Source organism: Mesoplodon mirus (assembly GCF_964341445.2).
Source record: "Mesoplodon mirus genome assembly, chromosome: 19".
NCBI lineage: Eukaryota > Metazoa > Chordata > Mammalia > Artiodactyla > Ziphiidae > Mesoplodon > Mesoplodon mirus.
In genome coordinates this window covers 20,185,534-20,257,135 of record NC_138995.1, presented here as the reverse complement: position 1 = coordinate 20,257,135, position 71,602 = coordinate 20,185,534, and the positions used below count along the sequence as shown (strand labels likewise).

Genomic DNA, 71,602 nt, shown 5'->3' with positions numbered 1-71,602 from the left:
TTGCATCTTTCATGCCACCTGGCACATGGGAGACACTGGATAAACATTTGAATGAATCAATCAATCAGTATCTCTAGTATTCTGTTCCCTAGTTCAAGGCCACACCTGAGCACTGCCTAGCAGCTAGCAGCAACTTTCCCTTATCTTTTCTGAGTACAAATTAATTCCCAGCTCCCACCCTCCTACATAAAAAAAAGAGGAGAGTGGAGAAAAATATCATTTCTTGGAAAGAAAAACCTCTCTGTGACTGTTTTCCCTCTTCAAATTCTTAAGCAAGTATACTTTGTTCAGAGAGATTAAAGGCATAAAACCAGCATTCATGTCCCCCAAACAATTTCTTTCTTTTCTTTTCTGTGTAAAGAGACAAGAAGAGATGGTGTAGGTGACCAGAACCTCCAGCAGCTCAAGAATGGGCCCTCGGAGAGACACACGGCGAGAAAGAGACCCACCCAGCCAGGAGGGAACAGACCCTACCTGGGATGGGAAGGGGACGGGGTAGGGCACTGTCCCAGGACCCCAACACCGAGCCCAGAGCTGATGTGTTCTAGGCTGTGCAACCCTGGGCAAGTCTGCACAACCTCTCTGGGCTCACCCTGTTCCCCGGGGGCAGGTACTTTAGTTCGAGTGCAGCTCTCAGGTGCCCTGGCAGAAGTCACTAGAGTCCACGGGCACACTGATGGGCAGGGCAGGGGAGCGGGTACAGGAACAGCAGACAGGAGGCCTGGCTCTGTCCCAGCTCGGCTGTGCAGCTGTGGGGGTCCCTGACTCACTGGGCCACACCTTCCCCACAAGGAAGGGGTGATGGACTTGTCCCTGAGCTCGTGGCTAGGCTGAGGGCATGAACTCTCCCCCACGGGGCAGGTGTCGGACAGACAGACACCAGGATGTCTCAGAAGCGCCAGATGTCTAAAGCCCAGGTGAGGGCAGTGAGCTGTGGCTGCCTGTCCCAGGGTGGACGTGGGCTCCCGGGGGCCTGAAGGGAGCCCGTTTTCCACAGGCGGTTAGACAAGCTCTCTGCCCCGTCCTCCATTACACAGCTGACCAAGTCCTGTCTGGTGGAAGGAGTCTGTCACCCGTTCTGCTTCCTGCAGCCTGGCCCTGCCCCTCCCTCCCTCCACTGCAAGGTGCCCTTAACAGCAAGAATACTTTTTACCATAACTCAAGGGGAAGGGGGAGGGACCCCCTTTAGTACAACAAGTCTTGTCAGAAGTGCTAGCCATATGTTAACCCCCTGGGTGTGACAGGTTTGCAGATATTGTGCCCTGAGGGCCTCCCCCTGCCCCGCCTCCATCTCAGAATCAAGGCTTCCCCACCCACCCCCCAGGGGCTCAACTCAGGAGAAAGTGGGACTTTAGGAAGAGGGGAATGGAGGTGACAGAGGGACAGGAGAGACCAGAACTGAAACAGGAGAGAAGGGGGCAGGGCACAACCTTTAAAAGAATGACATAGCCTGAGGACATGACATAAACTGATTAGAACCAAATGGGCCCAAGATGGCGGACAAGTCAACTTCCACTAGACCTTGAGCCTCAGTATACACTCATTGTAACACATCAGCAAGCTAAATGACACACCCACAGGCACCATGACAGTTCCAAGGCCAACCAGAAGATCAAAAAGTGGGCGGTGGCCCAATTCCTGCAAATCCCCACCCCTTCCCCAAATAGCTGGAATACTACTCCCCCCACTCATTAGCTTACGAAATTACCTACCGCTATAAAAACTGGGACAACCCCATTCCCTGGTGCCACTCTCGCCTTCTGAGATGGCCCACGCTCTGTCTGTGGAGCATGTTTCGCTCTAAATAAATCCACTTCTTACCTATCACTTCCGTCTCTCACTGAATTCTTTCTGAGATGAGACATCAAGGACCTGAGCTTCATTAATGAAACCAGACGGGTGATCTCTGTTGGAAGACCGTGGATGTTGGCCAGGTTTGCGTCCCAGCCGCATGGGTTCAAGTCCCAATCTGAGGTGCGTGGTTTCAGAACCACTGAGAAGAGGACAGAGGCCCACACCCAAGAACAGAGCCTGGGAGATGCCGAAGAGGGCAGAGAGGTCACCCCAGCAGTGTGTGTGTGGATCACTGGGTGGTGTCCCCTGAACCTGGAGTGAAAAATCAATGTTCATCCTCTGTGGGGGTTTTTAGCGGGTGGGGAGGTTCTGCCCCTCTCTTCCACAATAAGGGGCTGGTACCTGGAGGAAAAAATATTTACTGAGCCCTTGCCACGTGTTGCCTCACCCAGTGTCCACTGCGAGGGTCCCCTGCCGTATTCCAGAGACTGCCCCCCGACCCTGCTGTCCTCGCGCCTCATCCCACAACGCTCGTCCCCTCCTGTCCTCTCTGCTAGATCCCTGCCGCCCACCCCCAGCCCCCAGGGCCTTCCCAGGCTGCAGTACCGCCTTCCCCATGATGCTTCCCTGACCTCAAGGGCTTTCTTGTTCTGAACACTTATTGCTTTTTACATCCTGACCAACACCCATGGTGCAAGACACGTACACAGTCAAAATCCTGTTTAATCTTCATAACAAGCTTTTGAGTCTGACTGTAGAATTATCCTAACTCTTAAGATGAGGACACTGAGGACCAGGGGTTTCAGGTCCCTGGGCAGTGGCTGGAGGAGACTCAGGGTGTATCCTCCTCCACCTCGTCATCAGCATCTCCATCCCCCCACACTCCACCGCCCCCTGTCCATGCAAGCTGGTGCGATAAGGCGGAAGAGCATAGGCTTTGGAGTCAGACAGACCTGGGTTCAAATCCTGACTCTGCCACTCGCTGCCTTTGTGACCTGGGTAGCTCCCCTCCTCTGAGAGGGACTCAGCAGTCTCAACTGAAAATTGGGGGAATTGTCATCCCAGCCCCGCTGAGTAGCCAAAAGGGGAGATGAGGTCGTGTGGACAAAGCTCCTTGCACTGGGTCAAAAGAGACACGTATTGTCATCATCACTGCGATGGCAGGTGAGGAAACTAAAGCCCAGAGATTGCTAAGCAACTTGCCCAAGATTCCATGGCAGGCAGGCAGGCAGCTGAGCAGGGCCTCATGACTCCAAGTTCAAGGCTGTTCTTTTCCCCTCTATTTCTCACTGAACTTGGTTTTAGAACAAAGCAGGCTGAGCAGCCCTGAGCCTGACTTCTGCAGAGGCTAAGGAACAAGGATTTTTGTCTTGGACTTGTATTTGCTTACAGAGCCGCCATACGCTCCCACGCCCTTCCCCATCTCAGGCAAAGAAGACAAAGCTCAGCAGAGAAGGCTCTTCTGGCCATTCCCCCTGAGGCTGGGCGTTAGTCATAACAAAACTTTGGCAGGAGATCCAGGAAGCCACCATACACTGGGCACTTAGGGAATGCCGGGTCTTTTACACCCATTGCTGCCCTCCAGTGTCCCTGTGAAGAAGGTCAATAGCTCTCAGGACTGGAGTTCATGGGCGAAAGAAAAGAAAAAAAAAAAACAAAAAACTGGGGAGGCGCAAAGAAAGAGTTGCCTGAAGCTTTATTGTTTACAGGAAATTGGATGGTGTCACTTTCACTGCTTGAAATCCTCTAGTGCTGCCCTCTAGTGGTAGGTCCAATATAGCAGCCATTAGTCCCAGCTATTTGAATTTAAATTTAAAGTAACTAAAATCGGACTTCCCTGGTGGTGTAGTGGTTAAGAATCCACCTGCCAGTTCACGGGACACTAGTTCGAGCCCTGGCCCGGGAAGATCCCACATGCTGCGGAGCAACTAAGCCCGTGCGCCACAACTACTGAGCCTGCGCTCTAGAGCCTGCGTGCCGTGACTACTGAAGCCCGAGTGCTTAGAGCCCGTGCTCTGCAACAGGAGAAGCCACTGCAATGAGAAGCCCGCGCACCACAACGAACAGTAGCCCCTGCTCACAACTAGAGAAAGCCTGCACGCAGCAACGAAGACCCAACGCAGCCAAAAATAATAAATAAATTTAAAAAATAAAAAAATAAAGTAAATAAAACAAAAATTTCAGCTCCTCATCTGCACCAGCCACACTGTGCCACACTCCAAGCACTCGGCAGGCACATATGGGTCGTGGCTACCATATATATGGACAACTGGGATACAGAACATTTCCGCCATCAGAGAAAGTCCTGCTGGACTCTGCTGCTCTGGCAGCTTCCCATTGTTGTTGGGATGAAAGTCCGGCTCCCATGGGGGCCTGCAGGCCCCAGTGAGCCAGGCCCACCTCCTCTCCAGCCTCCTCTCGGGGTACTCTCTGCCTCTTTCTGACCTGGAACCCATTATCCCATTCAGCAGATGAGAAACTGAGGCACAGCGAGGTGCAAAATCAGCACAGCTGTTGAGACTTAGGCTCAAACCCATGTCTGGCCCATAAGCCTTCACCATCTCTTTGAAGTTCTTTATTGCCCCATGACATTAAGGAAGAGGCCTTTGTCCCGCTGTTCCCAAGCCCAGCTCCACCACTTCAGGCTCCCGCCCTGACAGCCTCTCACACAGCAGAGCTGGGGTGCCCTTCCGCCCATGACCATGCCAAGGTCAAAGGCAGAGTATCCAGGGCATAGCCCAGCCCTTCTCTTCCATCAGCAGAAGGAGCATGTCCCCGGGCTGCTGGCTCGTACTGGCCAAGAGCCCAGAGTAGACAGAGCGGAGGCAGGAAGGACCCTTTTAAAACAAGAAAACAGATTCGAAGAAATTTCTTCTTCTTTTTTTTTTTTTTTTTTTGGCTGTGCCGTGCAGCTTGCAGGATCTCAGTTCCCCGACCAGGGATTGAACCCAGGCCACAGCAGTGAAAGCCCCGAATCCTAACCACGAGACCACTAGGGAACTCCTCCAAAGAAATTTCTTCATGACAATACCTGTAAACACACATTTACACATAGGAATGCATACACTGCCTGGCACACACTCACACACATCAGCACACCTGCAGACTGACGCACTCACACACACACACTGGCTGGCACACACACAGTCACAAACACACACACACAAGCTGACTAGCATGTACGCACACACGTGCACAGAAGAGAACGTTCAAGGCTACACAAGCTTGTTAACACAGACGGCAGTGCTGACACCCACAACATTCCAGAAAGACGGCCAGGAGAGTGTGCCCCAACTTCACGCAGAGCTCCTTCTCTGAAGGCGGTGGCCTTCCTGTTTTATCTCTGACAAATCTCCAAGTTCGAAAGACAAGCACCCATGAAGGCTGTTGAGAAGCACACAAACAGCCTTACAGATTGGCTGAAAGCCAGTCAGCAGAGGATGGGGTGGGATCACCCGGGTGCTAAAAGGTGGCCTGTAGCAGACAGTCTCGGGGGAGGACAGCAACGATGGGACAAAGGGAAACTGTCCAGCACCCTGGCCAGACCAAGAAAATGTCAGAGCCAGCTCTGGACCCCCCTGCAGTGAGCTGCAAGTCCCCACAGCACAGCCAAGAGCCCATCAAAGCCTCCTAAAACATCAGTGGCTGAACAGGTGCCGCAGGGAGAAGAGAAGGAAGGAGACGGTCAGGATGGGTGTGAGATGGGGAATTTCCGAAGCTCACGAATGTTTGCAAAAATACTCAGGCCAAGGCAATGCTCTGACTTTCCACAATAGCCCCAAACAGGAAAGGACCCAAATATCCACCCATGAAGGACTAGACGGGGCATATTCCATGTAGAATTCAATGGAATATTACTCAGCAATTAAATGAATAATTAAATAAACCACTGACACACAACAATGTGGATAAACGTCAGAGGCATAATCCAGAGTGAGAGAATCTAGGCCAGAAGGGAACGTACTGCAGGACTGTATAAAATTCAGCAACTGGCAACACTACTCTGTGCAGTAAGAAGTCAGGATAGTGGTTCCCTCTGGTGGGGACAGAGTTGGATGCAGACTTAGAAGGGACCTGAGGGAATTTCTGAGCTACTGGAATTATCTTTTTTTTTCATTGAGCTGTACATTTAAGATGTGTGGCCTTTACTGTATGCATGTTATGCTTCAATAATTTTTTTTTAAGACGGAGGGAACAGGCTGGGGAGCAGGTGAGTTTGTGGGAGCCAAGGCCCAGAGGGCTCCCTGTAGGAGTGGGCTGGTGTTGCACCTGCTGGGCTGGCCCCTGCAGGGGGCGCTCTTCCTGCCCACCTGGTCCTGCCATGCCCTCCTCCCAGGGGCCCGTGAACCTGAGCCCCAACAGGCCTCACAAAGGGGGTCTTTGTGAGGAACCATTCCAAATCAGGATGGACCCCACCCCAGCTGGAAGGGGGCTCACTTCCCCTCCCTTTATCTCTCTTTCTCTCTCTCTCTCTCTCTCTCTCTCACACACACACACACACACACACACACTCTCACACACACACAGCACTGCTGGGGCTGAACTGCAGAGCCTGGGTAGAGCCCATTAGGGGACCGTGGTCTGGAGGAGGGAGAAAGTGGGCTCTGTCACGCTAAGCATCGCTGTGACTGTGTCAGGAGGAGAAGCCTCCCACCCCCACCTCCAGGCAGGGCCCCTGTAGTGTGGCCCCATGTCCTGGTGCAGCTCCATCAGCCCCAGGCTGTTGCAGTGGGCTCCCACCTGCTTCAATCACCATGACTCCTGAGTTCTCCTGCTGCTTCCTTGGGCCTCAGTTTTTCCCATCTCTAAAATGGGGTTGTCATCAACTTGAAAGATGGCCATGGGGACAAAATGTGGCCATGCCTAGCCCAGCCCTGACACACAGAAAGGACCCCAGTCCACATGTCCATCCCCTTCAGTTTGCCCCCTTCCCTTGCTGTTGCAAATTAAGCCCTGTGACCAGTGTGACCTCAGGGTCTCTGGGCTGAGGACAGAATCACCCGGGCCCCTAGAAACCATACAGCAGCCTCCCAGGCCCTCCCAGGAGGTTGGGGTGCAGTGGGGCTGTGTGGGACTGGGCACTGTGTTTTTCACAAGTTCCCCAGTGACTCTCACATCGGGGACATGAGGGAAATTCTGCCGGGCAGGATGGGGGCACGCAGACTCCAGGTGGGATGCTGGTACCTGCCTCATCTGGTGGTTTCAAAAACTCCAAGATGTTACTATTCGGCAGGGGGTGGGGTATACGTGTGGGTGTGCTGCTTTCAGACCCCCACCCTCAAATCCAAGCACAGAGTAGGTGCTCAGACTATTGTATTACTATAGGAGACTCAGCAATGGATCCAGGCACAGGGGGACCAGGAGGAAAGGACAAAACAGCAAGCCAAGGCTGGGCCCTCACAGGCCTCTTAAGTCAATGAGGTCCCAGACGGGAGATGAGGGGGTCCCAGCAGGGGGCTTCAAGCCTCAGGACAGTGCAGCCCCCCAACTGGGAGCCTCAGGGCTCAGAAGAGAAACTGACCACAAACAGGAAAACAACTACTGCCAGCTTTTCGGGGTCCTACTGTGTGGGAGCACAGCCTAGGAGGTGCTTTGCCAACATTCTTTCGTTTAAGCCCATCAAGGCAGAGAGGCAAGAAGTATCAGGGCTGCATTCGACTTTCACGGGTCCGCGGCGCTTCTGCCTTTGTGGGCACCTTCCTCCATCAAAAAAAATCTTAAAAGTTATATTTTATGATTGCATTGGTATAAAGAGGATTATAATCCAGCCTGGATTACATTCATCTTCTGATTTTAAAAGAAATTAGAAGGTTGTTGTGGGCCCCTGTATTTGTTTCCTACTGCTCCTATAACAAGCTACCATCAATATAGTGGCTTAAAATAACATACACTTATTACCTTACAGTTCTGGAGGTCAGAAATCTGAAACAGGTGTCACTGAGCTAAATTCAAGGTGTCGGCAGGGTTGCCTTCCTTTACAGGAGGCTCCAGGGGAGACCCATTTCCCTGCCTTTTCCAGCCTCTGGAGGCCACCCACATTCCTTGGCTCGTGGCCCCTTCCTCCATCTTCAAAGCTGGTCGAGTCCTTCTCATGTAGCATCACTCTGATGCTCCCTCTCTGCCTCCCTCTGACTCATTTAAGGACCTCTATCATCACGTTGGGCCTACCAGGATAATCCAGACTAATCTCTCTATTTTAAGGTCAGCTGATTAGCAACACATTCATCTGCAACCTTAATTCCCCTTTGCCATGTAGCAGCATATCATCTTCACGGTTTCCAGGGATTAAGAAGTAGACATCTTTGGGAGGCCATTATTTTGTCCACCAAAGCCCATCAGTTAGTATCTTGGGCCCTAGGTACTGTGTCTAATGGATAAATTGGGCCTGAACATTAGTGTTCTCACTTCATAGCTGAGAAAGCTGAGGCTCAGAGAGTGCAAGCAATTCACTAGAGGCTGCACAGCTTGGAGTTGAGATTGCCACCCTCTGAAGTCGGGGATGGGGTGGGCAGCTATGGTCAGGGTCCTGGGGAAGGTCATGCTGGGGCATCAAAGCTGTCTGCACCAACAGGTAGGACACTTGGAAGGGTCTGGGTTTGGTGGGGGGGCCTGGTTGGTGGGGGCTGACCCAGCCCCTCAAAGCTCCCAGCACTCTGCAGGAAGGCGATGCTGGCAGGTGCTGACAATACAGAGCGGGGGGGGGCGGGGGGGCGGGGGCTCCATGATTCACCGCCTAGCAGATGCCTCCCTGCACCAATGTGCAGATTCTTAATAAAACAGATTCATTTATCTCTGACATTTATGACCGGAGACAGAAATCATGTTGGGGGAAATGTATTACTTTTCAAGTGCACATTTGCTTCTTCCTCATCACCTACCAGTCAGCAGGTGTAGGTAAGAGTTATTTATTTGAGGTTCCTATTAACCGGTAATTAAGTTGCTAACACACTATGAAAAATGCAATTATCCGGGTGAGGGCATCCTCTTCAGGATGGGCGAACCAGGCTGCAGAGCTGTCTGGAGACCCCGCTATGCCCCCGCGATGTGGGGACTGTGACCCAGAGAACCCAGAGAGGCCAGCAGGGGAAGGTGGGGGAGGCTGGAGGTACGTCCAGCAGAGGTCAAGGATCCTCAACTCTGATTCTGGGAATCCGGTGATTCGAGAGGCACCCAGGAAGGTGATGATGGGTCATGCTGGGGCCGCAGTGGGACTCACAGCAGGACACAAGCATGGTAGGAGAAGGACGGGTCCAGGACTTAAGGGTGGGGGCCCAAAAGTTCATTAGTGCACCCTCCAGAATAGTAATTCCTGCCATTCACACAGCGCCTACTATGAGCTGAGCACCTGGCAGACAGCTCCTTGAACCCTGTGATAACCAAGGCTAACACATGCTGGCGTGCTGACTGTTGGTGGTACTGTCCCTGCATCTCACACAATGCCTGCCAAAGTGCTCCCAGTTTTCCAGGTGAAATAACCAAGGCACAGAGAGGTTAATTCACCTGCCCATGGTCACACAGCTTGGGGACCAAGATGCATATTTAAGTGGCTGGGCACCTAGGGCAAGAGGACCAGCCCCTCCTTACTTGCTGGGCTGTTCTGAGAAACCAAGAGTCTCAGGGAGTCCCGCAGACCCTCCCTCACCTCCCCAAATCCACCACACACACCAGGCCACCCTACCACTGACAAGGGTCTCAGGCCAGGAGCAGAAAGGGAGGCAGGTTGAGGGAGGTGAGAATCACCCCTCTCCCCAGCTGCCTGCCCAGATCACCTCACAGATAATTCTCCCTAATGTTTATTGCCTTTCCGCTTATTTATTAGCCAGGCTGCCTCAAAATTTATGCCATATCAATGTCGTAACAAAGCTCAGCTGCAAGGATTGATTTCTTTTATTTAAGATGAAACTAGTTTAGTTTGGAGGCCCTGAGCAAAATCCTCATGTTTGCTGAAAAGATGCTGCTTGGCAAGGGGATTCCTGGGAAGAATCCCGAAAGCTGGAGCCCCTATGGGCAAGCTGCCGGCCTTCAAGGCTCACGGTTCCCAAGGCAGCGCCACCAACGCCAAGAAAGACAAAAGAGGGGAAGATGTGTCACTGACTAGGGCACTGCCACATATACTGCCTCAGTCACGCTGGGAAGGGCGTGTCTCCTCCCCTCCGATTCCTAAACGAGGCCACTGAGGCACAGAAATGTTGAGAAACTCACCCAAGCCACATAGCAACTAGGTTTGTCTACGTCTAAGTATATGAGACTTCTCTGAACCTAGTGATGATGGGAGGTTTTTCCCCAAAGTAAATTTGCTGAGTTTCTGAAACCACATCATAAAATGAATTGTCATAAAGCAGGACACGTTTCCCCGCAGGAATGATGTAAGATATTCAGCTTGGGATCCTGATCAATGACTGGGCATCCAGTACATCATAAATATGACTAGCCCCGCATCATAAATATAAATGTACAATAACTGTAAATGTCTTAATAATCAGCCAAGACATAAACCCTAAATCGTCATGTAAAATTTGTCACAAGTCCTAGAACTTGTGAATAAATACAGCATGCGTATTTGTCACAGGAGAAACCCTAAAGTATTATAAATAATGCACGCATTCAGTGCATAAAAAAATAGAGTTCTCTCATATCATAAACTTGACTTTAAAGTAATGAGTTGCTATAGCAGGGAAAGGAGGGACCTTAAATTTTCTTTATCCTAGTTACCATCTGATGCTGGGATCCCCATCACAACAGCACAACAGAGTCTTCCAGGCTCCACTTGAACACCCCCAGGGACGGGGAGCTCACTACCTTTGCGGCCTCCTAATCTACTGTAGGTTACATTTCCATTGCTGTTCCCCAGCATCCTATGGTTGCTTGAAAGGAATAAGAACAGCACTTCAATCAGGGTGTGGCTAGCAAGGATTTTTTTCCGTGATTAATGTTCTGTCACCAGCAAGCTGTGTGACCATAGGTAAGCTACTTCACTTCTGTGAGCCTCAATTTCCCCATTGAATGATTTAATAGTATCTACATCATGCATTGTTATAAAGGCCAAATAGGGAAATGCATGTTAGCATTACTTTTAACATTATTATCCTATTGAGTGAGTGTCCTCAGTTTCTCTCATATGTGTCTCCCTTGTCTTTGGGTGGCTGCTCTTGATTTGTTTTTTTTGTTTTTTAATATTTATTTATTTGTTTGTTTATTTTTTTTTATTTGGCTGCACCGGGTCTCAGTTGCAGCACACACAGGATCTTCATTGCCGCGTGTAGGATCTTTGTTGCAGCATGTGGGATCTAGTTCCCTGACCAGGGATCGAACCTGGGCCCCCTGCATTGGGAGGGTGGAGTCTTAGCCAACGGACCATGAGGGAAGTCCATTGATTTGTTTTTTAAGCCCAGGTGCGAGGCCTTGACCTCATCTTTGTAATGTCACATATTGTTACTTTGAACCATTTCTTTACCCTGTTAAGACGTCTTTGGCTCCTGACCCTATCGCCCAACACGTTCTCCATCCCATCAGGGTTTGAATAGCTCACTGATTTGATCAGTAGACAATCAATGTCTTCTTCTAAGTCACTGACAAAAAATGCTGATCTAGATGGGCCTGGGATGGAGCCCTGTGACATACCACTGTAGACCTTCCTCTAGGTCAGTATTTCCCAAATTGTGTTCCACAGAACCTTTATTTTCCATGAGATACAAATGTGTGTTTGGGAATAAAGGAGCCTTTTATCAGATGAAGTTGACACACACAGATAATAGAACAGCATTTGCATGAAAAAGCAAATATATAACATCTAATGGTAAGCTTCCAGGCTAGATGGTTTACCTGCCAATAGTATGGGAGGTAGTATTTAAATCCATTTTGTCCACTAAGATTTAATTTTATAAAAGAATTCCAGGACTTCCCTGGTAGCACAGTGGTTAAGAATCCGCCTGCCAATGCAGGGGACACATATTCGAGCCCTGGTGCAGGAAGATCCCACATGCTGCGGAGCAACTAAGCCCGTGTGCCACAACTACTGAGCCTGTGCTCTAGAGCCCGTGAGCCACAACTACTGAGCCCGCGTGCCACAACTACTGAAGCCCGCGTGCCTAGAGCCCGTGCTCCGCAACAAAAGAAGCCACTGCAATGAGAAGCCCATGCACAGCAACGAAGAGTAGCCCCTGCTCGCCACCACTAGAGAAAGCCTGTGTGCAGCAATGAAGACACGACACAGCCCAAAAATAAATAAATAAATAAATAAATAAATGTTAAAAAAAAAGAAAATGGCAGCTGTTCTTTAAAAATAAATACAAAATAAAAGAATTCCAAGCTACATGTAAAGATGTTCAATGTCACTAATCATTTCAGACATGCAAATCAAAACCACAATGAAATATCTCACTGCATACCCATTAAGATGGCTGCTATAAAAAAAAGAAACAGAAAGTAACAAATTTTTGAGAACATGGAGAAATTGGAAGACTTGTGTACTATTGGAGGGAATGTAAAATGGTGCTGCCAGTATGGAAAACAGTACGGTGGTCCCTAAAAAATTAAAAATATAATTACCATATGATCCAGAAATTCCACTTCTGAGTTTATACCCAAAAGAATTAAAAGTAGAAACTCAAACAGATATTTGTACACTCACGTTCATAGCAGTACTACTCACAATAGCCAAAAGGTAGAATCAACCCAAGTGTCTATCGACAGATGAACAGATAAGAAAATGTGGTATGTGCATACAATGGAATATTATTCAGCCTAAATTGGAATGAAATTTTGACACATGCTGCAACGTGGATGAGCCTGGAGGACATTATGCTAAGTGGAATAAGCTGGTCACAAAAAGACAAATACTGTTTGATTCCACTTACATGAGGTCCTGGAGTAGTCAAAATCAAAAAGACAGAAAGTAGAATGGTGGCTGCCAGGGGCTGGGTGAGGGGAGAAGGGGGAGCTACTGTTTAATGGGTATAGAGCTTTGTTTTGCAAGATGGATAGAGTTCTGTGGATGGGTGGTGGGGAATGTGCACAGCAATGTGAATGTACTGAATGCCACTGAACTGTACGGTTTAAAATGGTTAAGATGGTAAATCTTCTGTTATGTGTACCTCCTATGAGTGCCCTCCCCATAGCCAATCACTCCCTCCTTCCTCGGATGCTTTATTTCTTTCAACGTCCCTGCCCCTGGTGAGAACCCCAGCCATGCCAGAACCTAAGAGGTTCTGAGGCACTTCCTAGGGGCCCTTGTTTGATCCCAGAGGAGCGAGCAGAGTAGGCAGCAGCCATCAAGTTTGACTCATCTCTGTGGGCTCCTATTTAGACCCTAGGCACCAGCTTCAAGAGGCTGCCCCCCAACACAGCCACCTCAGGTGCCCCACCCCACCTGCCTCCACTGGAGCCCCTCCCAGGGCCAAGAACAGACCTGATGGGACCACAGGGGATTGAGTACCCCAAATACTCTACGCTTCCCCCACCCCGATGTCTGAGAGCCAGCACCACTCAGACCTGACCCACAGTGGCTGCCTGTAGAATGAATCAATGCCCACACGGAGGTGAGCCGAGCTTTCCTGCCCAAATGAGTATCCATCATTTCAGATTCCTTTCTGCCTCCCCTTCCAGCCCTGCCTAGGACCCAGCCTCCCCAGTGTTAAAAGAAAAATATATTTATGGTACTTGTTAAAGATGGTAGGGCAGACTCTATTGAGGACCACTGCCATAGGTACAGGGACCACTGCAATAAGATTTGGGGTGGGGGTAGGGGGATTGGGCCCAACTCTGAGAACAGCATGAGCAAGTGGGAATTTATAGCCAAGGATCCGGATGAGTGGGGGTCAGTGGACGGAAAATTACTAAGAGGAAACATCAGGGGTAAGGGGAATTCTGGCTAAACTGACCTAATAGGATTCTTGCTGAAGACAGGCCAGGGAGCTCAGACATCACCTAGAGGATGCTGGAGGGTGAGGAACCATATCGGATTTCGAGGCTCTGGTTAAACTGACTTAGCAGCATTCTTGCTAAAACTAGATTTTTCAAGGAAGTACACAGATGGGCCCAGGAGAAAGTTACAGACCCTGGGTCAAGTTTGATCAAGAAGAGACTCTCTCTCCAGCCCCTCCTGGGGTTTGTGAATGACCTCTAATCAGCAGAGCTTAAACATGAAACCTGCCATCATGCCACTCTCCTCTCAAAAGACATCTTCTGGAAACATGGGCCCACGTCTCCCCAAAACGTCTGTCTAGGCAACGTGAATGGTCACCTTCTCTCCTCCCACCCGTGTCCCCTGAGAACACAGTCATTGGAAGTCCTGAAGTTGCTCGTCAGTTCTCATCAACGGCCACTAGATGGCGATATCGTGCCTCAGTTACTTTCCGAAAGAGGGGAGCTTGCGGAAACAACACACAGGATCTATACTAAGCAAAAAGTAAAGAACGGGAGGAAGGAGAGGAAGTGGAAAGGCAGGGACTTTGAATTCCAGCTCCCCCTCCTGCTACGTGGCTATATAACCTTGATCACGCCCATTAATCTCCCAGAGCTTCTGCACCTATAAAATGGAGCTAGTGGTGGGAGCTGCTCCTAAGGCAGTCATTAGAGTCCTGGGTGCACATTCGGATCTCCTGGGGCGCTTTAAAACCCAGAGAAGTCTAGCCCCAACCCAGACCAATTAAATCAGAATCTCCATGTGTGCCTCTCCTCAACCTAGCACTTAGGAAAGAAGCAAAACAAAACAAAAGCTCCCCAGGTAATTGCAGTGTGCAGCCTGGAGAGAAGCACTGCTCTAGGGCGGCAGTTCTCGCGCTTGCGCGCATCAGAATCACTTGATGCTCTTAAATACCACAGATTTCTGGGCCCGACCCCCAGAGTTTCTAATTTAGCAAGTTTGGGGTGGGGCCCAAGAATCGGCTGATGTTGCACGTCAGAGCCATACTTTTTTTTTTTTTAACATCTTTATTGGAGTATAATTGCTTTACAATGGTGTGTTAGTTTCTGCTTTATAACAAAGTGAATCAGTTATACATATACATATGTTCCCATATCTCTTCCCTCTTGCGTCTCCCTCCCTCCCACCCTCCCTATCCCACCCCTCTAGGTGGTCACAAAGCACCGAGCTGATCTCCCTGTGCTATGCGGCTGCTTCCCACTAGCTATCTATTTTACGTTTGGTAGGGTATATATGTCCATGCCACTCTTTCACTTTGTCACATACTTTTGAGAGCCTCTGCCATGGAGAGAGAGAGAAAGTCAGCTAATGCATATAAAGCGCCAAGCACCGCGCCTGGCACAAAGGAAACCTTCAGTGAATGTTGGTTACTCTTTTCCTTAACCCACTGCCATGCTTCCAGGCTATCTGTGGGTCACCCTGGCACCAATCTGGGCCCAGTTTTGAAGTTAGACACCCTGCCATCTACTCGCTATATGCCCAGGAATGAATTGAGCCTCAATTTCACATCTATAAAATAGGAGTGAAAATTCCTGCCTTGCCAGGATGTGATGAGGGAAGGTAATATATACATGGCACAGGGTAAGTCTCAAGAATTGGCAGCTAATCTTCATGACCTTGAATTAGGCAATGGTTTCTGAGGTTTGATACCAAAAGCACAACAGACAAATGGAAAAAAACTATATATATATATATATAAATTGGACTTCATTATAACTAAAAGCTTTTATATTTCAAAGGACACTATTAAGAAAGTAAAAAAAACAACCCAGAGAATGGGATAGAACATTTGTAAACCACATATTTGATAAGGGACTTATATCTAGACATATAAAAAACTTGCAACAGAAGCAAAAAAAAGGACAAATAACCCAAATAAAAATGGGCAAATGATTTGAATAGACACTTGTCCAAAGAAGATATACAAATAGCCAATGAAAAGATGCTCAACAATATTAGTCATGGGAAATGCAAATCAAAACCAGAACGAGATACCACTTCACACTCACGGCAATGGCTAGAATCAAAAGGACAAACATTAACAAGTGTTGGTGAGAATGTGGAGAAATTAGAGCCCTTGTATATGGCTGGTGGAAATGTAGAATGGTAGAATGGTAGAGTGGCTCTGGAAAACAGTTTGACAATTCCTCAAAGATATCTACAGTTACCATATGACCCAACAATCCTACTCCCAAATACATACCCCAAGAGAATTAAAAACATCTTCACACAAGGACCTAATCAAACTTATAAGCTTCTGCACAGCAAAGGAAACTATAAACAAAAGGAAGAGACAGCCCACAGACTGGGAGAAAATATCTGCAAAAAATGCAGCTGATAAGGGCTTTATTTCCAAAATATACAAACAGCTCATACAACTCAATATCAAAAAAACAAACAACCCAATCAAAAAATGAGCAGAAGATCTAAATAGACATTTCTCCAAAGAAGCCATACAGATGGCCAACAGGCATATGAAAAGATGCTCAACATTGCTAATTATTAGAGAAATGCAAATCAAAACTACAATGAGATATCATCTCACACCAGTCAGAATGGCCATCATCAAGAAATCTAGAAACAATAAATGCTGGAGAGGGTGTGGAGAAAAGGGAACACTCTTGCACTGCTGGTGGGAATGTGAATTGGTACAGCCACTATGGAGAACGGTATGGAGGTTCCTTAAAAAACTAAAAATAGAACTACCATATGACCCAGCAATCCCACTACTAGGCATATACCCTGAAAAAACCATAATTCAAAAAGAGTCATGTACCAAAATGTTCATTGCAGCTCTATTCACAATAGCCCGGAGATGGAAACAACCTAAGTGTCCATCATCGGATGAATGGATAAAGAAGATGTGGCACATATATACAATGGAATATTACTCAGCCATAAAAAGAAACGAAACTGAGCTATTTGTAATGAGGTGGATAGACCTAGAGTCTGTCATACAGAGTGAAGTAAGTCAGAAAGAGAAAGACAAATACCGTATGCTAACACATATATATGGAATTTAAAAAAAATGTCATGAAGAACCTAGGGGTAAAATGGGAACAAAGACACAGACCTACTTGAGAATGGACTTGAGGATATGGGGAGGGGGAAGGGTAAGCTGTGACAAAACGAAAGAGAGGCATGGACGTATATACACTACCAAACGTAAGGGAGATAGATAGTGGGAAGCAGCCGCAGAGCACAGGGAGATCAGCTCGGTGCTTTGTGACCGCCTGGAGGGGTGGGATGGGGAGGGTGGGAGGGAGGGAGATGCATGAGGGAAGGGATGTGGGAACAGATGTATATGTATGACTGATTCACTTTGTTATAAAGCAGAAACTAATAAATAAAATAAAATAAAATAAAATAAAAAGAAGATGTGGTACCCATACACAATGGAATATTACTCAGCCATAAAAAAGAATGAAATGCCATTTGCAGTGACATGGATGGACCTAGAGATTATCATACTAAGTAAAGTAAGTCAGACAGAGAAAGACAAATATTATATGATATCACTTATATGTGGAATCTAAAAAATGGTACAAATGAACGTATTTACAAAACAGAAACAGACTCACAGACATAGGAAACAAATTTCTGGTTACCAAAGGGGAAGGGGGGAAGATAAACTAGGAGTATGGGATTAACAGATAAAAAAAGAAGGTGTGTGTGTGTGTGTGTGTGTGTGTGTGTGTGTGTGTGTATCCAAATCACTTTGCTGTACACCTGAAACTAACACAATACTGCAAATCAACTGTACTTCAATTTTTTAATCTTTACACAAAAGCTTGTAACAAGTGTTCAAGCAGCCTTATTCATAATAGCCAAAAACCAGAAACAACCCAAATGTCCATCAGCTGATGAATGGATAAACAAAGGTGGAATATCTACACATTAGAATATTACTCAGCCGTAAAAGAATAAGGAAGTACTGATAGATACACAGCATGGATGAACCTTGAAAACATTATGCTAAGTGAAAGAATCCAGTCACAAAAGACCAAATATTGTATGATTCCATTTACAGAAGATGTCCAGAAAAGGCAAATCCATAGAGACAGAAAGTAGATTCCTGGTTGCCAGGGGCTGGGGGCGGAAGAGAACCGGGAGTGACTGCTAATGGGGTACTGGGTTTCTTTTGGGGTGATGCAAATGTTCTGGAATTAGATAACGGTGATTGATGCACACCTTTGTGAATATACTAAAAAAAAAAAAGGAACACTAAATAAAGGTTCTTACATATATAAAATTCTAGAAAAATCCCAACAAATCTACACTGACAGAATCCAGATCGTCAGTTGCCTGGGGAGGGGAGATAGGCAGGGGATACAAAGGGGCATAAGACAAGTTTGGGGGGTGATAAATACGGTCAATATTTTGATTGTGGTGATGTTTTCACAAATGTATACATATGTCAAATACTGTCAAACTGTATACCTTAAACATATGCAATTTATTGTATACCAATTATTCCTCAACAAAACTTTTAAAAAATAAATAAAGCTCAATAAAGCTTTTTCTTTTTTTTTAAGAGGGGTAACTATTGTTGTTGTTTGTCATGGAGAAGATGATATTTGGATTGAATTTCAGGAAGTTGGAAGGACTAGAGGTTCTCTGGGAGGTGGAATTCCAGGCAGTAGGATGGCACATGCAAGGGCCCTGTGGCCTGACAGAGCACCGTGCTTGTAGGGAACTCACTCCCCCGGCATAGCTGGAGCTGAAGGGTGAGAAGCAGGACTGCAGCGGGCAGCAGGGCCTTGAATACCCAGCTGAGGAACTTGGACCTTGTCCCAAAGAGCAAAAGATGGTGGTCATCAGGCAGGAACTGGCACCAAACAGCAGACTAGTGAAAACAGAGGTGGGGTGGGGTGAGACTATGTATGACCCTCCCAGAGTGAGGGAGGGCCATAGTGAGAGTCCCAGAGCTGAGGCCCTGCAGCGCTGGCCTACAGGGTGGGGAAGAGTGGCAAACCATCCCCATCCAGTCTCCCTTGTCACCAGGAGTCTAGACCCTCCAAACCCCACCACCCTAACCCCAGTCTTCCCTCACTCCAGCCAACGACCACCATGTGTTTCCTGTGAGTGACCAGAGCCAGGACTCAAAAGCAGAAGGAAACTTTCCCAGAAGTACAAACAGAGTGGGAGGACCTGCTCACAGAAGTGGTCCTTCAGCCCAAGGCAGGGGAATCCCTGATGATGGCCAGATTCTCAGACACAAAGGGGTAGAGAAACAGCCCAAGCCCTTGAAGAGTCGTCCACACAGACAAACAGACCCCCAGTTTCCTCCTCTCCGCTGGCAGGATTGCCACAGCACCACCCTGCCCTCCCTGCCCGCAGGCTTGTTAGAACTGTACGTAAACTGAGTTAACAGGCTCAGAGACAGCCCTGTGCATGTGAGCATGAGCCCAGGGGCTGGGGAGGGTTGCTTTGGGCTGGGCAGAGTCTCTCAAACTCCCTCCTGGTTCTCAGTGGCATGGCAGGTGGATGAAGCTGGGGGACCCCCAAGCCCTCCACCAGCTGTGATCAGTTCCCCCCAGTCTGCCTTGAGTTCTCCCTGGCAGCTTCCTTCCCCAAGACCAGCTCAGACTCCCACCACCTAGCTGGACGGTGCCCAGAAGATCTGCCTCACAGGCCACAGGGGGCAGGGTCTGGAGACAGCTGAGGGGCCTGGAGAAGGGCCAGAGCCCTGTTTGCCCCATCAGGAGGCAGGATCAAGCGGCTCCTGACCCACCTTCCTGCCCCACAGATGGCAAAGCCTCCCATCCATTGTTCTCTGGGACACTTGATGCAGGATGCGAGTAACGCGGGGCCCAGAGGTAGGAAGTCCTGGCTTCCAGAGAGCAAGCTCTCTGCCAGACTCAGGCTCGCCCTCCAATCAGGGAGGAAGGGCCCTTGGTCCCATCCTGCCACTCCCGGCTCGCTGGGCCACCCTGGAGCAAAGCCTTGACCTCTCTGGGCTTCTGCAGGAGATGAGGGTGCACAAGGCTTGGTCAACAGGGTAACAGAGGCAGATGATTCCAGATCATGGAGGAGAAAGGGCCTGCCCCCAGGCCTGGCCCTCCTCTGGCCCAGCTGTACCCCTCAGCCCACTTGGGCACCCATAAACATACATGGTCACATCAATGTGGGCGTCTTACATGGTCCATGCAAGCTCTGGCACATGCACATGTAGCCACTCGGCCGCCAAACAAACGCCACGCACATGCAGAGGCCGCGCTCACACCCTCACACGTGCGCCCCCCACCATCAACCTCTCTGTGGCGTCACTGTCATGACTAACGTTTATCAAGTGGCTACTGTATGACAGAGACAGCTCTGTGCACTTTACTTGAACCTTCTCGATGACTCCTTCCAGCAACCCCATGAGGAAGACACACAATCACTCCCATTTTACAGAACGGGAAACTGAGGCAACAAAGATGTGTCCAGGATCAGCGGGATGGTAAGCAGCAGGCGTGCCCGGGACCTCAGCCCTCACGTCAGGCTGCTCCTGGGTACCCCTCAGCCCTGAGCTCAAACACCGCTTCCTAACAGCCTGCCCGGATGTGGTGGGAGAAAAGTGAGAAACATCTGGGAAAGTGCTGTGCAGATAAGGTATTGTTCTCACTGTCGGGAATTCAATCCCTGTTCAATCAGTCCCTTCCTGGCCAAGGAATGGCCTCACTTAGTCCAGCTCCAGCAACTGTACACTCAACAGCCACAGCTTGTGGCTCCCCAGCCTGGCCACAGACCACCAGACTGGACGGGGTGAATCACCTAAAATTCAGGGCTCCTTGGGGCCCACCCGGTGAGAGGTCCCCCGGGGTCCCCCTGCCTGAGCTCCCCAGTGTGGCTTGAAAGGCCCCGGCCGCCTGGCTTCACCCCAGCCAGTCCCTGATTTCCCCCTCCCAGCAGCTCAAAGCTTCCACCCAGGGAATGGCCTCTCCTTCCCAAACAGGCCTCCGTGCCTTTGACCTTGCTGTTCTCTCTGCCTGGCCAGTCCTTCCTCTTGCCCTGCCCATCTTCTGGCAGCTCCCCAGGCTACCTCCTCCAAGCACCCCCAGCACAAGGCACACACCTCTGTCACCAACCTGGCTCCACCAGTGCTGCCCACACTGGTCTGACACATCAAAAGCAGGGACCCAGCCTGGGTCACCTCTGCATCCCCCACGCCCACCTCAGAGCTAGACAAAGGCTGCGCATCATGCAATGTATGTTTTACATAATAAACAAGCACAAAACACTGTCAAACAATGACATGTTGACTGGAGTAGGATGATGATGTAGAGTGAGCACTCATCTGGGAACTGGAAGACGAGGGTTGGAATCCTGGCTCCGCTGCTCAGGAGCTGTGTGACCTTGGGCAAATTACTCAGCTTCTCTGAGCCTCAGCTCCCTCATCAGGGAAATGGGAATATGAATAGTACCTACACTTCTCAGGGCTGTAGTGAGGAATCGTTATATAAGAGGGGAGGAGCCCAGTAGGCTTTGGAACTGAATGAGTGGGGTACAGGTGAGATGGGATCTTTCCAAGGGGCAAGATGCTTTCCAGAATGGGAGTTTAGCAGGGCTGGATGGAGGGGTGGTGCTGGGTTGGGCTAACAGAGGTAGGAAGGAAGAGCCTGCTGCGTGCAAGGGAAACCATGCAACTCAGGTTGGGACTTGAGCCCCAAGGGCGGGGACTCGAACCCAACCAAACCCCAGACTAGGACTTGAACCCATGCTCTTTGAACTGAGATCACACACCACCTGGTCTCAGGACTTAATGAAGCTCAGATTCTTGATGTCTCATTGCAGAAAGAATTCAGTGAGAGACAAAGTGGTAGGTAAGAAGTGGATTTCTTTAGAGAGAAACACTCCACAGACAGAGTGTGGGCCATCTCGGGTTTTATAGGGGTGGGTACTTTCATAGGTTAATGAGTGGGAGGAGTATTGCAGCTATTTTGGGGAAGGGTTGGGGATTTCCAGGAATTAGGTCACCGCCCACTTTTTGACCTTTATGGTCAGCCTTGGATGGAACTGCCATGGCGCCTGTGGATGTGTTACAATGAGCATATACTGAGGCTCAAGGTCAGCGGAAGTCAACTTGTCCGCCATCTTGGACCTATTTGGTTCTAAACAGTTTATGTTGTGTCCTTGGGCTATGTCATTCTTTCAAAGATTGTGCCCTGGCCCCTTCCCTCCTGTTTCACAAGGACAGCATAGGCAAAGGCCCGGAGGCAGGTGGCTGCAGCAGCTCAGCCTAAGTGTTCAGCAGGGCTCAGCACGTTCGCAGGAGCCCTGGCTTGAGGTGGGCAGTGCCGCCCTGGGCTAGCTACTCAGTGCTGTAAAAGGGGCAGAGCCATACGCCCTCTCAGGGTCGCCCTGTGTATTAAAAATAAGGCTCAGGGCTTCCCTGGTGGTGCAGTGGTTGAGAGTCCACCTGCCGATGCAGGGGACACGGGTTCGTGCCCCGGTCCGGGAGGATCCCACATGCCGTGCAGCGGCTGGGCCCGTGAGCCATGGCCTCTGAGCCTGCGCGTCCGGAGCCTGTGCTCCGCAACGGGAGAGGCCACAACAGTGAGAGGCCCGCGTACCGGAAAAAAAAATAAAAATAAAAAAATTTTAAAAATAAGGCTCAGAGCCTGGGCCAGGAAAGACACATAATAGGTTGGTGACTGTAATTAAGTCCACCCCAGTCTCAGAGTTTATCAAGGGACAGCCTCTTTCACCTCCCTGGCTCCCCACCCCGAGCCGGCACAGAGTTGGGCCCCCAGCAGGGCTGAGAGGCTGACTGACTGAATCAGTGCCTCCTTGAAGCCTTTGAGAAAAGGACCCACTATGTGCTGGAATATACCACGGACCACAGCTACACTCGCCCCACGCCCGGGTCTGTCTCAACGTGCCGGCGACTCATGCACCCACTCATCCATGCTCTCGTTCGCGCATTCATTCGTTCAATGACCCCGGCTCTGGGCCCACCCTGAGCTCAGCTCTGAGCGCCCAGAGGTGAGCCCAGCCCAGCCCCTGCTTGGAGCAGCGCTCCCTGTTCCTTGCGGAGCCACAGCTGAGGGTGAGACTCCTCCCCTGCCCCTCCTCCCTCCTGAGCCCCTGCAGGCTACCCTACACCGACCTCCCCTTCTGTTTCCTCGGAAGGTTGTGTTCACTGCCCTCTCCACAGCCAGGGGGCCTTCCCCAAATCCCTGCTGCACCAAAGGCCAAAGTGCTTTCCTTTCATCTAAAACTCAGCAGGCTGTTCACACAGCGCCCTGCGCTCAGGTTCACGGGTAACACAGCCCTCTCCTGCGCCCCCCACACCCATCCCCAGTGGGCAGCCTGGGAGCCCAGGGTGCTCAACTGTCCCCTCTGTCCCCCCAGCCCAGGGAAAGTCTGAGCCTCAGGTACCCACACTCCTCATCAACTGCAGGTTTCGAGCAATTATCTGGAGAAAAGAGGAAGGAAATGAAAAATATTTCAGCCACCAAATCAAGCTGTGGATAGAACCACGGAGTACATCCCGGGCGCTTTCACAGGCGCCTCCTAACTTTATCCCTCCCTCCGTGTTCTGTGACACTGTGTGCTGTGCTCACGCTCTCTGCCAGGGCTCTGCCTACAGGTGCGGGGCCACCCCGTGCCGGGGTGAAGAGCCCTACACACCCACACACTCCCTGCACAAGCTGCAGATCTGATCCACAGTGGGCTGGCTGCCCTTCTAGGAGCCCATGGTTTCAAGTCCACATTTATGGAGCGCTCACCCCGTGCTGTGTGCCCACCAGGAACAGACACGCAAAGGAGACACAGTCCCGGTGCAGGGAAGAGAGAGAAGCAGATGTGCGAGGTGGGGGGCCGTGAAGGGGGTCTGTGTAAAAGGCTTCAGGGGCCCGGAGGAGGGAGCGGAGTGGCAGAGGAGAGGGCAGAGGAGACAAGCTCGTTGGGGAGCAGGGGATGGGGGCTCGGCAGGCAGGTGAGGGGGGCAGAGGAAGCAGCCCAGTGAGCGGAAGAGTGCGGGCAAAGACCCGGTGGCCCGGCTTCCCTGTGCCATCCTTGGGCCTCCCACACTGTGGGGAAGAAGGAACGGGATCGCTTGCTGATAAGCCCCTTCTGCGCGCCAGACTCAGCCAGGCAGGAAAGCTTGGTGGGTGAGGAGATGGCCTCTGGACACAGAGGCCTGGCTGGGAATTTCCAGTCCACCACTGACAAGCTCTGTGATCTTGGGAGCACTTAGTTCCCAGGCTATGTTTCCCCATCTGTATAATGGGAATAACAATAGAACCCTCCCCCAGGGTTGTCCTCAGGATTGAAAGGGGTGTCCCATGGAGGGAGAGCTCCCAGGCCAGGGTCCTCCAATGTGAGTGTGCAAACACGTGGCCTAGGAGCTACATACGTGTAGGTCTCAGGGTTCCACTGCCAGCCATTCTGCCTCTGCCGCCCTGCTGGGGCCTAGGAATCTGCATTTTCAATGCATGCTCCCCAGGTGATTCTGAGACAGGTGGCCAGAGGACCACACTTTGAGAAATACCTGTTCGACGCATGTGTGCTGTTACAATCATTTATTTTCATTGTCTCATCTGCTGCTCTGACAGCCCTGCAGTCTGAACTGGTAACTCATTTCACAGGTGAGGAAAGGGGCTCAGAGAGGAAGCTCCAGGTCACACAGCCAGTGATAAGCTGGCACAGGATCTGCACCGGGTCTGTCAACCCCCAAGCCTGAACCTCTCCAAGCAAGATGTCATAGGGCCCCCTCCCTGGTCAACTTATGTCCTGGCAGAGGCCTTGTTATCACACTCCCCAGCCCACCCACACCGCCTCCATTGTCACTTCCCCCTCCAGCTACTAATCAGGTCCCGCAGACCATCCCATTTCCTGCCGGCCCTCTGGTTGCCTCCTTTGCTCCTGATGGCACCTTCCTGGCCTTGTGTCCTCCCGTCACCTCCTTTGCCTCCAGAGGGGTTGGAATCGAGGCTGGGCAGTGGCAGAAATCGGGCAGGAGACCCTGAGGGGACCCTCAGGGGCACGAGCTTCCCTCCATGGCCTGGACTACCTCTCTGTGGAGGCCCCATCCCCACCCCCGGGGCACACGCCCCGATGGCCAGCCCCTTGTTTACTAATGACAGGAACAGCGGGTTTCAGGGCAGAGTCAACTTCCTCCCAGACTGAGATCACAAAGGGAACTGGCAGATGGTGCCAGGACAAACCCCATCCCTGTCTGCCACCAGAGCTGAGTCTGAGACCCAGCAGGAAGTGATGCCCAGGCCTGGACCAACCTCACGGGCACACAGACCACAAGGGCAGGCAGTCGGCACAGGCGGGTGTGAGAAGTCAGGCTGAGGCACGAGGGATGGAGCCCTGGCCGGTCCTGGCTTCTCGGTGGCCACCCCACCCCCTGGCAGGAGAAGGCAGAGTTAATCCTGTTGGAGAAAAAAGTGCTGAGCTTTTGTTTGTTCATTCCACGAACAGCCAGTGATGTGCGGCCTCGCAGAGGCCCGCCTCAGGACCATCCTCCCTCCAGCACGGTCTGCCTTCCCTGCTGCTGGAGTCCCCTCAGCACACAAACATGCCAGCACTGCTTTAAAACAAAACCTAAAAGCCGCCCATCTCTCTGCTCCATTCACTGCAAGTCTGGGGGAAGGAGCCAGGATCACACGCCTCCACTTCCTGACCTCCCTGCACCAGCCGCCGCCCCCCTCAGTCCCTCACGTCTACTCCTTTCCCGTTAACCTGCTCTGGTCACAGCCATCAATGACCGACTTCCAGATCCAGTGGTCAAGTCTCAGTGCTCACCTTTCCCAGGCTGACCCAGCCAACACCCCTGGCTTCCCTCCTTCCTCCCTGGGCTCTCTCCTAAGGAATCTACAAATCTCAGAGGCCCGGGGCCTCCCTGCCTGTAAGCTCGTCCACTGCCATGGCCTCAGGTGCCAGCCATACGCTCAGGGCTTCCAAAACTCACCTCCAGGCTGAGTGTCTCCAACTGTATCCACCCTTGTCTCCCACTGTCTCCAACTGTATCCACTAAATCCACCCCCGTCCCCAACTGTATCCACCTGTATCCAACTATCTACCTCTATCTCCAACTGCCAATCTGACATGGCCACTTGGGTGTCTACAAGCCATCTCAAACTCAACATGCCTGGAACAGGGAAATCTTTATCTTCCCCTCCCCAAAAATACCCTCCCACTCCATTCCCCATCTCCACACCAGTGTCCACTGACTTAGTGCCCCTGGGCAAGGCTCTCTCCCTCTCAGGTCTCTGTTTGCCCAGCTGTATAAGAGAACCAGATCGGGACTTCCCAGCCATTCATCCATCCATGGAAAAACAGGGGCAACTAGTCAAAGATTCCCACTACCTGCCCTGGGAGATTCCAAATCAGTTGGGGACTGGGGTGGGGCCCCAGTATCTGCGGTTTGTAAAACCTCCTCTTGTAACTCTCATGATTAACAGAATCTGAGCGCCTTCTGCCCGCAGCTTCTTGGTTCTAACGGTCCCTGGTCCTGCCTTCAGCTTCCCCATCTTCCACGCCCCTCTTGGACTCTTGTTTATCTCAACAGCCATGTGAGGCTGAGGTTATATTATCCCCATTTTACAGAAGAGGAAACTGAGGCTGGGGTGGAGGTACATGACTGGCCTATCAGGCACCTGGCTCCACCTGATATTCCTAAACCCAGACGGCACACCCCTAATCCCCAACACCCAGGCTGGCACCTTACAGCTGGAACCCAGGCCCACGCCCACCGGAAGTCAATCCAGTTCACAGACCCAGGAGCTGCGGCCTGTTCCCATCTCCTACCCACCCCACCGCAGAGGCTCCTGAGGCCTCCCCAGCCACTGCAAAGTCTGCCCCTCCCCCAGCATGTCATGGAGTCACCAGGGAAAATCTGGCTCTGGGCCCAGGGTGACCCAGGCTGGATTTCTGGCTGTGCTACGCCCCAGCTGAGTAGACAAGCACCTTAAACTTGCTGAGTTTCAGTGTCCTGAGCTATAAAGTAGGGGTGACGGCACCTGCCTTCGGGGTTACAAGGAAGATGAACGAAGCCCCTTGGCAGGTGTTGGGCTCAAAGCCCCAGAGCTGAGGCCTGGGGTTGGGGCCCGAGTTAAGCATCCCGGCCAAGTCCAGGGCTAGGCCTCCATGGGGACAGCCCAGCTGGGCCGAGGAGGCCGCCCACCACGGGGCCTGCCTCTCTGCAGCCAGCCCGGCCCTCACAAACGAACAATAACAGGAAACCATCCTTGGTGGGGGCGGGGGGGGCTGCACATGGGCCAGGGCCAGCTGGAAAACCTGAAGGGGCGGCGGCCAGGCCTCCCTCACCGCCGGGTGGGGCTCCCCTCCAGAGGCCGTTGGCCGAGCTCTGCACAGTTCCACGGCACGCTCAGCCCCGGCCGGACAGCCAGACGGAACGGACACACCTCTCAGCCCACAGGCAAGGTGAGTGAGGGTCCTTGACTTCCCCATATGTAGAATGGTCATCATCGGCTCCCAGGGACGCGCCACTCCTTGGGGTAGACTGGGTCTCCTGGCTCACAACAGAGCTGGGTAGGTGCGCCCAGGGGTGGTGCCGCGGACACGGAGGGATGTTCTCGGGGAAGGGGTAAGCTCGGCTCTCCCACAGGTAGACTCCCAGACTCAAGGGCCCACTGGCTTCCGTGGGTGCTGGGCTCAGATGCTCAGAGGGCAGGATTCCGCCTGAGTCGCCCAGCATGCCAGGGGCAGAGGACTGGCACCCAAGTGGTGCCCCTTCCCCCACGAGAGAGGATTTACCATGGATGACATCATCCCCTCCCCTCAAAGGCTCTGTGCTGGGATTGGGAGAGGAGCCCTGGAAGGGGCGCTTGGAGCCTCACCCCTCCCTGTCAGCCACTGCCCCCACTTTCAGTACAGGCAAGCTGAGGCTTGACTCTGGGCACCTGAGGCCCTACCTGTGGAATCCCCTCACCTCCTTCCCCAGACACCGTAGGGGCCGGTTACGAGCTGCGGAAGCTGTAGTTTTTCTCCCCCAAAACTGAAGTACCCATAGATTGGAGCCCAAGCAACCCAGCAGCCCTCATATTTTAGAGAAGTTCCCTCCAAAGACCTGAAGGCAGGCGGTCTAGGGTGAGAGCCGTCCTGGATACAAATCCCAGCTCTACCACTCACTTCCCGCATGACTTTGGGAAAATTACTCAGTGTCTCCAAAACTCAGTTTGCTTGTCTGAACAATGGAGATGGCGATTCTTTTTGTAGTTCATCATGAGAGCTGGACATGATGTCTACAGAAGGCTCTGAAGCACTGGAGCTCATTACTTTATATTACCAGCAAGCCGATGAATTAGATACAGCCTTTCTCCATTTCTCAGTTGAGGCAACTGAGATTTGGAGCAAGAACTCGTACCCCAAAGCCCAGGCTCTTTCCAGAACCATGCAGCTTCTCACGTGGCAGCCTCCTCATCTGTAAACTGGAAAAAAGGGTCTTTTCATGAGGCAATTAAAGGAAGCGATATACACACTTGGTACCGGGAACGGATCGTAGGAGGGGAGCTTTAAGAAATCACAGCTGAATTTACCTGGCACCCAGAGCTGACCATGGCTTGAGTGTCACAAAGGTTTTGACCCCTGAGGTCGGTCAGTCCCCAGCAGGTGAGAGATGCGTCAGCTCATCCTCCAGCGAGCGCTCTGGGCAGCTACTCCACGCCAAGCACTATGCTTGTTCCTCACCCCCACCCCATGGACATTTCTGCCATGGGTGGTGGGCGACAGGATCCTGACAGGAGACAAAGGGCATTCCAGGGGAGGCAGGGAGCCTGGGCAGCTCATTGGACCTGGAGAGGCCAGTGCAGCCAGAAGGTTTTCAGAGCAGGGAGTGGCAGGAGGGCCAGTGATGCTGAAGGCCATGAGTAAGAACCAGGACCGAGAATTTTGGTTCATCTTCAGGTGATGGGGAACAGCGGGACCCTCCCATGTGGCCTGGGTCCAGCCATGTGTGGGTGCCAGCCTGGAGGGCAGCAGGTGATCAAGGGGCCCAGGAGTTTCTGCGCTGCCAGGCAGCCCTGCTAATTCTGGCTTCCAGTGGTGAGGGGGTAGGCGAGGGGCCCACTGGCCTTGCAGGGGTTAAGCTGCCCACCCTGCAGTCTAGACCTGAGCGATTGTGCTGCTGAACAAGGGCCGGACATGGGAGCAGGAAGCTGGAGGGGCCATGCTTATTTTCTCCCATAGCTGGATGACTCACAGCTCTGCTGCTGCGTCGGGGATACACAGTGGACACACTGGCCACTAGCTCAGGGAAAAAAATCTTGAGCCCCTCGCCCATGGGATCCATCCCTTACTACTTCCATCACCTCTCTGCACCCCCTCGGCACCCTTGAAGCTACTAAAAGAACTCCCATTTGACAGACAGGACCACAGAGTCTGAGAGAAGCTGAGCAGCCAGTCCAAGGTCACACAGCTACTATGAGGTGAAAGCAGGATGTGAATAAGGCCAGCCCCTTCTGACCCCACTGCCCTGTCACGCTCCATAGGGAAGCCTGGAGAGGGGAGAAGCCGGGGAGGATTGAACCTGACAGTTCAAGCCACAGAAACAGGCACCAGGATGAGCCAGGAACCCAATGATCCTGGGGGAGGAATGTTCTAGGAGACAACTGCTGCCCTCAGTGGCTTGGCTTCTGGTTGGAGAGATACTGACAAGCCCATCGTAACCCAGATCCAAGCTGATGTTGGGTGGAGAAATCACGGAAGACTCCCTGGAGGAAGAGCAGGAGCCCCAGAGGATGCTGGGAGGTCTTGGGTCTGCTCTCTGAGCTTCAGTCTTCTAATTTCTCTAGGGCAAGGGATGGACCACATGGTCTCTAAACTCATTCAGGGACCTCCAGATTGTCTGCCACAGCATAATGATCAGATTCTGGCAGGTGCAGACACTGGGAGGAGGGGGAAGTAGGGCCCATGGGGCTGGACCAGGAAGGCAATGAATGAGATTTCCTTCTAGAGGAGAACAGACAGGAGCAGGAGGTGGGCCCAGGGCAGAACCAGGAAATGAGGTCAGGTGTGAGTCGGCCAGTCAAGCTCACAGCTGCCAGGCCAGGCTGAGTGGGTAGGTGAGGGTTGAGACACCCACACATTTACTAAGCACCTACTGTGTGCTGGGCTTTGTACCCATGATCTCATTCAATCCTCCATTAGAGATGAGGAAGCTAGAGCTCAGAGAGGGCAAGGAATGGGCCTAAGGCCACACAGCTCATGAGCAAACAGGCAAGTGTGTGGGACTTGTTGCCGCCAATGACTGCCTCAGAGCCCCAGGCAAAGTCAGAAAACCCAGAGGAGGCTGGAAAAGGCTCTCCCAAGGGTGGGTTTTCTCTCCTTCAAGCTTTGAGCTGCCGCATTAGGAGATAAGGGAATGACCCAGAGACCCCAGGACAAATTTGTTTCAAATCGCACACTAGGTCTGGTGAATTGGTTGTATCTAGCTCAAAGACTGTATCAAGGATTCAGGGGCTGAATTCAAGTTCCGTGGGAACAAACACTGTAACTGATTAGTGATGTCTGCCATGAGTATGTGAATGGCAACCCATGATCTCTGTTTTGCCAGCCCTACCTTCGGAAGCCCCCTGCACACGGGTGTATGTTCATCAGGGGCCCATAAGAAGGATAATCTCACTGTCCTCAAAGGATCAAAATCCTAATGGTGGTGTGTCTGACAAAGTGATGGGCCATTAGAGATGCTGTATGGTGACAGGAGGAGCTTCTCTGAGTTATATCAACCACTGTATGTTCTCTGACCACCCAAGGTGTTGTAGGCAGATTTGTGCAGATTTGTTTTAAATCCTCTGAGGAAGGTGGGAAGGAGTGCAAGATCAGAGCTGGAGACCGAGGCAGGCTGACAGACAGCAGTAGGGACACAGACACCTCAAGGTCCTCCGGGCCTTGAGTTCACGCAGCTGGATGCCGGGATGAAGTGGATGCCTGGTCAGAGACACTCGCGCCCGCAAGCAGAGGCTGCGCTGGGGCGGGAGCCAATCAGAAGACCTTGTGGGGGTTACGGACTGGGGCTTGAAAAGAAGCAGAGCCTTCACCCAGGGGCCACAGCGAGGAAGGGCATTCGGGCAGAGGGAACAGCCTGTGCATTCCATAAACGTCCAGTTCTCCTCGAGGCTGGGTGGGGCAGGGAGGTGCGGGAGAGGAGAGCCAGAGGGGTGGGCAGGGACACTCCAGTGCTGGGTCTTGAATGCTGGCTCAGGAGCTAGGCTTCATCCTGCAGGGTGTGGGGAGCCAGGGAGGAGTGGTCAGCAGGGGAGCAGCGTGGGCAGCTCTAAGGGGAGCCGAGGGAGGGAGGCTGTTGGCAGAACCCGAGGGGAGAGGATCGGGTCTGGGACCCGCAAGAGCAGGTCACAGGGCTGAACGGAGCCCCAAACCAGGATAAAGCCCCAAGGGGCCAGCTCACAGCTGCCCGGCCCCAAGGCTCCCGGGGACTCACCCTTCCTTCTCCCAGTGCGGCGATCCCTGAACAAGTTTGGGGGTCACTGGCTCCAACCTCGACCCCAGACTGAGGCTCGAGGTGTGGAGTGGGAGGGCGGTGGGAGAGCCGCCCAGGGCCACACAGGGGGCAGGGGCTCTAGCGCCCTCACCCCGACCCCTGCAGGTTCTGGGCCTCTCCTCCCACCTCCTGGCCCCTCATCCCTGACCCAGGGCCTCTGGGCTGCAGCCCAGAGCCTGCAGGAGGCTGGGCTGGGACTGAGCGTCCAGTCCACCCTCCGCGGCTTTGCCTGGGGCTGGGATCTGCTCTCAGGTCTTGTTCTAGCTGCTGGCGGGCGTGCTGGGCGGGAGAGGGGCCAGCCCCACAGAGAGGAGACTCTTCGGGGGACAGGGGTGTGTGCTTGTGTAGGCAGCATGTTTGTGTGTCCGTGTGGCCTGAGGATGTCATGTGTGTATCCCTGACCTGGAGTCTTCCTCTACCCCACCCCCAAGGGCCCTCCAGTCTGCTCAATAAACGCCCAGACTTAGCCCCTGAAACCTAAGGCTTGAACAGGGTCGGGGCAGAACCATCCCAGCCGGGGGCGTTTGCCAGGCTGCCCGCTGAGCAGCACCCAGCTGGTCCAGGCTTCCGAGGGGCCATTTAACTACAAAAGGAGGAGCCCCAACCCACCCCCCTTCCATCTCCCTCTGGGTCGCCCTGGCTCCTTCTTTTAAAGAGCACAGGGCTGAGCGGACCTCACAGCCCCTTTGAGCCCAAACGCCAGTGACAGAGGGGGGTCCACAGAGAGAAACAGACCAAAGGGAGCTTTGCCTACTGTCTCACAGCAGAGCAGAGAGAGGCAGGATTCACTGCTGGGCTGAGACCCCCCGAGAAATCAGGGCCCTCCCCTCTCTGACCTCTCACACCTTCCTCTACGCCTCCATCAAAGCACCACAATTTGAAACTGTGTTTTTTATCAAGTGGTTAATGTCTCTACACAAGGGTGCAGCCTGTGTAGGCTCCCCACTTGTAGTTCAGTACCTGGCACACAGTAGGTGCTCAATAAAAGTTTGTTGAATGACTGTATAACCTCCAGGCTCTAGAGAGGGCTTCAGAGAAGTGGTGACATGTGACCTAAGTCCAGGCAGAGGTGAGAGAACGGCAAGTGCAAAGGCCAGAAGCTGTGACCAGGCCTGGTGGGTGTTACCATCCCACAGGCTGGGGCTCCTCTTCGAGGCTCACCAAGTAACACCCCCCCCTTTTTTTTTTAATTTTTAAATTTATTTATTTTGGCTGCACTGCACAGCATGCGGGATCCTAGTTCCCCCAACCAGGGACTGAACCGGCGCCCCCTGCAGTGGAAGCGCGGAGTCCCAACCACTGGACAGCACCCTTGAGACCCAGACAGGGAACTGGAGAGGAGCGGAGGCACACAACCTCTCCAGCCCCCGCCAGCGTGGCTCAGCCTTCAGAGCCCCCCTCAGTCCTCAGGCCCAGCCCAGGCACCTAGGTTCTGAGCTCAGTGGTCCCACCCACTGTGGACACAGACCCAAACCCAGGAGTTCTCCAAGGCCTTGCCCTCTGATCCGGGCATGACTGAGCCCAGCCACCTCCCAGGTGCTCCGAGGTTCCTCCGCCCCTCCTCCTGGGCTCCATGCCCATGACCAGGGGCCCGGGCCACACACTCTGTCCTCTCATTGTGGGGCCCCTAGACCTTCCCAGACTGACCAAGGGCACAGAGGGCCCACCCTCACCCATCAGTCCATTGGGAGCTGCCCCCAAAAGCCTCTAACACAGCTCCAGGGACCGAGCATCATCACGGATCCTGGGTAACAGGGACACGGGCCAGCACCTGGCCTCTGGGTGCCCAGCAGGCACATCTGAGCTGCCCAGCGAATCCCCTCTCCCCCATGTCTGTTGTCAGGAAAGGCCCCGGGGCTACTCAGCTGGGCATTTCTGAGCACAGAAATCAATTCCAAGATCCTCAGGCCCACTACACAACTGTGGTACCACAAACCCACCCAGCAGCGGCCTGATCTCTCCAAAAACTTGGTGAGAGCAACCAAGAGACGTGACTCCTACTTATAGGAAAGTAAAGGGCTAAAATAAACCTGACCCCAACTGTGCTCTGACCACACCTCCAGAGGTGTGGCCAAGGGAAATTCTGTTTCCAGCTGTGGGTCCAGCAAATCCTGCCGGCTGACTTCCTCTCCAACAGCAGGAGGAGGAATGATTTTTCGACAAAACCCTTCCTCTCGGCCCCCATTTATGAGGACAAATTTCTAACACAAAAGGCAAAAGACACAAATAAACATGGCTTTGCAGATGGAAAAGTCCCTCAGGACCCTCTGAGATTGGGTGTAGAAGGAGCCCAGGATTTAGAAAAAGATAAATCTGGGTGAGGGTTCCAGATCTACCACTTACGAGGTGTTTGTGTCTGAGCCTCAGTTTCTTCCTCTGTGAAATGGGGATGATAATTCCTACATCCTGAGGACAGTGTGAAAACTAAATGAGATTTCACCTATGAAAGCCAAACATGGAGAACAGCTGCTTATTATTACTATTATTACTACCATCATTATTATTATTATTACATGTTAATGTCACCGCAGAAATAGAGAGAGAGTGGCATGATGGAAAGGCACTATTCGGGGTGAAAGGCAGCCTAAGTTCAAATCCTGGCTCAACGCGAGGATCCATACATGCTTGGTTTTATTCTTAGCTACTTTTTTGGCCATGTTACAAATGTTTTTTTTAATTCAGGCCTGAAAACAACCCTGAGAGGTAGACACTAGTGTTCCCATTGTACAGATGATGAGACTGAGGCTCAGAGAGGTAAAGAGTCTCGCACACGGTCACAGAGCAGCAAAGCAGCACAACTGACATTCTCTAAACCACAGAGCCTGCGATTACGACCATCACCCAGCTCTGTGTGAACCCAAAGAGGAGAGAGCCATGTGTCAGATGTGGCTGGGCCTCGGGGAAAAGGGAAGATGTAGACAGGGCAGGTAGAAAGCCGTTCTCCGGGAAGGGAAGGAAGCTGTGATTTGAGCCCAGCCATGGGACCTGGGTGTCAACCCTGGGACCAGCCCCAGGCAGTGCTGCAGTGGAAGATGCCCAGGGATGCATGAGATGCAAGGTGAGGACCAGGGACGGCTCCCCAGAGGAGGACATTTGGGCTCAACCCTGGATGACAAGTTCACGAGACAGAGAAAGAAGAAAGACCTATGGGGCTGTCCTGGGCCACTTCTCCTCCCTCGCTACCTGCCCTCCTTCATGTTCCAGCCTCACAGTTTGAGCACCAGCCATGTGAAGGGACCCCACCTTCTCCCGCACTCCAGGCCAGGTCTCCGGCAGCTGCTGGCCATGGCCACAGAGATGTTTCATACCAACTCCAACCTGACACAGCTCACACAGACCTTTTGGTACCACTACCCGTCTTCCGAATCTCAGCAAAGCCCTGCCCCCGCCAACTGCTCAGGCCGAAGGCTCAAGAGCCAGCCTAGATTCCTCTACATCCCTCACCCGCTACATTCCATTCACAGCAAGTCCTGTTAACTCCACCTCGAAAACACATCCCAGGGCCACGCACCTCTACACCTGGTCTGGGCCACCATCAACTCTCGCCTGGATGACAGTGACCTCCCCTGCTGGTCTCCCCTCTCCCAGCCCGTCTCCTCACCTCAGCCAGGGATCTCTTCAAATCAGATCACATCACCTTCCCTCGTGCTTAGGAAAAAGCTCTCTCTAGGCTGCCCTGTACAACCCAACTGCATTAGTTTCCTCCAGCTGCTGTAACAAACCACCCCAAAGGTGGTTGGCTTGAAACAACACAAATTTATTTATTTATTATAGTTCTGGAGGTCTGAAGTCCAAAATGGGTTTCGGTGGGTGAGAATCAGGACTGTTTCCTTCTGGAGCCTCTAGGGGAGAATCTATTTCCGTGCATTTTTTGACTTCCAGAGGCCGCCCCCATTCCTTGGCCTGGGGCCCCGCAGCACTCCAACCTCTGTTTCCATCATCACATCTCCTTTTTCCTGATTCTGACCCTCCTGCCTTCATCTTTTAAGGACCCTGTGATTGTACTGGGTCTATCCACGTAGTCCAGGATAATCTCCCTATTTCAAGATCCTTAACTTAATCCTATCTGCTAAAAGTCCTTTGCCATGGAAGGTAATATTCACAGGTTCCAGGGATGAAGATGTGGACATCTTTGGGGGGCTATCATTCAGCCTACCACCCCGACCTGGTCACCTCTTCTGGAGCCCCCATTGTTCATCTGACCCAAGGGCCTTCTCTTGGTTCTTCAAACAAACGAACCATTTTTCTACCTCAGGGACTTTGCACGTGCTGATCCTTCTGTCTGGAATTCCCTCCCTTCCCCTGCCATTCCTAGGGCTGACACTCCGATGTTGGCATGAGTATCATCTCTCTGAAAGGCCTCCCTTGGCCTTGAAGTCTCAGCCAGCTGCCCCCTTGCCCTCTGCTGTGTCCCCCAGTGTAATTCCCTGAGAGCCTCTGATCAGCAGCTGATGCTTTTCCTCATGTACTTATTTTCCTGGAATTCCCACGACAGCGTGCACTCCCCGAGGACAGGTCCTGTCTGTCCCGCTCACTGCTGCACCCCAAAGCCTAGCACACAGTAGATGCTCAATACGCATCCGCTCAGGGCGCGGTCTCATATCTTGTCCTGCCCAGGGGCCTGAGAACTTCTCTCTCCCCATTTCTCAGTTTCATTTCTATTTGTTTTACTTTTTCATTTTTTGAGTCACTTCTCACTTGAGGGAGGAAGAAGGGAGCAAGACATGCAGTTCCTTTCGTAGCAAAGAAGGAAATGACCCACCGGGCCTGAGCCCAGCGAGGCTGGCCAGAGGTCACAGCTGCCGCCTCCCGAGTCAGGACCAGCTTCCTGGCAGAACTCTCTGCTCCCTGAGCCTTTGTTCACTGCCTTCCTCCTGCCCAGAGCAGCTGCCCTTTTCACAGCCCACCTCAAAGGGCACCAGGTCTCCTCCAGTCTGACCACCTCATTGAGGACTGGGGGAACTGGGACCGGAAGCCTTCCCAGGCACATGGCACCTGCGTTCCGGGCCCTGCTGGAATGCTCTGTCCCAGCAAACCCTGCGAGCCCACTTCTGCCTGGGCCAGCAGCAGGGGGCCACAGGGATGCTGGATGCTAAGCTCAGCAGGCCCAGAGGCCAGCCTGCACACACACCCTCAGCCCTCACTGAGGACAGCCTGGCGCCAGTGTCTCAGAGGAAATGTTACTAGAGTTTAGAAACCTCCTGTGCTGTGCAGAATCCAGCTTCTCCCTGCAGCCAGGGCTGGGGACAGCCAGGGAGATGGCCTCCCATCCAGCACCCAGTGGGTCCTTGCCTCTCTCCAGGCAGGAGCCCTGATTCTGATTCCCACTCCCACTTCTTCCTCTGAACCATCCCAGGAGCCAAAGGTCAGTGACACAGGGACCAGCAAGGGTAGACTGAGGGGGTCAAGGGCTAAGAGGGCATAGTGACAGCCGAGGTCCCAGCCTCGGCCCACCCTGGGGCAGTGAGACAAGCCCTCTTCCTTCTGGAATTCAGGATGAAGCCGGGCCCTGATCTCTGGGTGACCCCAGATCCCCATCCAGGTTGATCCCACGTCCCAAGGGCTGCCTTCATGGGGGCAATCACATGGGGTCTTGTGCTTAAAAGGACCCCATGTTGGGATTCATGTTCTTCTCTCTCTGTCCTGAAATTCTTAGCAACTTTTGAGAAAAGGACCCCATGTTTCCATTCTATACTACGCCCCACAAACTACGAAGCTGGTCCTGCGAGCCCGGCCTCTCTACCCACCACCCCATCCCACCCCTGTTCTCGTGACAGCTCCTAAGCTAATCACCAACTGTGAGCTCTGCGTGTGGTGAGGGCCTGGCCCTCTAGGTCACGACATTTGGGTTTCTTAAGAGCCTTCTAAAGACAACATCAAAGCAACACTGCCACAGGGGCTCTCGGACTAGCCGGGGGGCATGTTTGTTCAGAGGAGTCTTTAAATACCACCACACAGCAGCTGCTAGGTCAAGAGAGGGCAGTAGGAGGAAGCATGAACTTTGGGGCCAGGCCGACTTGGTTTGAGTTTGACTCTGAGGCTTCACGTCTGGGTGATCTCAGAAACTTTACTAAACCTCTCTCTTCCTCCGCTCATCTATAAAGTGAGGGCTAAAATTATACCCACCTTGAGGCTTACTGGGAGGATTAAGGGCGATAACACATATAAAGTGCTTGGAAGAGTGTCAGGCATTCAATCGTTATTGATATTTATTTTTTGGTACTTATTATACTTATTGATGACACTTATTGATAAATGTCAGCTGTTGAGGTCAGGCACCTGGGCTTTATTCTCAGCCCCACCATTTACTCCACCGTGAACTTAACTTCTCTGTGCCTCAGTTTCCCCGTTTGTCAAATCCAAGCTGGGTGTCCACCGCACAAGGCTTTGGGAGCTACCATCCACGTCAGCATTGCTCCCTCCTCCAGGAAACCTTCCCTACAGCTCTCCTCTAGCCTCCCCTGTCGCCCATGCTTGCTTGCCCAATAGCACATGTGACCCTTAAGTAGGAATTGTTTCTGTGTCTGGCTTCCCCTCCCAGACTAGGAGCTCCGTGGGGGCAGGAAGAGGGTGTGGTTCTGCTAGTCTGAGCAGAGAGTGAAGGATGAAGGGTTAAACAGTTCCGTGCTCCCTGGGAGATGCTCGCACCCCACATTCCCTGATGGTCTCTCTCCTCGTCCCTCAGAGCCGTCCCTCCCGGGAAGATGCAGCTGTTCGTGATGCTGCTGGCTGCAGGGGGCACCTGCCTGGGCCTGCTGGCAGCAGCTGCAGCGGCCGTCAACCCTGGCCGACCCAACACCCCCAGCTCGCTGCCCGTTCACCGGCGCCAGAAGAGAGACTGGATCTGGAACCAGATGCACATCGATGAAGAGAAAAACGGCTCACTGCCCCACTATGTGGGCAAGGTAAGGCTCAGGCCCCAGAGTGGGAGAGGTGCGCCGTGGCGGTGGTGACGATAAAGACAGAGATAGGTGCTGTGGTGGTTGCAGGGATGGGGATGATCGTCGCGAGGGTGATGGTAATAGTGGGAGAGATGGTGGAGGTGGCCGATGTCATGGTGGTGGTGACTATGGTGATAGCCAAGGAGAAGGCGGTGGTGGTAACAGCAGTGGTGGTGGTGATGGGGGAGGGGCAGGCGGTGGTGGGGTGATGGGGGAGGGGCAGGCGGTGGTGGGGTGATGGGGGAGGGGCAGGCGGTGGTGGGGTGATGGGGGAGGGGCAGGCGGTGGTGGGGTGATGGGGGAGGGGCAGGCGGTGGTGGGGTGATGATGATGATGATCGTGGAGGTGGTGGTGGTGGTGGTGGTGGAAGTAATGGTGGGCACAATGGTTCATCTTTCTCCCAGACTTTGGTCTATGGAGTGAGTATCACTGGCAGGAGGGCCACCCCGTGCACAAGCTAAGGAGGGCAGCCTAGTGTGGGGGCTCCGGGCTCAGGGCAGGACCAGCCAAGGCTGCCACTAACTTTGTGCATCTGAGAGGTCTGGAAGACCTGAGCAGACTTCTACAGAATTGTGCTGGTGACAAAGCTCATCATCCAGGCCACAGTTTGCCATCTCTAGTGGAGGCCTTTGAACCTCCTCAAAAAGCCCTGTCTCTCAGGGTGTTTTGTCCTAGCATCTAGGGTGTTATGAGCTCCAGATTCTAGGACACCCATAACAAGGCGCTTGACCCAAGCCTGCCCTCCAGGGCGGTGCCTACGACTCTAAACCCTCATTTCATCCCATTTAAAACGTGTCCATCCTCAGTCACCTTCCTAGAGCTTGGAGCTAATCTGAGGGACTAATGAACTATCTTCCTGTGTCAAAAGGTCGCTGAGGTCAAAACCATCCACTCTAATTGAAAGGAATGGCTCTAGTGGTGGAATTTCACACACAAGGACAGGGAGATGGATTAGGTATTTCAAGAGCTTTCAGTGAGGAGAGAAATTCCTTTCCACTGCTTTAAAATCTCACCACGTCAGTTTCTTGGAAGCTAAGCAGGGTCAGCTAAAGAAAGATCAGTGTACTGGTGAGAGGAATTATGGTCCCAAGCACAAGGCTGGGCTCTGGGACATGGTCAGGGGGCAAAGACAGACATGGTCCACACCCTCATGGAGCTTGTGGTCTAAAACAGGGGCTGGCCACATGTACATCAGTGAAGTTAGCACACTCCCTCACACCATACACAAAAACAAACTCAAAATGGTTTAAAGACTTAAATATAAGACATGATACCATAAAACTGCTAGAAGAGAACATAGGCAAAACATTCTCCGACATTAATCACAGCAATGTTTTCTTAGGTCAGTCTCCCAAGGCAAAAGAAATAAAAGCAAAAAGAAACAAACGGGACCTAATCAAACTTATAAGCTTTTACACAGCAAAGGAAACCATAAACCAAATAAAAAGACAACCTATAGACTGGGAGAAAATATCTGCAAACGATGCGACTGACAAGGGCTTAATTTCCAAAATATATAAACAGCTCATACAGCTCAGTATCAAAAAAACAAACAACCCAATCAAAAATGGGCAGAAGACCTAAACAGACATTTCTCCAAAGAAGCCATACAGATGGCCAACAAGCACATGAAAAGATGCTCCACATCGCTAATTATTAGAGAAATGCAAATCAAAACCACAATGAGGTACCACCTCACAGCAGTCAGAATGACTGTCATCAAAAAGTCTACCAATAATAAATGCTGGACAGGGAGTGGAAAAAAGGGAACCCTTCTACACTGTTGGTGGGGATGTAAATTTGTGCAGCCACTATGGAAAACAGTATGGAGGTTCCTTAAAAAACTAAAAATAGAGTTACAATATGAGCCAGCAATCCCACTCCTGGGCATATATCCAGAAAATATGAAAATTCTAATTCAAAAAGGTACATGAACCCCAATGTTCACAGCAGCACTATTTACAATAGCCAAGACGTGGAAGCAACCTAAGTGTCCATCAACAGATGAATGCACAAAGAAGATGTGGTACCTATAAATAATGGAATATTACTCAGCCATAAAAAAGAATGAAATCTTGCCATTTAGAGCAACATGGATGGACATAGAGGTTATCATACTAAGTGAAGTAAGTCAGACAGAGAAAGACAAATATCATATGGTACCTCTTATATGTCAAATCTAAAAACATGATACAAATGAACTTATTTACAAAACAGAAACAGACTCACAGACATAGAAAACAAACTTATGATTATCAAAGGGGAAAGTGGGGGAGGGATAAATTAGGAGTTTGGGATTAACGTATACATACTACTATATATAAAACAGATCATCAACAAGGACCTACTGCATAGCACAGGGATCTGTAATCCATAGGTTGTAATAACCTATAATGGAAAAGATGTATACACACACACACACATATATATCACTTTGCTGTACACAAGAAACTAACACAATACTGTAAATCAACTATACTTCAATTAAATAAATAAATACATAAATAGGGGCTGGTAGAACTGCCCCACCATGTGGTTTTGTAAATAAAGTTTTATTGGAACAGAGCCACGCTGTGCACTTAACAAATGGTCATGGTTGCTTTCATGCTACAATGGCAGATTTGAGTAATTGTCCCAAAGACCATATGACCCACAGAGTTGAAAATTTTTACTATCTGGCCCTTTAAAGAAACAGTTTGCCCACTCTGGTCTAGAAGGGCAGCATGTATCAGACAAAGAACCCCACACATGCTGGAGATGGGGGAGCCCTATTGTCATAGAGAAACAGGCCAGAAAGGACCCCTAGATGGGGAAGGGTCAAGTCTGGCCTCAGCACCAGAAATGTCATGGCAGCTGGCGGTGGAGCCAGCTGGGGAATCTACACTCACAGCCCTGCCCACGGCCCTCTCCACTGCTCACTGTGCTCAGGCCTCCTCTGGCCACCAAGAATGGCTGGGAAATTCGGATCCTTCAGTCTGGCCACTCAGAGGGAAAGGCGCTTGCCCAGGGTCACACAGTGAAACCAGGATAGAGCCCTAGGAAAGCACAGGGTTCCTGACTCCCAACACCGATGTGAACTCTGTGCCCTAGAGGGAAATGCCATCAGCCTATCTACTCCTTCCCAAGGGGATGAGTGTGCCGTGAATCAACCTCCAAAGAGAATGGCTGCTCCCCAACGAATATCCATGGGCTGAGTCAGGGACAGTTGGCAGCAAGCGGGGCCACCGTCATGCCGCCCAGCCCGGACACGGCAGACTTTGGACGGCTCACCCGAAGTCCTCTGCGCAGCAGGAAGAGCGTCAGGCCTGCCGTCATCTGCCAACAGTGTGCACTTGGCACCTGGCGTGGGGACAGAGGGTCCCGTGCAGTCCCCACCCTGGGAAGAAGCAATGGTGTCTGGGAGAGGCAAGGACAGGGCTCCAAGGATCACCTTCTGGCTCCAAAGACGTCATCGGAGGGAAGGAAGTCCCTGTTTACCAAGATCAGAGCCAGGAGCCTTTGTTTACAGAGCTGTTTGCTGGACAATGGGAGCTGAGTGGCCTTCTGAATCCACAAACATGGGTCAGCATAGCTTTTGGCATTAAGATGTTATATCCAAATATAGGGATAATTTTTAAAAGGGGAGGCCCCCCCAAACCTATAACCTCAGTCTGTCTAATCGTGAGGAAAACATCAGACAAATTCCAGTAGGGGGCATCCTACAAAACACCCAACCAGCACTCCTCAAAACTCTCACGGTCATCAAAAACAAGCAGAGTCAGGCTTCCCTGGTGGCGCAGTGGTTGGGAATCCGCCTGCCAATGCAGGGGATGCGGGTTCATGCCCCAGTCTGGGAAGATCCCACATGCTGCTGAGCCTGCGCATCTGAAGCCTGTGCTGCGCAACAAGAGAGGCCACGATAGTGAGAGGCCCGCGCATCGCGATGAAGAGTAGCCCCCACTTGCCACAACTAGAGAAAGCCCTCGCACAGAAACGAAGACCCAACACAGCAAAAATAAATAAATTAATAAACTCCTACCCCCAACATCTTCTTAAAAAAGTATATATATGTATATTTGTATATACATACATATATATATAACTGAATCACTTTGCTGTACACTTGAAACTAACACAACGTTGTAAATAAAGTAAATTAAAAAAAAAAAAACCATGGAGAATCTGAGAAACTGTCCCAGCCAAGAGTAACTCAAAGAAACATGACAACTAGATGTAATGTGGTATCCTGGGTGGTATCCTCAAACAGAAAAAGGACATTAGGTAAAAACTAAGGAAATCTGCACAAAATATGAACTTTAGTTAATAATAATATATCAATATTGGTGCATTAATTACCACAAATGTACCACACTAATGTAAGATGTTAATAACAGGGCAATTGGGCACAGGATGTATGGGAACTCTCTGCACTATCACCTCAACTTTTCTATAAATCTAGAACCGTTCTAAAATATAAAGTCTATTTAAGAAAAGTTGGAGGGAAGGAAAACAGAAACTCATCCAAATGAAGTCTTTTTAACACTATTTATCTGATGATATTGAGAAATTTTTATCAAAGCTGTTTAGGTGTGAGTCAAATGCAATCTCAGGCAGAATTCCAGTAACAGATCAAAGCTGACTCACGCCCCCTTGCTAGCCCTGCCCACATGGATCCTAATGCACCCATCGGAACCAGGTTTGGAATAACCATCCTATCCTAACCCTGAGTAACTCATACAGGGCCCCAGACTGTCCCTCCTTCTTGACCCCCACTGTCCTCCCGCCCAAGTCACAGGTTCCAGAGCTGGCGCATCACTTCTTGCCTCCTGCCCATCTGTTCATCATATGTCCCGGCCACTGGGCTTCGGGACCTCCCCACGAACCATCTGCCCCTGCACACCCGCAGCCCTGCTCCAGGATGCTTCTTCACTACCTCCAGCTACAGCCCCACCTCTCTCCTCCCCGCCCACCAAGGGGGAGGAGCCTCACTCCCTGTCCCCACTTCCTCACCTCCCAGACTCTTCTCTAAAGCCCTGTCATCTGGCTGCTCAATCCACCACCCCCTAACGCTGCTCTCACCAAGGGCTCCGATGACTGCACCGCTGCTAAGCCTAGGGATGCTTTCCAGACCTCGTGGGATTTGACCACACCCATCTTGATGCTCCCTCTTCTGTCTTGAGACCCCACTCTCTCACGGGTTCTCCTCCAGCCTTTCTGATGCAACACCTTCACTCAAGGCTCCTGTTCCAACTGACCCTTAAATGCCGCCCTTCCTCAAAATCTCAGCCTCTGCTGCTTCAAACCAGGCCCTGAGAGAAAGAATGGGGTCTGGACTATCTTTATGCTCCCAGGCTGGCACCTCATAGACATCTGATTTTTTTCTTTTACTGAATTGAACTCTATTTTTTGAACATCCTAACCACCTATGGGAAGACCATTTGACATGTATGAAGTATGATTAGCTTATGTTCCTAATAGCCTCTGTTTCCAAGATTCCATAAATGAAATGTTCAGCAATTCTAAATTTCTAATATCCTTTAATGTAAGCATCTAGTGTGAATAACAACTAGCATTTATTGAGAGCCTGTGCAAATTGCTTTACACACATTATTTTCCAAGTCTTATTCCTAAGGACACTAATAGTATGTGTAACAAAGAAAAAGGATTCAGTGGTCTAACAAGTACAGGAAATCCTGAGTTAAACAAAGCTCAGTGGAGTTCTTTTCTGTAGGACTATATGTTGTAAATCTCCAAAAAGAGAACATTTTATGTACCATTCCAAAACTAAATGACTGAGACCAGTGATGTGCTGATCAATAGCTGACAACTGGCTCTTGAGGGGAAAAGATCCTGTTTGTAGCATTTGCCAATTTCCTTGGTGTAAATACTTTCACCATGTCTGTTGCAAGCTACCAACTTGATGCCACTGAAGGCAGAGTTGGGAACAGATGTGCGTTAACGCAGCATTATCCAGTATTTCCGTCATTCAATACGATCAACATAAAAACTCAAGAACGGGTGGGATACGGAGGGTGGGAGGGAGACACAAGAGGGAGGAGATATGGGGATATATGTATATGTATAGCTGATTCACTTTGATATAAAGCAGAAACTAACACATCACTGTAAAGCAATTGTACTCCAATAAAGATGTAAAAAATAAAGAAGTTTTTTAAAAAACTCAAGAGAACATAGTAAAATGTAGTAAAATCACAGTATTAGGAAGCAATAGATTTATAGTACGTTACCTTTGTTTCTAATATGATTCATTTAATTGTAAGTTTATATAATTGCTTTTTTTAATAACGCCATGCCCTGGCACACTCACACGGGCACACACTCACACGCACACAGCCACCAGGGCTATTTCCAGTTCACGGCACCTCTCCTTTCCTAGATTAAATCAAGCGTGAACCGCAAGAACACCAAGTACCAGCTCAAAGGAGAGTCTGCCGGCAAGGTCTTCCAGGTTGATGAGAGCACAGGGGACGTGTATGCCTTTGAGAGGCTGGACAGGGAGAAGATCTCTGAGTACCACCTCATTGCCCTCGTGGTGGACAAGGACACTGAGAAGAACCTGGAGTCTCCTTCCAGCTTCACCATCAAAGTTCACGATATCAATGACAACTGGCCTGTGTTCACGCACCGGGTGTTCAATGCCTCCGTGCCCGAAATGTCAGGGATAGGTACGTACCCGGTCTGTCTGTCTCCCTCTCCCCTCACTCAACCCTGGCATGGAGGCACCTCTCCCATCGGCAGCTTCACTGCCTGGGGCAGGATTCAGTGAGTTCCGGGCAGCTATGGGGATGCCCATATTGCCACTTTATATGACTCGAAAGGAACTCTGGTCCCTAAAGACTAAGCTCTGACCTGGCCCCAGACGGAGTCCTGACCGTCACACACACACACGTCCTGTTACTCTTTGGAGCCAACGCCACCCACTGCTCTGACTCTTAGGGCTGGCATGCCAAGAGTGTAGCCTTTGCACATGAAGGAGGCCAACTCTTCCACCAAGACAAGGAGTCACCTTTAGGGTCCATACAGGAGCGGAGGGGGGCGGGAGAGGGACACACCCCATCCCAAGGTGTGTCAGCAGCCTGGACCCCAGGCCTCCAGAGGAGACTATTCCTTCCTCAATTCTACCCCCAGCCTCCAGGGGATGCTCCCTTCCCCAGCCCTTAGTCCACGCTCTCTTGCCAGGACTCAGGACCAGACCTTCCTGTTAACTATGGGGAGCCTGGAGTTCAAGGGGACAGAGATGTGAACCCAGCCCTTTGGGGGCCCTTCCTATTCTCTTGTTCTCATGCTTCCAGAAGGAAGCAGCAGCCCTTACTGTTTCTCCCCACGACCTCAGCCACTCACCTCTTCCCTCATTTCCCCCATAAATGAAAACCACCTGTTCTCTTTGCCTTCATGTTTGACGGAGCTGGGCCTCCACCACTGCCAGCACTTTGCCCCCAGGCAGGCTCCTCAGAAAACAAAGCAGTCTTTTCTCCCTCAGGACCTGGGGGAGGGGGTTCAGGGAACAGCCTGAGCCCCACCTGCCCTCATCTGGGAATGGGGTGAGGGGCTGGCCATCACAAAGCAGCAACCCTGGATTCTCTCCCCACAGGGACCTCGGTCATCCAGGTGACAGCAATGGATGCAGATGACCCCACTGTGGCAGACCATGCCTCTGTCATGTACCAACTCCTGAAGGGAGAAGAACATTTCAGCATCCGTGGTTCTGGTCTGTGTGACTAACCCCCCTGGGCGGCACTGGCTTGGAGTGGGTGGAGGTGCAGGCACCGAGGGAAGCCCAGTCTGCCAGGTGTCACTGACCACTGACCTACACCACCCTTTGGAGGCAGTCGGTACCCTACGTCAAGACAAGGGGGCTGGTGAGGGCAGAAGGAGGCAGACAGGTGCCCAAGACGTGAACTCAAGTCCAGGGGACAAAGTCAGGACCCAAGCATTGACACGAGAGGTGGAAGAGAATGCTGGTTAGCAGCTCTAGCTATGGAATCAAACGGATCTGGTTTCCGAACCCATTTCTGCTCCTCACTGCTTCTGAAGACCTTGGGCAAGACAACTGACCTCTGTGAGCGCTAGGGCCCTAATCTCAAAAATGGGGAAGCTTATATTCACCTTGTATGGTAGCTGTGAAGTCTGAATTAGGTAACGTATAATGAGCACGTGGCCCATCGTCATTATCCACTCCACGTGACCCGAAAAACGGTAAGGACTGAGGCTTGGGAGCAAGACAGAAGTCCAGGTGGTCAGGCCTGAGGCAAGCCCTCTTTCAGAGTGATGGCAAATACACGGCACAACCTACGCTGCACCAAGGCAGCCATCACTAACCCGTCACAGCACTCTTCCCACTCTGAGCCTAGATGTGGCCTCAGGTTCTTGCTCAACCCAGTGCTCCAGGTGGCTGGGACCAATACTGGACCAAAGCATTTGGCCTAGCAGTGTGGGGCATGGAGGTGGAAAGTGGTTCACCCCTGGCTCTCAGTCCTGGCTGCACCGTGAAATCACCTGGGGAGCTCTGAAGCCAGGTGCCCTATGGGTAGCGGCCAGGCATCACTATTTTTTAAAAGCTCCCCAAGTAACACGGCTCCTGATGTGACACTTTTTGCAGGACTAATTGTCACAGCGAACAAAAACCTGGACCGAGAGAAGCAGGCCAAGTACAAGATCGTGGTGGAAGCACGAGATGCCCAGGGCCTCCGGGGGGAATCGGGCACGGCCACCGTGCTGATCTCTCTGCAGGACGTCAACGACAACTTCCCCATCTTCACACAGTGTGAGCCCCTCCCCTAGGCCCCTGGGCAGGGCGAGGGTTGGGATACTCCAGACTCGGTGACCTGGGAGCTCTCAGAGAGGATCCTGGCACCCGTCTACCTCTCTCTCCGAGCCAGGGTGGGCCTACGTCAGGGATGTCTTTCCGGTGCTCCCCATCTCTGAACACGTTCCCAAGGCTGTCCAACTGCCCCTGCCACAGAGCCCTCACAGGCCAGCAGGAAGTCACACTCCCTGCTGTGTGCCACCGTGTGCCCAGAGTCCCACTACCAGATAGGACCACTTTCACCCAGATCCCATGAGCTCTGGAAAACCCAGACCCCAGCTAGAAAATCCCCATGAGCTGGGGAGCAGGGGTTCAGCAAAGCTCCAGAGCCAGAGCCAGGGCTGGGCTCTGACCCACCCACAGACAGATTCTCCCCTGAGAAAAATGTCTGACAAGAGCTTTTTTTTTTTTTTTTTTTTTTGCGGTACGCGGGCCTCTCACTGTTGTGGCCTCTCCCGTTGTGGAGCACAGGCTCCGGATGCGCAGGCTCAGCGGCCATGGCTCAGGGGCCCAGCCGCTCCGCAGCATGTGGGATCTGCCCGGACCGGGGCACAAACCCGTGTCCCCTGCATCGGCAGGCAGACTCTCAACCACTGCACCACCAGGGAAGCCCTGACAAGAGCTTTTGACACACCCTGGGTGGGCTGGGGAGGAAAGTCAGATGACTCATCACTTGCAACTCCAATGCTGACGGCTCATGCAGAGGCTCAGCCACCCCAAGGACAGGCGGGTTTTCCTGAAATGGCCTCGTTGTGTACGGCACAAGCTCCCTGAAGGCAGAGATTCTCTCAATTGTCAATTAATAGGTCCCCTAGCAAGGTGCCTGACATACAGCAGATGCTTAATAACTACTTGTCAGGTGGATGGAAGGACAGATGGAGCAGAACCTCTTTGCCTTGGGACCCAAAACTCCAGAGGAATTACTACGACTACTATTTTATTGTGCCCGTTTCCTGTAACAAAATGTATTGGGATAGTATGGGGGACAATCGCCTCATCTATCTCATTAACCCAGTGCCCTTTGGGGCGCCTCTTTGCATCAGCCAGGTACGTATTTTCTGTGCCCGAAGACATCCGCGTGGGCAGCCCCCTGGGCTCTCTGTTTGTGGAGGACCCAGACGAGCCCCAGAACCGGAAGACAAAGTACAGCATCGTGCAGGGCGAGTACAGGGACACCTTCACCATCGAGCCTGACCCCACCCGCAACGAGGGCATCATCAAGCCCATGAAGGTTCGCAGACCTGTGGCAGTGACATCAGATGTGGGGTTGGGGGCTCCCGGCTTCCTCAGGACTCAGCCAGGGACTGCTCCCGGATCAGAGACCACCCAAGGTGCACGTTCTGGGTCAGTTTGGAGCTGGCTGTGTGCTCGTGGACACTGTGACCCTGGCGCTGGGAAGGGAAGCCAGAACGGAAGGGTCAGTGCCTTAGGCTGGGCTACCCCGGAAGCAGACCTTGAGGCAAGGATTTGGGTGTAAATAGTTTACTTGGGGAGTGATCTCAGGAAGCCCCAGGAGCAGCAAGATGTGAACAGGAGGAGAGCTAATACAGACTCCGCAATGAGCAGGTGAACACCATGGGCAAGTGGGGTGCAGTCCCGCCGGGGACATCGGGGGGACAGTGTGGAATATGCCTCAGAGTCACAGCAGCTGTGGGCTGACTGAGGCTTCCGGGGGGCTCACCCCCTGGCACTTTCTTCCTCTTTTTTTTTTTTTTTTTTTAGATTTATTTATTTATTTCATTTATTTTTGGCCACATCAGGTCTTAGTTGCAGCATGCAGGATCTTTTGTTGCAGCATGCAGACTCTTCATTGTGGCCCGCGGGCTTCTTTCTAGTTGTGGTGTGTGGGTTTTCTCTTCTCTAGCTGTGGCGTGCAGGCTCCAGGGCACGTGGGCTCTGTAGTTGTGGCGGGAGGGTTCCTAAGCGCATGGGCTCTGTAGTTTGCGGCACACAGGCTCTCTAGTTGAAGCGCGGGAGATCAGTAGTTGTGGCACGTGGGCTTAGTTGCCCCGTGGCATGTGGGATCTTAGTTCCCTGACCAGGGATCGAACCTGCGTCCCCTGCATTGGAAGGCGGATTCTTAACCACTGGACCACCGTCCCCTCCCTGGAACTTTCTGATCTGCCCTGGGCAAGGGCCAAGAAAGCCCTGGAAGATTACAAGTGCTTGTAGCTGAAAGCCATCAGCATGTAAGGAAATAGTGAATGCAGTGGGGAGGGGGTGGCCATTGGCAGTGGCTGCTGCTGAGAAAGCAGTTGGACTGGCTGAATCTAGAAGAGGAGGGAAGGTCTGCCAGGGGCACAAACTGCTTCAGAATGGCCATGCAGAGGACTGGGAGGCCAAGGCCAGTGATGACCTGCCTCAAAGGGGACACTCCAGAACCCCTCTGCCTGAGCCAGGCCATTCCTCCAGCAGACCTCTCCCGAGTCCTTCTCTGGTCCAGCCCTGAGCTGGGGACTAGATATACCCAGGGGAGTCAGACGGCCTCCACGGTACCAAAGCTCTCAGCCAGTAGGGAGGACAGACACACAGACATAAAGGGTACCCAGGCAGGGAGCAATTACCTGTGTTGGGAGGGGCAGGAATGGGTTCTGAGAGAACATCTGATTACCTTCAGATTGGCTTCCTGAGGGGTGAATAGGAGTATGCCAAGCAGGCAAGGGCAGGAGAAGAGACTTGAGCAAAGGCACAAAGAAAAGGAATGTCTTTAAGGAGTTGTGGATAGAACCACTAGCCTGTGATCCCCTTGATAGCAAGACTGTGGCTGATCCACTGGTTGTCCTCAATACTTGGAATTGAGCCACGGTCAGGATACACGGGAGACAGCTGAGGACAGCCAGGCCACAGGCCCCTCATCTGTAAAAAGGGGGTCATCCCAGTATGACCTCGCAGGGTTGCTGTGAAGATCACAACCATGTGCTTGGCTCAGAGCAAGTGCTCACCATAGTTTTTCCTTCCGCAGCCCCTGGACTATGAACACATCCGGCAATACAGCTTCACCATCGAGGCCACGGACCCCACCATCGACCTCCGCTACCTGAGCAGCACCTCCACCAAGAACATCGCCCGTGTCATCATCAATGTCACAGATGTGGACGAGCCCCCCAACTTCCAGCAGCCCTTTTACCACTTCCAACTGCGGGAGAACCAGAAGAAACCTCTGATCGGCTCAGTGCTGGCCGTGGACCCCGATGCCGCTAAGCGGAGCATCAGGTAAGGGGGGTGGAAGGTGTGAGGGTGGTGATGATCACGACCCCACCCAGGCACTGAGGTTCTTAGGCCTGCTGGACTGAGCCCAGGACTCAGAGGGGGAAACCGGCTTCTCCCAGGAGGTACATGGGACACGCACAGAGGCAGGACAAGAAGCCCAAGCTCTTCCACTAACCCACGTGGCCAGGTGGAATCTTGTTCTGCCCAGGCACACACCTAGCATGGTCCTGGCCATCAGAGCTTCCCGTTGTCTGCTCTACCTTGAAGGGGAGGCACGGGCTCCCACAGGTCCCATCTGGGGAGATGTGACAGTCAAGAGAGCAACCAACTTGACATCCGTGAAACCCCTTCGTTAAACATGATTTATTACATTTGTCTTCCCAAAACCACAAAAGGAAAAAGTGTTTATTTCACACAATGAAACAACACAAGGATCTATAAAGAAAACATCAGTAACCATGATTTCCAGACAACTCATGTTCATGGTGTGCTGGGTCCTATCATGCCTTTCTTCGTGACCACACAAACATCTACATACATTTATGGTGGATTTGTCCTTTGTTTGTTTGGGGGATTTGATTGTTTTACAATTTTTTTGGATCATACTATACCCATTTCATCACTACTTGTTCTTCTGTCTGAACTAGACTCCTCTCCTCTACCCTCTGTGACAAAGATGTAGTTCCAACTCATACTTTCAGGAGCCACACAACATATGAGAGTGTGAAGTTCCGTCAGTCTCATTTTTTTCTGAAGGGGTAGCCAACTGTGCCAGCACCATTAATCAAATAAGTCATCGTGGGCTTCCCTGGTGGCGCAGTGGTTGGGAGTCCACCTGCCGATGCGGGGGACACGGGTTCGTGCCCCGGTCCGGGAGGATCCCACATGCCGCGGAGCGGCTGGGCCCGTGAGCCATGGCCACTGAGCCTGCGCGTCCGGAGCCTGTGCTCCGCAACGGGAGAGGCCACAACAGTGAGAGGCCCGCGTACCGCAAAAAAAAAAAAAAAAGTCATCGTTTTCTACCTTTGTTACACACTAAGTTCCTGAATCTATTTCTGAATCCTTTGTTCTGTGGCAAAGCCATTCTGGTTTATTGTAGCAGCTTGATACTAAAACTTGGTATGCATAAGGCGAGTCCCTCCCTCAAGTGTTTTTTCACTTTATATAACTTTAATGCATTCTCAGACATTCATTCTTCCATGTGAACCATAAAATTCTTCAGTTTTTAAAAAAGCATCAGAATTCTAATGAGAATTGTGTTTACATATCAGTTTGAGGAGAGTTAATGTTTTTCTGTTATCAGGTCTTCCCGTTAAAGACAAATGTGTACCTCCATTTTGATCACATCTCACAAGTTTTAGGATGACTGTTTTCATGGCCATTCTATTCTAAATGGTCTGTAATGATAATTTTTATTTCTCCATTGATCCAATGGTTTATTTAAGAGACTTCTTTTTTCATTTACAATTGGTAGGGCATTTTTTTGGCTTTGCTTTAACTTGTTCTGTGATGTAATGCAATTGTCTTTGTGTCTTTTTGCCCATTTTTTTCTGGAATATCTAAGCTTTTGCTTTATGTAGTTTAATTTTTCCATTCAGTTAACAAAGGTTTATAACTATTTCACCTTCATTATGACTTGTCACTTTCACCCTTATGACGTTACCCAGTTTGTTCGGCTTAAACATTTTGTCCTCAACTCCATGTTGCCTGATGTAAAGTTTGTCAGTCCTGTTTTCATGTTACTCATGTTTGCCTGAAATAAATTTTCCGACCTTTACTTTTAATTTTTTCTAGGTCATTGGCAGTAAGTTGTCTCTTGAAACTGGAATGTAATTGGCTTTGCTTTTTTTTTTTTTCCATCTTTACTGGAGTATAATTGCTTTACAATGTTGTGTTAGTTTCTGCTGTACAACAAAGTGAATCAGCTATATGTATACATATATCCTTATATCCCCTCCCTCTTGAGCCTCCCTCCCACCCCGCCTATCCCACGCCTCTAGGTCGTCACAAAGCAGCGAGCTGACCTCCCTGTGCTATGAGGCTGCTTCCCACTAGCCATCCATTTTACATTTGGTAATGTATATATATCCATGCCACTCTCTCTTCATCCCAGCTTCCCCTTCCCCCCACCGTGTCCTCATGGCTTTGCTTTTTAATCTAAACTGAGATGCTTTGTGTTTAACCTATTTACATTTTTCATTGTAAATGATATGTTTGATCTTACTTCTTTTATCTTGTTTTACATTTGCTATTTCTCAAACTTAATTACTTTTTTCTCTTCCCCCATCTTTGTTGTAGAGTCTATTTTTTCATGTTATTTCCTCATAGATATTTGGATGGAGTATATGCATTTTTACTTCTACCAGTGAGATTTACTTCTATCTGTAAAATTTTAAATGTTTTCCTGGACCAATATTTTCTAGTTAAAAATCTCTGTCTCTCTCTCTGTCTCTCTCTGTCTCTGTCTCTCTGTCTCTGTCTCTCTCTCTCACACACACACACACCATTGCCTTCCTATATATGATAAAGATATCAATAGTGTAATTTTAATTCCTCCCAAACCAGATTTTTTTTTACTTTATTTTGAGACACTTGTTAGATGAAGTGAGTTTTCAAAAAAAATTTTTTTTCAGGACCCATCTTGTGCATGATATACTTCCTGAATCCTTGCATATTTACAAATCAAAAATATTATCAATGTGTTCTAGCATTTAACTTTGTGAGAATGTCTGGGGTGAGTCTGATTTCTCTTTCTTTATAAGGACGTATCTTTTCTGTCTGGACTCTTCTTGGTTTTTCTTTATATAGCTCTGAAATTCAAAAGTGTCATCAGGATATAGCTAAATATTGATCTCTTTTTAAAATTATGCCTGATATCAATGACCTCTTCTATGAACTTGGGCCTTTCTTCAGATCAGGAAGTTTTCTTTTATTATATCTTTTGTTATTTCTTCTGTTCTCTTTGTTCTGGAATTTTCCTCAGTATTAGAAAAATATATATTTGGAATGTTATATATTTTTTCATCTCTCTTTTCTTCTCTTCATGCCTTTTTCCTTAAGAACTTTTCCAATTTTTACTTCACAAATTTAATTTCCTTTCAATCACTTCATACCTCTTCCAGCCCCTTTTTTTATTTCTTCCTGGCTCTTGCCCAACTATCTTTTCATTAATCACAAAATCTGATCCAAGCTGTGGTATAGTTGATTATAGTGCCACCTGCCTCAACTCTGAAAGTGCTATTGATGGAGTCTCAAGTACCACCCTCAGTCCAGTGATGGCAACACTGCCAACATCAAAGGGATTATCTCACTACTCTGACTCCCTCTGGGTGGTCAAGTGCAATGAGCAGTGAGAGGAGGATGGGGGATGGATGCAAGGGACAGATCCTGAAGGGTCTCATCTGTCCTGCTGGGGAGTTTGGACTCAGCAAAGAACAACAGAAAACATTGAAACTCTCTCCCGTGGGCAGATACTCCATCCGCAGGACAAGTGACAAGGGCCAGTTCTTCGGAATAACCAAGCAGGGGAATATTTACAATGAGAAGGAGCTGGACAGAGAAGTCTACCCCTGGTGTAACCTGACAGTGGAGGCCAAAGAGCTGGATTCTAGTGGTGAGTGGCCCCATTTGCCAGGGGACCTGGGCTCCTCTCCTTTTGTCATCCTTTTTAACTCGTCAAAATCTATCACTTTGGGTCTCCAGAGGTACTATAAGCACCTGCTGATGCACCATGTGGTTGGGATGCTATAGCACCTCCATCCCCAAGTGTGGATGGACCAGGTGCATCCACGTCATCTGAGACTTTGTTAGACGAGCAAAACATCAGGCCCCAACCCCAAACTGAATCAGAATCTCATGCACACTACAGTTTAAGAAGCACTGTTCCAAAACAGGCTGCCAGATGTCCCTGTGATGAGAATCACCTGAGGCACCTCTTAACCACAGAGCTTCTCAGATGCCTCCCTGGAGGTTTTGGTCCAGTGAGTCAGAAATGGGGCCAAGGAATGTGCACTGAACAAGTGCCATGTGATTCTTATTATAGTTTGGAAAAGGCTGCTTTGGAGGGTGTTTATGTGCCAGTTAGTGGGCTGAATTCAAAATCTGAAGCAGTTTCCAACTCCAAGATTTTTAGATTCTCCAGAAATTAGGGTAACTGCTGCCAAAGGGAAAGGCAAGTATCAGAGTTTTGCACTCTTAGCCTCTATGAGAAAATCACAACTGTCCTCTGGGAGAAGGATCAATATTCCCACCTTATACAGAGACCACCAGGGCCCAGAAAGGGGGTGACTTGGCCAGGGCCCCACCAGTGCTACCTTGAAGGGCCCCTGCTTCCTGCTGACAGCATGTCCCCCACATGGCAGCCAGGTCAGCTTCAATGCACTCCCGTGTACTGTCCAGATCAGTCTTTGCCCCTTTCTTCCCCATCTAATCTCACTCATACAATTTTTAAATCTTATAGTAATAGTTTGCTGTCCATTTTAAAATATGGAAAATGCAAAAAAGGAGAAGGAATTTATACCCTCATATTCCCACCGTACACAGATAATTACTGTTAGCACCATAGTGTATTTCCTCTGGTCTTTTTACTATATGTATTTTTATACAAGTGAGATCATAATACTTGTATAAATATCATATCCTGCATTTTTACTGAACCTTATTCCAGAATCATTTTCTCATGGTACTAAAATATCTTTTTTAAAAAGACTGTAATTTTTAAAATGTAATTTACCTGGGCATTGCAAACAGCCACATAGTCCATTCTTTTAAACTGACGTAATTTATTAATGCAATCTCACTTAGATCGTTTACCTTTTCAATTATTTCATAATTAATTTATTTAAATTAGTTTGATTGCTCAATTAAATTGCTGAATTGATTTAATAATTACTTAATTGATTTAATTAAAACCTTAAAAAATACACTTCTGTTGTTTACCTTTTCGATTCTTACAAATAATTCTTTAGCAAATATCCTTGTGCTTGAAGCTTTACCCCACTTCCTCTTCCACTCCCTTCGACCAGAACGCCATCCCTGGCCTCCCTTCCAGATGTCTATAACCCCCTCCTCCTGCAAAAAGAGCACCCCTCCAGGACTCCCATCCATATACATTCTAATCCCAGGGCTGGCACCTGCTGAGCCCACTGTAGTGATGAGTCCTTTCCCCTGCAGGGACCCCCACGGGCAAAGAATCCATTGTGCAGGTCCACATCGAAGTTATGGATGAGAACGACAATGCCCCAGAGTTTGCCAAGCCCTACGAGCCCAAAGTGTGTGAGAACGCTGCCCAGGGCAAGGTGAGTCTAGCTCAGGTGGGAGGGCAAGGCAGCGTCCGCCTGGGGCAGGCCATGGGGCAGCACCTTCCAGCCACGGTCAGCTGGCATTTCACTAAGTTTACTGTAACTTGTACAACAGCCTTGAGGAAAGGTGACATTATCCCGACAGAGGGTGAAACTGAGGCTCAGAGAGAATGTGTAGTGAGTAGATTGGCGGGGAGGTGGTGGTAGAAAGAGTGGCTCTGTGGAGACCACTTAGGTTAGTGTTACAGGTGAGAGGCCGCCACGGTCAGGTCTAAACCCAAAGTCCCTCCCCATCACTGAAACCCCGGCCAACCCAACACCGCTAATGACCGGCCCCCATCTTCCACCCTCTAGCTGGTCGTGCAAATCTCGGCAATTGACAAGGATATAACGCCACGAGATGTGAAGTTCAAGTTTTCCCTGAGCACTGAGGACAGCAACTTCACCCTCACGGATAATCACGGTGCGCCTCAAGGCAGTCAGCCTGGCTCTTGCGGGGGCTCGGGGATGGGGTTGAGTCTTGAAGAGCCAGGGTCAAGGACCAAGCCAGTGAACTGGGGGCAGCCCCTCAGTGGGGCTTTCAAGTTACAGGAGGTTTTGTACAATTCCCACCACATACCTAACTGGTCTGTGCAATGGTCAGAGCCACCCTGGCACACTGCTGAGTCCACATGGCCTGCCCTTCCCCATAAGATGCTCAGGTTACTGAGGAGCACAGAACAGATACGCAGTGTAGACAGCTTGGTTCACAAACTAGCCAGACTCCCTCCTGCGCTCAGCACAACTGCAAATTGCTCTCTGACATGGAACTCTTGAGGTTGCTTCCAAAGAGGCAAAACTGGACATTTGAAACCCGAAAATGCCAAGGATACAGTGTTTTAATTTGGCTACAATGACTACTTACCACCAGGTGTCCTCGGGACAGGATCTGGTCCACCAATCACAGCCTAGAGGGCCCTGTGATGTCAGTAGCGGCCAATCAGAGTTTCTCATGAGTATGTGCTTCCGAGAGTGTCGATGCTGAGTTGACTGAAGTCCAGCCCAAAGCAGACAGGCTTCCATGGCTTCTGCTCCTTCCTCAGAAAAACACAAAAAATCCCCCTTGGGTCTAAATAGAACAATCCTTCACCCAGAATGGGGTGGAATCCCTGCCCGTCCCTAACTGGCAACGCTGTGGTTGGTGAGGTTCCCTGTATAGAAACAGCCATTGCCACCCTTGAGGAAGGCCAGGGAGTGGGGTCCCTGAGAGTGAGGGGCAGACCCAGGGGATCAGCCACAGGCTCGTCCTTAAGGAGCCTCCTACGGGATGGGGATGGTGGCTATGATGCGCGGACAGTCAGTGACAGACCATTCAACATTACGCCGTCTTTAGTAGTAAATAATATGGAAAAAATACCTGTCACCCCATCCCCAGTGCCCACCTCAATCCTGCCTCAGAGGAGGTCTGCAGTGGAGAAGAAAGCTTAAGCGCCAACCCAAAGACACCCCATATGTGACCAGGAGACTAGCTTATTGATCTCAGATTCACTTAGAACATGAATGTCCTGCTACAATATTAAATGAGTATAGTGAGAAATCTCTAATTTCCCTCATACAGTGTCAGTGGCCATATTGTTATCATTTTCAATTATAATAGACGTGGCTACTTAATAATGAAATGTAATTGGCTTCCATGTGAAATCTAAAAGATGGCCTTTGCTTTTGGCTTCCTGAGTGTGCCAACCCCGCACGGCTAGGTAAACCCTGGAACAGGGAGTCCCTGGACCCTCTAACCATCATCATCTCCTAGGAGCCAACAAAGGGCAGATTATCCAGCCACTGAATCAGAAATGCGGGAGAGGGGAGGGGGAAAAGGAAGGAGGAGTGGAGGGGGGTGGTTCTGAAAAACCAGCATGTTTAAAAATCTCCCTGGGCAATTCTGTACATGGATTTGATTGGAGCTGAGAGGGAGAGCCAATATTTGGGCCAAAGCACATTCTCAATTCCAGCCTGACCAGGGAATCCTCAATTACATATGCAATCATTCCCTCAGTGCCCCAGGGAACTGTGCATTGTTTTTACTTTCTAATGGATTTTCAGGGATAGCGAAAACAGCCTTAGAAGTTAGCCCGACGCTAAAAGACTTTTTAAGACTTTATTTCCCCGATTGCTCATCAAAGCTTGAAACAATGCGTTAATTAGCTGACAGTCACCTTTTATTGAAGTAGAGTTAGGGGTCAGGCATATCATTGGCCCACAGAAACAGAAGGCAAGGGTTTTACATTCTGGCCAAGTCCTTCTTAGAGGCTAGGTCGAAGCAGCTGCCCAAAACATCCCCTCTCTGGAGGAACAGACCTGCGCTCAAATGGCTAAAACCTGAGGCAGGGGGTGCAAAGGGCAGAGACACAGCCCAGGCAGCACGTGGGCTGGTGCAGTTACCAAGGGCTTCCTGGAGGTGGCAGGCCACACCGTCAGTGTGGATGAGAGGATGGGCACTCCAGGCAGCAGAGCCTGACTCCGAGGCCTTGGTGTTTCCAGATAACACGGCCAACATCACAGTCAAGTACGGGTATTTTGACCGAGAGCGCGCCAAGGTCCACCACCTGCCCGTGCTCATCTCGGACAACGGGAGGCCAAGTCTCACAGGCACCAGCATGCTGGATGTGACCGTGTGCAAGTGCAACGAACGCGGCGAGTTCACCTTGTGTGAGGAGGTGGCCGCCCAGGTGGGCGTCAGCATCCAGGCGCTGGTAGCTATCTTCCTCTGCATCCTTACCATCACAGGTCAGTGCCCAGGAGGATGGGAGGGGACATTGAGGGGGCTGCACAGGAGAAGGAAGAGGCTAGGGATCCAGGCCCAGCCCTGCCTCCAGGCCCTAGAGCAGGCCTGTGCTAGGTGTAAGCTTCACCTCCTTGGATGCCTAACTGTGGGGATGGCGGGGGGAGGGGGGGAGAAGGGGGGACTCAAGGCGCTTTCCCCAGTTTAAAATACTTTATATATAATATTCACTCATTCAACTGACATATTTTGAGCACTTATTGTGTGCCAGGCACTGTTCTAGGTATTTATTTATATAAAACCTCTTCTGAGGGAATTCCCTGGCAGTCCAATGGTTAGGACTCTTCGCTCTCACTGCAAAGGGGCGGGGTTCAATCCCTGGTCAGGGAACTAAGATCCCACAAGTCGCACCTGTTTTGAAAAAAGAGGATCCAGTTCTTCTTTTGGAGAGAAATGGAAAGTTTAAAATTTCTAGTTTAGATTGCCAGTGGTTTTCTTTCTATTTTTAGGATTTCTCCAGCCTTGATATCTCTTTTCTTCTTGTTTGGGCCTCAGAAATTTTAGGAGCATTTTAGGCCTTGCCTTAGTTTGGGTTCCCCAGGAAGCAGACCTTGGGACCAGGATTGGGGTGCACATGGTTTATTTGAGAGGCACTCCCAAGAAGCCCCAGAAGGAAGAGGGGGAGTGAGACTGGAAAGGTAGGCAGCCAATCAAGGGCAAGTTGTCACACAATCTGCCACCATGGGACACTGGAGCTTCTTCTCACTGGAGACTGGGTGGCGGCACTCACAGCCCATGTTTTTCCAACGATGCCCACCAGCTGATGGTGGGGCTCGTCCCAGAGGTGTAAGTTCTGCGTTTCACTTGGGGCAGGGGCTAGCCCTCCAGAGGAAGCCCTTGGGTGGTTAGAGGTCACCCTGTGCACTACAATGACAGGACCGGGGGACACAGTGAGGGACCCTCATTATCTGCTCCAGGCCTTTCCTGCCAGTGGCTTCCCTGAGAGGCCCCCTAGCAGTGCCCCCGCTTCTGGGGCTTCCGTGGCAAAGAGTCCAGACCCAGATTTTCCTCTCAATAAAAATCAATAATAATGATGTATTGGCATCACCACCACACACAGAATTGCACTTAACCTCACAGCCACCTTATCCAGTATAAACAGAGCAGAGGGGTCATCACTTCCATCTTACAGGCAAGGAAACAGAGGCTCAGAGAGGGCATCCCGGCTTTTCTTATGGATGGAACAGTTGGTTAAGTAACTCGAGGCTAGAAGGACGGAGTCTAGGGATGCTCTGAGCCTACTTCTAGGAGCTCCCCGCCCCACATGGTCCACCCCTCCTAGGGGCTGGCAACCGTCATGCAGTCACACACCTCAGAGCTTTGAGCAGGGCCAACATCACACTGCTGCCTGATCACGGGGCTCTGGGCATGTCACTCAGCTTCTCTGAGCTCGGTTTGCTCATGTAAAATGGGATATTAATACCTACGTTGAGTAAAGGACCATGACAATGTGCCAGTACCATGCCAGCATGTCTGCAGTAGGTGCTCAGGAGCAGCTGCTGCTACTGCAGTGGGTCCCGTGTCTACCAGCACCACCACGACCCGTCATCATCACCATCATCATGGCTCAGAATCTTGGCACTGCGAATGCCACCTCCACCCCTTTCCCCATTTCTGCCCCAATCTCTGGCCTCCTGGCCTTTGGACAAGACACAGAAGGAGTTGCCACAGTGGTTAAGAGGAGGGAGGGGGCTTCCCTGGTGGCACAGTGGTTGAGAGTCCACCTGCCGATGCAGGGGACACGGGTTCGTGCCCCAGTCTGGGAGGATCCCACATGCCACGGAGCAGCTAAGCCCGTGAGCCATGGCCGCTGAGCCTGTGCGTCCGGAGCCTGTGCTCCACAACGGGAGAGGCCACAACAGTGAGAGGCCCGCGTACCGCAAAAAAAAAAAAAAAAGAGGAGGGAGGAATTGAGGATGCGGGGAGATGGGGAGGAGGGTGGCAGGAGAGAATGAACTTGAGGGAGGCCCGCTCTGTTGCTCTCCCCCCACCCCTCCTGTGGCCAGGACACCAACAGGATGGATCCTGGGTGGGGGTGGGGTGGAGATGACTCTGGAGTGGGAGGGAGGGTGGACCCACCAGGTGTCTAGACCAAACCAAAACTTCTGTGTTGGCCCAGCTGTCACTGGGAGCTGGGCTGGCCCAGGGATTCCCAGGGAGGAGGGGAGGGTGCAGGTAAACCTCAAGGCGGGGGTGGGGGTGGGTTGGGGGGAGTCCCCCCGGTCTGCTGGGCCATGGCTGACCAGCTCTGGCTCGCTCGTTCGCAGTGATCACCCTCCTCATCATCCTGCGGCGACGGCTCCGGAAGCAGGCCCGCGCCCACGGCAAGAGCGTGCCGGAGATCCACGAGCAGCTGGTCACCTATGACGAGGAGGGCGGCGGCGAGATGGACACCACCAGCTACGACGTGTCGGTGCTCAACTCGGTGCGCCACGGTGGGACCAAGCCCCCACGGCCGGCGCTGGACACGCGGCCGTCCCTCTACGCACAGGTGCAGAAGCCACCGCGGCACGCGCCCGGGGCGCACGGGCCCGGGGAGATGGCCGCGATGATCGAGGTGAAGAAGGACGAGGCGGACCACGACGGCGGCGGCCCACCCTACGACACGCTGCACATCTACGGCTACGAGGGTGCCGAGTCCATCGCCGAGTCCCTCAGCTCCCTGGGCACCGATTCATCTGACTCGGACATCGACTATGACTTTCTCAATGACTGGGGGCCCAGGTTTAAGATGCTGGCCGAGCTGTACGGCTCGGACCCCCGGGAGGAGCTGTTGTATTAGGGACCGCGGGCCTCTGGGCCTGGGTAACTCAGGCTAGTCGGACACGGGCACTGAGCCCTCCAATCGTAGCACTCATGTCCCAGCCTAACGGCCCTTCCTCCTGGGTCCCAGAGACCTCACCACCTTGGATGGCAAAATCCAAGTCCCTGAAATGTCCAGGAATGTATTTCAGTGATGGTTACTCCCAACACACTGGAAAACACCAGGCTGGTGTACTGTCTGGGCTGAGACATCCACATAACCCTGTCACCTGCGACTACGGGTCCAACTCAAAGACTTTCTCTGGCTTCTCAAAGCAGATTATGCTCAACTGCCAGGGGGAGGTCTTCCCCTGAGGTCCCTGAACCCCTGGGGTGGGGGATCCTGGTGCCTGTCACCTGGAGGCAAGGGGCTGGATGGCATGACTGTGGGACAAGACTCTCCGTAGCCCAGTCCCACAGGAGACTGGGACCGCCCACCAGGCCTGCCCTGCTTTAGCTTCCTCACACCCTCCCAAGACCCCCAGCATTCTGCAGCCTCTCCCCAGGCCTGTCAAAAGGGAGGAAGGGCCTCTTGACATCTCCCAACCTTGGGTCTTGAGGTGACCTTGATGGCCTGCCATGCCTGTAACTATGCTGTACTGTGTACTGAAAATTCATCCAAGGTCAGGGAAATGGCTTGTTGAACTTTAAAGCAACTGTGAATTCATCCTGGAGGGACAGTGGAGACCAAACGAGACCACAGATCATAGGGTGAGGGCCACCTCCACACCCACTCCCTCCAGAGAGGGCCAGGAGTCGCTGTGACCCCAAGTTGAGACTCACGACACCCCTCCAGTTTTGCCTGGGAAGCGGGTCAGATGTTCCCGGAGCAGGAGACCTCTCCCTGCCTCGCCCGGTCACTCATTCATGCCGTCTCTTTCTTTCTTCTTTCTCCCCATCTACTCTTGATCTCTTGACTTAGAGGCACTTAAGGTGTGACCCACATCAACTCTGGCCAAAGTCCAAACTCAAACATGACTGCGCAACACAGCTGTGCCATTTGCCTTTACACCTCGTTGTTGCCACATCTCAGGGAACCCCAGCAGGGCCCCATCCCTACAGAAGCCAAGGCCCTTGCTCAGGCCCAGCGGTCACCTGTTCCTCTTCCACTTTCAGCCACGTACGGAACTTTCCACTGCAAACACACCTTGGGGAAGTGGCATCACTCAACGTGGGTGCGGGGAAGGAGGCAAACTCTCTGACTCACCATTTGTCATGGACCAAGGTTTCTGCTCTGGGCAAGGCCCCTCAATTCAGGGGATTGTAGATAACACTGACTTTTTATTTTTAACCAATAACGAGTTTTTCATTTTTTTTTTTTTTACTAATAATACTTATACATTTCTAGCTCTCACAAACATATAGAATAAGGGTTTTTGCATAATAAGCAGGTTGCTATTTAGGTTAACAATTTTAATTCAGGTTTTTTAGTTGGATAAACAAATTCCTGTAACCTCCTATTTCCTATCATTGTAGTAATTGCTCTAGTGATAATGACTATATATATATTGGCTACACTGGTGCATGGGACATACTGTATTTTTTTATAACTAAATAAAGAAAAATCTTGAAATACCTCTCTTTCTAGAGCTGAGCGAGCTCACGTGAAACACAAGCAGATACACCACCACCATCATCAGAGGAACCCAGGGTGCAAGGCGACATTTGCAGTCAGGATTTCAGAAACACACTGCAGGAAAGTGATTGCAGCAGAGAGTAACAAGGGACACCTAGTCCATCCCGGTCTCCTCTCAGAGCCCCATGCCTTCCCTCAGCCTCTGTACATGGCCCCCAGTCCCACCCCGACTCTACACAGCACGCAGGGCCTCTGGAAGCTGGAGCTGCCACACCTTTTCCAACTGACAAATGAACCAGATGAGTGATATACATCAGCAGTGAGGGAGGAAATCAATCTAATTAGCTGGTTGCCAACAGTGATTGAGCAGCTGGCACTTTAGTGGGGTGTGTGGACCCCAGCATTGGGGTCCTGCCTGGAAAACCTCACAATCAAAAATGAGAACAGGAAGCCTCTTTGCCAGACTTAGGACTTGAATTGGGTAGGTGGGAGATGAAGCTCACTTCAGCAAGGCCCCTGCTCCCTGATTTCCTGCAGGATTTCCTGGGCAGCGTGTCTCCTAGGGATGATATTTTGCAAACTGTGCTCTGGATAAACACTATTTCCTGGAGCTCTCAGGGGGCAATTTGTCTTAATTCCAATTTTGCTCTAATTTCATTGGGATTTCTTTTTTGATCCATTGGTTATTTGAAGTGTATTGTTTAATTTCCAAACATTTGTGAATTTTCCAAATTTCCTTCCATTATTGATTTCTAATTTCATTCCATTGTGGTCAGAGAACATAAGTTTTATGATTTAAATCCTTGTAACTTTACTGATACTAGTTTTATACCCTAACGTATGTTTTATCCTGCAGAATGTTCCATGTGCACTAGAGAGGAATATGTATTCTACTGTTGTGATGGAGTGTTCTATAGTGGTAAGTTAGTGTTGTTCAAGACTTTTATTTCCACACTGATCTTCTGTCTAGTTAGTCTATCAATTATTGAAAGTCTAATGCTAAAATCCCCAGCTATTACTGCTGAATTGTATATTTCTCCCTTCAACTCTTGTCAGATTTTGCTTCATATATTTTGAGTCTCTGTTGTTACAGGCATATAATCTTATAATTGTTATATCTTCTTGATGGATTGACCCTTTTAGCATTATAAAATGTACCTCTTTACATTTAGTCACAATTTTTACCTTAAAGTCTATTTTGTCTGATATTAGTATAGTCACTCCAGCTCTCTTTTGATTACTGTTTACATGGTACGTCTTTTTCTATCCTTTTCTTTTCAACCTATTTGTGTCTTTTAATATAAAGCGTGTCCTCTGTGAACAAAATATAGCTGGATCAGGGCAGTTTATCCATTCTACCAATCTCTCTTTGATTGAAATGTTTAATCCTTTTACATTTAATGTAATTACCAACAAGGGAGGGTTTATGCCTGTCATTTTCCTATTTGTATTCTTTGTCTTATGTCTTTTTTTGTTCCTCTATTACCCCATTACTGCCGTTTTTATGTTAAATGGATATTTTAGAGTGTACCATTTTAATTCTCTTGACGTTTCTTTTACTATATTTTATGTGTTTTTCTTAGTGGTTCTCCTAAGGATTCTACTTAAAATCTTAACTTATAACACTCCAGCTAGAACTCGTACCAACTTAATTTAAGTGTACAACACTTTGCCCTGAATAGATCCACTCTCTCCCCCCCCTTTGTGCTGTCACTGTTGTACATATTACATTTTTACACATTGTATGCCCATCAACACAGATTTATAGTTATTGCTTTATGCAGTTGTCTTTTAAATCATAGGAGGGAAGAAAAGAGTTACAAACTATATATATACTGCCTTTTTTTAATATTAATGTATTTATTTTATTTATTTATTTTTGGCTGCATTGGGTCTTCGTTGCTGTGTGTGTCCTTTCTCTAGTTGTGGCGAGTGGGGGCTCTTCTTCATTGCAGTGTGGGGGCTTCTCATTGCGGTGGCTTCTCTTGTTGCGGAGCATGGGCTCTAGGCGCGCGAGCTTCAGTAGTTGTGGCTCGCGGGCTCTAGAGCACGGGCTCAGTAGCTGTGGTGCACGGGCTTAGTTGCTCCACGGCATGTGGGATCTTCCTGGACCAGGGCTCAAACCCATGTCCCCTGCATTGGCAAGCAGATTCTTAACCACTGCACCACCAGGGAAGCCCTATACTGTCTTTTATATTTACCTACACAGTTACCTTTATCGCTGATCTTTATTTCTTCATGTGGATTCAAGTTACTGTCTATTTTCTTTCATTTTAGCCTGAATGACCTTTAGTATATTTTGTAGGGAAGGTCTGCTAGTGAGGAATCTATTTTATCTGGGAAGTCTTGATTTCACCTTTATTTTTTGCAGGATAGTTTTGCTAGATATGGAATTACTGGTTGATAGGCTTTTTCTTTCAGCCCTTTGAATGTCATCCCATTGCCTTCTGGCCTCCCTGGCTTCTGATGAGAAATTGAGTGTTAATCTTATTGAGGAAATGTTTTATGTGATAAGCTGTTTCTCTCTTGCTGCTTTCAATATTCCCTCTGTCTGTGATTTTCAACAGTCTCATTATGATGTGTCTAGAGTTGATCTTAGGAGTTCATTAAACTTTTTAGATGTGTACATTAATATTTTTATCAAATTTGGGAAGTTTGGGACCATTATTTCTTCAAATATTCTGCCTCTTTCTCTCTCTCCTTTCCTCTGGGACTCTCATTATGCATATATTAAGATGCTTGCTAATGTCCAGTGGGTATCTAAGGCTCTATTAATTTTCTTTTTTCTGCTCCTCAGACTAGACTATCTCAGTTAACCTATCTTCAAGTTTGCTGACCCTTTCTTCAGCTAACTCACATTTGCTCTTGAGGTCTTCTAGTGTATTTTCCTTTCACTTATTGTACTTCAACTCCAGAATTTCTATTTGGTTATTTTTTATACCTCTTTATTGATATTCTCTATTTGTTGACACACCATTCTCATACTTCTCTTTCATTCTTTAGACATGGTTTCCTTTAGTTCTTTGAAAAGATTTTAAATAACTGGCTTAAAGTATTTGTCTAGTAAGTCCAACCTTTGGGTTTCTTTAGGGATAATTTCTATTGATTGCTTGTTTTCTTGTGAATGGGCCATTCTTTCTTATTTCTTGGCATGTCTCATAATTTCTATAGAAAATTGGATATTTAAATAATACAATATGGCAACTGCAGAAACCAGATCCCTGACCCCCAGAGTCTGTTGTTGCTGGGTTTTGTTGCTTCTGCAGTTTGTTTAGTGACTTTCCTAAACTAATGGTGTAAAGTTTGTACTCTTTGTTGTGTGCAGTCACTGAAGTCTCTGTTTGGTAGTGGTCAGTTAGCAATTGGACAGAGTCCCTTAAATGCCTGGAATGAATAAGTCTCTCAGCATTTGCCAAGGAGTTCTGTGTGTATTTGGGGGAACTCCTTTGATACTCAGGCAGTCAGTCTACAAATCTGCCTTAGCCTTAACTTTTTGTTGCACAGAGCCTCTAGGTCAGTCAGAGGTGAGAGCTTAGGGCCTTCCCAGGTCTTCTCTGAGAATGTGCACATCCCTGCACATGTGAGTGGCCTTTTAGATTCCCAGGAATATGCCAAAGTTTTTCAAAGCCTTCTGTGGACGGCTCATTCCCTAACTTTTCCTTTAAGACTTTCAGTTAGCTTCTTGTTTGCCCTAGTTGTTATCATTGCCTCAGGCAACTGTGATGTTAAATGAATGCCATTGATTATTTTCAACAAATGCCCCCAGGTAAAAAGGCTTGCTTGCATTAAGCAAGCTTCAAGCCAGGTCAAATAAACACAGCCTTTCAAGGGAGGTCATCTAGGGAACCACCAGATGGGTCAAAGGATGGCAGTTATCTGGGAAGTGAGCTTTGGAGGAGTTCCAATTCTGTCCTGCCCCTTCCAGTGGCTTCCAGGCTGCTGATTTTCACTGTTAATTGTGGAGCTACTGGGTTTCAAGGCTACTACAGGACTGGAGAGAGGGGAATAGGACTATGGAAAGTTAAAACACTACAAAGTTCACTCTTCTTACCAAGATTTAGCTGCTTGTTTTTAATGAATACTCCTTGGACTGTTTCAAGCTTTAGTTAATTTCCAGAGTTCTGAAAAAGTTGATTTTGATAATTTTTTTCCAGCGTTCTCATTGCTTTTATGGAAGCATTCTGCCATTTCTGCTGATGTCACCCACTCAGGCTGGATTTTGTGTTCTATTTTCCTACTTGTCTGAAGTGCCTGCCCTCTGAACTCACAGTTTTCCAATCCCTGGAGCCCATGGGATCCCTTCACTACTTCCTCCCCCAAGAAGCCTCCCAGGCAGTCCCAACTCAGGCAGTCCCTCTCCCTCCAACCCTCCCAGAGGGGCCCAGCTCTGAGCACTTTGCCACCCTGGCCACATCTTCTCTGACTCCTGTTTACCCTGAGGCAGGAAGAGTGATCCTCATGAAAGCTAAGGGCTCCCCTCTCAGTTTGGAACCTTTAGTGGACACTGAGAAAGGGCACAAACCCAGTGCTCCCTGGAATCTGCTTACCACACTGCACATACCTGCTCGCTCCATGGGCCCCCCACCTGGCCAAAGTGGGCAGGAGCTGCAAAGGCTCTGAGCCCTTCCCCAGTTCAAACCTATGAAGCCAGCATGACCTTCCTCATTTCACAGATGACTAAAGTGAGACCCAGAAAGGGATCTTTCTAGAACTCTGCCTTTCTGGGAAGGCCCTAAGCTCTCTTCTCTGGGTGACCTTGAGGCTCTGTGCAATAAAAAGTGGCCAGTGTCACACAGCAAGTTAAAGAGAGAGTTGGGAGTAGCACCCGCCTCCTGGCTCCCAGGAAAATGTCCATCTGCGGGAGACTTCCTGGGACCTGGGGGCTTGGAGGCTGGACCAGGAAACATCATCCACGCCCAGTGTTAGTCATGGAGAAAATGACCACTAGGGGGTGCGCGGCCTCAACACATGCTCAGGACTCGATAGCATCCCGGGGATGGAACACCACGGTAGCCTGACACAGACCTCCGGTTCCAAGGGGCCTGGACCTTGGCAGAACCCAGATCAGAGAGGCAACCATGGGGTCTGGCCCCACAACTCACTCTGCACCTCCCCTCCTGCCAGTCTCTGACAGGGAAAAGAAAGGCAGGTACCTAGTTCCCCATAGGAACCTGCGGCCTCCAGCAGCACTGATGACAAACAGAATCTCAACTAGAGGAAGCAGCTGGTCCTGGCTGGGGGATCCTTGGGCATGTGCACCCCATTATCCTTTCCTGCACCAGGGGTCCCTGCCTCAGTGTCCACACTCAGCCCTCCTGCTCTGCTACACCCTGCTTTCACCAAGCCAATCCTGGAGCATTGACTCTGGGCCAGAAAGAGCAGCCATGCTTGAGCACCCTGGTTCCAGGCATCGCCCAGGTCAAGAATCCTTACCATAAATTCTACTGTCCTCGAAATGATAGGTTGAATCTCTGATCTTCACAACCAAAACTCCAGACCACCCAGTAATTCCCCTTCTAAGGACATAGCCTAAGAGACAAGTACAGCATGTATCTGCCACAGTGTTAATTTCAGATATATACAAATCAAAAAATAGGAAACAACAGAAATGCCCAATAATAAAAGACTCGTAAGGTAAAATATGGAAGGATCCATAAAACAATACTGGCAGCCATTAAGTCATGTGACATGGTGATCTTGAGTTGAACTCAAGGTCAAACAAAAAAGCTGAACTCAATGCATTATTTACAGTCAGATCTCAACTTTTTCTAGCAGATATCCATCTCCAGGCTTGGGAATTATGAATAATTTTTCTTTTTAATTCTGTGTTTTCCAAATTTTCTATAATCAGCATGCATTATGTTTATAATCAGAAAAGAATGTTATTTTAATGTTAACTTGTAAATACTTCCTTCTCATTGAAAAACAGTAAATTCGATAAGCAAAGTTTGTCCCCACCTATCATTTAAAGTATTTGTTTTTTTTTTAAAAAAAAAAGGTTTTTGGTTTACTATCTATTAATGCAACAGATACTTTTTTTAAAACTAACTAACTGCTTTTGAACCCAGCAAAACAAGTTGTTGATCTTTTTAAAAAATCATTCCTTTGAACTTGGTCCTGTGGGATCTTCATCTCTTAGCCTTTGGAGTTTTTTAACCCCAGATTTCCAGCAACTTTCTGGATCAGAACTATTATAGTCCATGGGATGAGGAAAACCTGGTTTTCCAGCCAAGTGACCCCATCGGATTCTGCAATGCATAGAAATATCCAAGGGACTTCCCTGATGGCGCAGTACTTAAGAATCCACCTGCCAATGCAGCAGACACGAGTTCAAGCCCTGGTCCAGGAAGATTCTACATGCCATGGAACAACTAAGCCCGCCCGTACACCACAGCTACTGAACCTGTGCTCTAGAGCCCGTGAGCCACAACTACTGAGGCCACGTGCCACAACTACTGAAGGCCACGCGCCTAGAGCCTGTGCTCTGCAACAAGAGAAGCCACTGCAATGAGAAGCCCACGCACCGCAACAAAGAGTAGCCCCACTCACCACGACTAGAGAAAAGCCCGTGCTCAGCAACGAAGACCCAATGCAGCCAAAATTAATTAATTAATTAATTAATTTTAAAAAGAGAAATATCCTACATTACTCTTATACTACATTACTCAAAGATATAAGAGAAAAGGCTGAGACCAATTTCCCACAGTCCATCCAGAGACCACCTGGGGATGTCTCGGAAAGCTGAGTGTCCACCAACTCTCAGGGACTTCACAGAACTTTGCAATGTGCTTTTGTAGCATAAGGTGTAGGAAGTGCCGTTAACCTCTGATGCTCCTGAGTAACGGCTGCTGGTGGGATGTTTGATGATGTTACACAGGAAGCTGCGCAAAGGGGTTTTGTTTTCGTATGGGACTCTGAGCAGGAAGTGAGTCTTTACATCAAAGGAAGAAAACTGAAACTCTACCTTTGAGCCCAGGGAACCAGAGAAGGCTTTTCCTGACTGAGCAGAGGGAGACCTACAGGCATAGGGTGCTCGGCAAGAAACAGAAAAAACCCTGCCTGGGGCATCACATAAAGCAGCCAACATTTTGCAGAGTGTAGAGAATAACAAAATGTGACCAGGGGCTTTTTTTTTTAAACCATGCACGTGGTACAGCCATACAATTAAATACTATTGAGTAATAGAAACACTGATACATGCAACAACTTGAGTGAATCTCAAATGCATTACACTAAGTGGAAGAGAATAGATTTAAAAGACTACATACTGTATGATTCCATTTATACAACATTCTGAAAAAGGCAAAACTACAGCAGCAGAAAACAGATCAGGGTTTCCAGGAGTTGGGGAGGAGGGATGGTTTGATTAACAAAGAGAAGCTGCATGAGAGAGACTTTTCAGTATCTTAATTGTGGTAGGGGCTACACAATGTGCATATGTCAAAATCATAGAACTATACTCCAAAAAAGTGAACGTTACTGTATGTAAATATTAAAAAAATTTTAATTATCAACAATTTTTTTAATGGAGAGACATTTGATCAAGGTCTGTCTCACTTTATAAGTGATCGATTTATTGGTTACTTCACTGGTGTGCAAGGTCCAGGTACACACACTTACTCGTTCCTTCTTTCTCTCTAAATTATCTGTTGAACAATGTGCCAAATTCCCTTCATTCTACTCCTGACATTTCTTGAAGCCCTCGCCTCCTCTCCTCTTACTGTTCCAACCTTAGTTGGGGCCTTCTTCATTCTCTCTACGATGGTATTTCCAAAATTTCCCAATTGCTCTTCCTGTCTCCAGCCTCCAGTCATATTAAGCTACCTTTCCTCAGACATTTGGTAGGTTGTCTTACTGGTCAAAATATGCACAGCCCTTCTCTGTGGGAGGATTACACATTCCCTAACCCATTGATGTCAAACGGCCAGGTGATGCACTTTCTCAAATAAAATATGAATGCAAGAGACACTTGGCGCTTTGGAGCAGAAACTTTAAGAGCCAGCTCATGGTTCCACCACCTCTCTTCTCTCTTCCACCAGGGATGAACACATAACTTGAATGAAAAATAAACCTTCACTGTTGTAAGCCACTGAGATTTTCAGGTTGTCACCAAAGCATAATTTAGCCTAAGGTGACTAAAACTCTCCATGTAAGCTTCATAATTGTTCACTCTGTAACCTCTATGCATAGTACAGACACAGGGCTGGCACTCAATACATATCTGTAGAATGAACAAATATAATAAGTGAATGAATAAACAGATGACCCCTGGGCCTTTGCACATGCTACTCTCTGTAAAAAATGACCATCTCTGCTTCTTCACTTGCCCAGCTACTCCTCAAATCAAACCTCAGAGATATCCTCCTCAAAGAAAGCTTGCCTGCCCATCTCTCTATCCTCCCTAAGGCATCTATGTATATTTCTGCTCTCATAATAATTGTATGACTCCCCGCCCCCGACCATGAGACCCTTAGGCAGGGCCAGGTCTGCCTCACCTTGGTGGCCCTGTTCTCAGCAGAGCCTGGCCCAGAACAAATGAGTGGACGAATAAATGAAGGAGTAAAGGTGTGGAGAGTTTTCTATTCCTTCAGCTAGCCACAGACTTTCCACACTCCAGGCCTTTGCACAGGCTGTTCCCCTACCTGGAACATCAGCCCCTTCCCAGTTTGCCGGCCTAACTGTTCCAAATCCTTCAGCATCAGCTGCCCCATCCCCTGCACATCCCTGTCACAATTAAGTCACTCCCTCTCCCTTGCTCCCACAAACTTAACACATCCCTTCAACAGAGCCCTTGTCACATGGTGCTGAGGTCTTCCAAGGTCTCTCTCTCTCTTTCTTTCTCTCTCTCTCTCTCTCTCTCTCTCTCTCTCTCTCTCTCTCTCCCTGAGCACTCTGAGGGCTGGGCTTGAGTCATATTCATCCTTATGTCCTCCTACCTAGGATTTTTTTTTTCTTTTTGGCCGCTCCATGCAGC

General features: G+C 50.1%; 1 protein-coding gene across 1 annotated transcript; it reads left to right on the top strand.

Moving 5' to 3' along the window:
* The first annotated feature begins 27,021 nt into the window (after positions 1-27,021).
* Positions 27,022-62,639, top strand: CDH5 (cadherin 5). Its single transcript, XM_082607584.1, has 12 exons — positions 27,022-27,100; positions 37,861-38,080; positions 44,493-44,781; positions 45,708-45,824; positions 46,716-46,880; positions 47,966-48,153; positions 49,885-50,135; positions 53,603-53,745; positions 55,305-55,429; positions 55,787-55,895; positions 57,950-58,195; positions 60,518-62,639. The coding sequence occupies exons 2-12, from the start codon at positions 37,880-37,882 to the stop codon at positions 61,030-61,032; spliced, it is 2,349 nt and encodes a 782-aa protein (XP_082463710.1). The 5' UTR covers positions 27,022-27,100; positions 37,861-37,879; the 3' UTR covers positions 61,033-62,639.
* The last annotated feature ends 8,963 nt before the right edge of the window (positions 62,640-71,602 follow it).

Excerpts from the sequence above, each read along its gene's own strand:
- CDH5 (XM_082607584.1), top strand. The coding sequence starts at position 37,880 with ATGCAGCTGTTCGTGATGCTGCTGGCTGCAGGGGGCACCTGCCTGGGC. Across the intron at positions 53,746-55,304 it reads CAAAGAGCTGGATTCTAGTG|GGACCCCCACGGGCAAAGAA; the intron begins GTGAGTGGCCCC and ends TTTCCCCTGCAG. Across the intron at positions 55,430-55,786 it reads AGAACGCTGCCCAGGGCAAG|CTGGTCGTGCAAATCTCGGC; the intron begins GTGAGTCTAGCT and ends TCCACCCTCTAG.